At 39.3% G+C, this 72,089-nt stretch overlaps 2 protein-coding genes and 1 long non-coding RNA gene across 4 annotated transcripts; all 3 read right to left on the bottom strand.

The window, feature by feature from the left end:
• Positions 1-27,401: 27,401 nt before the first annotated feature.
• On the bottom strand, positions 27,402-34,157 carry LOC115663385 (uncharacterized). 2 transcript variants are annotated; one of them, XM_056313833.1, is made up of 13 exons: positions 33,829-34,157; positions 32,684-32,722; positions 32,401-32,543; positions 32,153-32,228; positions 30,752-31,052; positions 30,546-30,655; positions 30,259-30,306; positions 29,952-30,161; positions 29,591-29,689; positions 29,324-29,448; positions 28,689-28,827; positions 27,794-27,949; positions 27,402-27,644 (listed from the first exon to the last, which is right to left on the bottom strand). In XM_056313833.1, exons 1-13 carry the CDS (start codon positions 34,023-34,025, stop codon positions 27,620-27,622), a joined length of 1,668 nt encoding a protein of 555 aa, XP_056169808.1. In that variant the 5' UTR covers positions 34,026-34,157; the 3' UTR covers positions 27,402-27,619. The 2 variants fall into 2 exon arrangements, with proteins under 2 accessions (XP_056169808.1, XP_056169807.1); XM_056313832.1 differs by having other exon boundaries at positions 27,794-27,952; positions 33,829-34,156.
• A 1,455-nt stretch (positions 34,158-35,612) lies between these two features.
• LOC115673887 (probable LRR receptor-like serine/threonine-protein kinase At3g47570) lies at positions 35,613-41,741 on the bottom strand. Its single transcript, XM_056313612.1, has 3 exons — positions 41,418-41,741; positions 36,146-36,797; positions 35,613-35,920 (listed from the first exon to the last, which is right to left on the bottom strand). The coding sequence occupies exons 1-3, from the start codon at positions 41,739-41,741 to the stop codon at positions 35,613-35,615; spliced, it is 1,284 nt and encodes a 427-aa protein (XP_056169587.1).
• A 25,814-nt stretch (positions 41,742-67,555) lies between these two features.
• LOC130138832 (uncharacterized) lies at positions 67,556-68,038 on the bottom strand. The gene is made up of 2 exons (XR_008817118.1): positions 67,954-68,038; positions 67,556-67,858 (listed from the first exon to the last, which is right to left on the bottom strand). It is a non-coding gene; the product is annotated as an uncharacterized LOC130138832 (long non-coding RNA).
• Between the last annotated feature and the right edge of the window lie 4,051 nt (positions 68,039-72,089).

The raw sequence follows: 72,089 nt of genomic DNA, 5'->3' as shown, positions 1-72,089 counted from the left end.
GCCCTCGGTAGCCACAGGCGAGGGTCAGCTTCGCCAAGCTGTGCTTAGGTGAGGGTAAGCGTTGGCGAGGCTCCCATTGCCAAATCTAGTGAGGTCAACCCTCACCCAGGCCAGGGTGACCTTGTCGGGCCTTGCATGGGCAAGGGTAAGGCCTGGCAAGGCTCGTGCAATGAGAGCAAAGCAAGAGGAGGAGGTTGTTGGAGAGGATCTCGTCGGAGAGAGAGAGAGAGAGAGAGAGAGAGAGAGAGAGAGAGATTAGGGGATAGTCAAAGAGGAGGGAGGAGACGCGGTAGAGCTGGGGCCACCACTTGAAGACCGAAGGTACCAAAGAAGACGACGACGATTGTGATGACGGCAATAGATGAATGAAAAATTTCTTGGAGAAGCTCATCGCATAAAACGTTTTCCATGTTTCCGTGACTCTTGACTCTCTCACCTGTTTCTATTTCTGCATCTTCGTTGACTTCTTCTTTAGTTAGGATGCGTCATGCTTTGGCTGCGGCATGGTTTTCAAGCAAAGAATTTCGAGGCTACAAGAATCTTTTCCCAAGCGAGGCCAGCCCTTGCTAGGCATGGTCTTAGGCTGGTGCTGGCCACTGCCAAAAAGAAAAGGGAAAGAAAAAAAGAAAGGAAGAAATGAAAAAACTAAAAAAAAAGAAAAATTTATAAAAAAAATTAATGATAAATTATAAAAAATGTCAATGTTAGCACCGGCTATCCAGCCGTCTCATGTAGGATGGCTGGTATTCACGTTAGCGATATCCAACTTATATATGTTAGATGGATTGAATGGTATCAATGTAGTAGATTTAAGACTTTTTTGGTACTTTTCTCCGTATATATTGAATGTACTTTATTTCTCCTCTAAAAGAAATTTGAATTCCCTATTTCATATTCGTATAAATTAAATAGTTAATTTATATCTAGAATAATAAATCACCATAAGGGCCTTGTTAACAAGTGCCTCTAGGGCATTTGTCAAGCATACTTTATGAAGAAACATTCAATTTTCAAAGCACTAATCACGTATATGTTGAATGTACTTACTTTCTCCTCTAAAAGAAACATGAATTCCATATTTGATATTTGTATAAACTAAATGGTTCATATAAGTCTAAAATAATAAACTACCATAAATGTCTCGTTAATGAGTGCCTCCAAGACACTTGTTAAATATATTTTATGAGGAAACATTCGATTTTCAAACCACTGATTATGGATATCGCGGGAGTAATTCAATGCATTAAAATTTTTAAGATTTCTTTATTTAGTTGTTCATCAAATACCCCGAAATACCTATCAACAAAATTCTCCTAATAAATCTAACAAGTTCGGTAACTCACATCTTCACGAGTTAATCGATTCTTACATGTTGAAGTCCTGATCTTCTTGAATGAATTGATCCCTCTTAATTATACAATTCTTTATGACAAGTTGACAGTATCGGATTTCTCGGGGAGTAAACGAAGCGAGTAGGTTTAATTTTATAATTCTATTTAAGGGCCTTCCAGTTTAGGCTATCAACCCGGCAATTAAGTGATAGCTAGGCATTACGCAATGTAGCTCTACAGAGTCCAAAGCAACATGAATTGCATTTTTAGGCCAATTTTTTTTTTTAAATTGCATATTTATGCTCTCAACATAAATTTGGCCTCGTTTTTAGATTTTAAAAAAGACAAGAACTTCCGCGTTGATGCAAACATGGCCACCATGACTTTTTCCATCCAAATAGTCCTACGTGGCTAAAGGTGTGGACGTGCCGAGCTTTTGCCGGCCTCGTTGAATATATTAAGGTTAATCACAAAAAACCTCAAATTATGCCTATTATGACATATTGATCCTTAACATTTTTTTTGTGATGTCAAAAACTCCAAATTTAGCCTGTGTGACACAATTATCCTTAGTCAAGGTTCCGTTTGATTATTTTTCATCTAAAATAGCATAGTTTTTATTTCACTCAAGTTACGTGGGCTCCATGTTAATACGGTTTGTTTTCCAGCGTTTATATAGGCAGATTTTTAACGGTGCTCATTGAAGGAACCTCGATGGAAGTTAAATGTGTCATATAGATACAAGTTTGGGATTTTTTATATCATAAAAAAAAGTTTAGGGTAAATATATTACGGTAGGCATATTTTGGGGTGTTTGGTGGTTTTTCCCTAATTTTAATTTAGTTTTCAAAGGACTATGAACGAAATTTTATTGACTTATTTACAGTCGTTGCCTATTTAGTTAATAAATGGTACATATAAGAACCTCATCTTATGAAGGGTATATGAAAATACTTAGGTTCCGTTTTGAACAGTGGCATTAAGTTGCTTCTTGGACACATGATAGCTTTTGCCATCTCCCTCTGTTACTCATTTGTATACTTTAAATTTAGGGATAAGTGCATTGAAAGTCCTAAAACTTGTCACGAAAGTGCAGTTGAGTCCTACAACTTTCAAAAAGTGCAATCAAAGTCCTAAAGTTTATCAAATTGGTCCAATCAAGTCATTCCGTTTATTACACTTTTTAAAAAGTTTTAGAACTTGATTGCACTTTCGTTACAAGTTTTAGGACTTAATTGTATTTTTTGAAAGTTTTAGGATTCAATGGCACTTTCTTAACTAGTTTAAAAACTTGATTACACTTTTTGAAAGTTTCAAGACTCAATTTCATTTTCGTGACAAGTTTTAAGACTTGATCACACTTTTAAAAGTTTTAGGACTCAATTGCACTTTTGTGACAATTTTTTGAACTTCCATTGCATTTATTCCTTACATTTAAAAAGTCACCCTTGTTTAAAAATCCTATTAACACTTAACAATAAATATCTTTCTCTATAGGTTGAGGCTCTGTCGTTATGACTGTCGTGCCGCGCTTTCGCAAGCTAAGAAGATACTTTCGTTTGTCACGAATAAAAAAACTGTCCCCGAATGAGCTACTAAGGTCCGAAATGGATATTTCGCTCAAACGTCTCGCATACATCCCATCACTAGACGAACAAAGGTCTCACCCAGACCATACCTCACGAGACAGCGGGTATTCGTCTTTTATTTTTCTATTTAGCCTAAGTTTTGATTTGGAGTCGCCACTAGTCATTATTGATCGACTAAAAACCTAACCGAGGTATGGGAGAAATACCATGATTTTTGCGAACCAGAGATTACATGGGTAAGGAGACTTGGTTACGCTAATGATCCCAAATTGAGATCTCTAATGCTCTTTCGGTACCTAAAACGATCCGAAATGTCTAACGTGTCATGGGAGTTCTCAAGGTCTATTCACTAATTCTAGCCGTTCTACTCGAGAAAGCAATCAATCAATTATTAAATGCGCAATCAATTCAAATCACAATCAGCATTCCTAATATTGTCCCTAAAAGAAAAATCAATCAAAACAACCAATGCCTAATAAAGCCCTAATGGCTTATTCATTTTAGGGGTTTTAGGGTTTTTTAGGAGTTTTAGGTTTTTTAAGGGTTAAACCCCCTTTAATCCCTAAACTTGAAAATCTTCAAAAATGCCACTTGGGTGCCTCAAAAATTTTAATTTCACTCAAATTGGGTGGCCACAAGTGTTCCAAGCATTCCGGTGAATTTTTGAATTTTTTGTTTTTTTTTTGGGAAAAGTTTTTCTGAATTTTTCACTTTCCTGAAATCTATATATTTTTTTTACATTTTCTAAAAATTTTTATGATTTTTTATGATTTTTTTAAATTTTTGTGAATTTTGGAATTTTGCCAATTTTTATGATTTTTCCGGAATTTTCTCAATTTTTTTTATGAATTTTCTAGAATTTTTTGATTTTTCCAGATTTTTTAATTTTTTTTGGAATTTTTTTTATGATTTTTTTATTTTTGAATATTTTATTTCCCGCCAAAATTGAACCGGGCCGGTTCAGACCGATCTGATCAGGTTAGATCGCCCTGAACCGGTCTCGGCCATCTCGGGAAGGGACGGTGCAGAAACGATGCTATTCCTTTGCATTTTCTCTTGGGCATTTCATCGAACACATGGTGGGCTTAAACTTCTATTAAAGCTTATCGAGATAGATTCTTCAAGCCAATCTCCGGTGACTTTCCAGCGATCATCCGATCATCCTCATAGCTCCTAGATCTACTATCTTACTTCCGCTAACCACCTAGCCCCGTTATATCGTCGTCGGACCATTGTCAGTCGGCGAAAAATCGAGTCTAAAACCTAACTCGGAACTGACTTAATCGAGCATTTCTAACATTCAGATTGTCAATCCAATGCACCCTAGCCGTTTCTAACAATCAAAACAATAATTAAAACATCAAACAGAATCGGAAATCACTAACTTGAATGGCCATTGGCTGAAGGAGGCACTCCGGTGAGGGGTAGCAAGTTCCGACAAGAGAGATTCAAGACCGACTCGGTGCAAGATGCAAGTTCAATGATCCAAAATGCAAGAATCGAGCAAAAACTGATTAGAAATTAAAGAATGAAACTTGAAATCAACAATACAACAAACAAATCAAAAGATTAACTAAGATTTAACTCAGTTAATGATTTTGGCATTTTATCAAACGATTGAAGTGCGACCGTTAAAGAGTTTTACCTTTTTCAATGGAGACAGATTCTGAAATTTCAAGTGACAAGGAGACTCTAGAATGATTCTCCAATGCCTTTTCTTTGAGTTATTGATCTTCGTATCGCCAGGAAAGCCTTGGATCGATCGATCGGAGCTCAGTTTCAAAGCTTCGCAGTCAGCTTTGTTGACACCTGATTTTTAGTTAATTTTTTTCATATTTTCAAAAATCTCAAAATTAGGACTAAGAATCTTGACCAAGCCTAGAAACCTACTTCTAAACCAAAAATAAATTTTTTATCATTTTCCTACATTTTTTCTTAATTTCTGTTAGTCAAAATAAGTGAGAAAATCAAGAAAAATAGCAAATGGAATCATAAAATTCCATAAAAATAGTCATTAGTCTTATTTTGAATCCAATTTCATTAACACATCATCAATTTTGAAAAATCTCAATCAGGTATGTGTTTTTCCCAAAATTGGGCAAAATCAAACCCGAATTGAACTAAAAATGCAATTAAATCTTTTCTAGTCATTTTTAAGTCATAGTGTCTTCACAACAAATGATTCTAGGACCTTGAATTACATAATGGTCAGTTCAATTGCACAATTTGTCATAGAAATCAGAAATCCCCAAAATTCGATTGAAAATTAGGAATTTTGAGCCCAAATTGGGAATCGTGCCCAATATGAAATTGTCAAACCATGAGACTATCATTTCTAGGGTTAATCAGATGTGGATAATTCAATTTTGGCATCAATTTTGCCTAATTAGGTCATTAGGACATCAAATTGAACAAAACCCTATTAACCCAAATACAAAAATGTGAAAATCTTGGACATGATTATAACAAAAATTGGGGAAAATCACATATTTGGGTTCAAAATGTGATGAGGAATTCAATTTTGGGGTTTAATTGGGTCAAAATTGAGCTTAATTTGCGAATTTAGACCAACCCGGGTCTGTCGGGTCGACCGAGTCAACCCGACCCGACCCGGGTCGTTCATCTTCCTTACCCGACTCACCCAAAACGTGCACTAAACCCAGAAAAACATTTCAAACCCGCTGCTTGGCCAATCTTTTCCATCCAATTTAGCACGTGAAAAATCACACGAACAGCTGGAGAATCTCCAGCTGGCATGGTTAATCGGTTATAACCGATTGGAAGGAGGTGGAAACGAACTTTAGGCGGGAATTTTGATCAACAAAAACAAGAAAAATTGAAGGGGACGAGGAGAAGGTGTTCGAGAAAATTCCCGAGAGAGAAGAGAGAGAGAAAGAGACGCGAAAGAGAGGAAACTAGTGAGAGAGTGAGTTGAGACTCCCTGATGCCTAGTGATCAACGCTTTTCCGACCAGGAAAGCACCGGCAAATAGGTCTCGTCGGTGAGTTTCCTCACCGGCAAACCTACAACTAAGCCTACTGTGAAGGCTTGAAACGGTGCTTCGGTCGATCAATCCAGTGACTCTCCGGCGAAGTGGAGACCACAGTTCGATAGTCCATGTGTTGTAGAACATCCCCACGGCTACATATCAGCTCGGGAGAGTCATTTGATTCACTTCCGAAACAGGTAAAATATGATCTTCATCATATTTTTCCAGAAATTCCAAAAAATGAAGATGAACTTGATATTGTTAAATCGGTGATTTCTTTGTTGATCTTGAGTGCCTTGATGTCAAAAACAAGTTTCTGATCATGTTTCTCTTTGTTTGATTGCAAAACATGGATTGAATATGCATCAAATGAGTCGGCCTCCATTTTTAAACCATGCTGGAACTTGAAGAACCTTCGCCGGAGCATCGCCGTGGCCTTAGGCCACTCAAGTTAGTCCGTTTTTACCTTGTTTGGTGTTCTAAAAGTCATCTTGATCGACGTAGACGGCTAGGGTGAATAAAATAGGGATTTGGAGCTTCTGATAATGCTAGGTTAGGATAATAGCATATTAGCATTTTCCGGCCGGCGAAAGAGGTCCGACGGCGAATCTGTTTATTAAGATGAATAGTCGGTAATGCAAAGAATACACAGAACCTAAAATCTAACATTAAAGCTTGCTGGAAGGTCGCCGGAGAATGGTTCAAAATGGTAGCCTCGAGAACGTAGAACTAAGATTCATGCCCATGAAGTGTTCGATAAAATACTTAAGAGAAAAGGGGCAAAACGGCACCGTTTTTGGCACCGTGCCTGCCGGAGGAGGTGATCGGCGCCGGCGCCGGCGAGGCTCGATTCGGCCAAGCCGAACTGGGTTGAACCGGGTTGGTCCGGTTCACCACTTCGGCGGGAATTTTAAAAAGTAAATAAAAAATCTAAAAAAATTGAAAAATGAATAAAAATCGATAAAAAACTAAAAAATTTTAAAAAAAAATTCAAATTTTTTTTTATAAAAAATAAAAAATTCAAAATATTCTGGAAAACATAAAAAATTTCAGGAAAAATAAAAATTTTCAGAAAATTCATAAAAATTCAGAAAATTTTAAAAATACAAATAAAAAATGTGAAAATTTTAGAAAATCAATAAAAAATTGGAAAATTCAAAAAATCATAAAATTTTTCAGAAAATCATAAAAATCAATTCTCGGTTAATGAAATTCTCAGAAATTCAGTTTCTGAAAAAAAATTTAAAAATTTCAAAAATTTACAGAATGGTTCAAAAACACTGTGGCCAACCTTAGAAAGTGAAATTTGAATTTTTGGAAGTGCCCAAGCGGTATTTTTAGAAAATCTCAAATTCAGGGGTTATAACCCCTAAAAAACCCTAAAAACCTAAAAACTGCAAATCATGAAATGAATAAGCTTCTAGGACTTCATTAGGGTTTGGATGTCTTGATTGATTTTCATTTTTAGAGACCATTTAGGATTGATTGATTTGATTGACATTGATTGCGCATTTAATTCTTGATTGATTTTCCTGCGATTAGAATGGATAGAATTAGTGGGTAAGCCTCGGAAACGTGCATGACACGTTAGACATCGTATCGTTCTTAGGTATCGAAAGGGCTTTAGGGATCTCGATTTGGGATCATTAACGTAACCAAGTCCCCGTACTCAGAATCTCTGGTTCGTAGAATCGTGATATTTTTCTTATACCCCGATTAGGTTTCTAGTCTACCTACCAATAATGACTAGTGGCGACTCCAAAATAAAAAACTTAGACTAAATAGGAAATTACCATCCCCTGTCATGTGAGGTATGGTCTGGGAGAGACCCTTACACGAAAATACCTCCTTAGCGCGCAAATCCCGAAAGTCCCGAAAAAAGCGCGATGCGACAAGCTTGTCTCGGAACTTTCGGTGTTCACCGTAGGGACCAATTTGCCAGCGCTTTTCCGGTCAGAATAGCGTTGATCGCTCGGTCTTAGAAACCTCAACTCACTCACTCTCTCTCTCTCTCTCTCTCTCTCTCTCTCGAAACTTTCGTCGAACAAGTCCTCCTCTTGGATAATGACTTTCCCACCTCTTTTAATCCCTTCACCAGAACAATTCCGGCCTCTAACCGACTGGGGGATAAGGATGGACAGCTGGAGATTGTCTAGCTGTCCAATCCATTTAACACGTGCTAAATTGGGAAGATTAAGTTGGTGAAGACACAGCCCCGAGCAAATATTTTCTTTTTCTCCCGCACATTGCCCAGCCGGGTGAAGGGGATGATCGACCTGGGTCGAGTCGGGTCGATTTGACAGACCCTGATTGGTCCAAATTCACCAATTAAACTCAAATTTGACCCCATTTCTCAATTCCAACCCAAAATTTCGAATCCTTGACACATTTTATATTGAAATATGAAATCAATTTGAGTTTTTATTTCAATTAGACCAAAAATTCCCAAATTTGAATTCAGATCAATTGGGCTTTTGTTCAATTCAATGTCCAAATGATCTAATTCCGCAAAATTGAGGCCAAAATTGAGTTACCTATGATCAATTACCCCTAGGAAAAGTATGGGTGTCAATAAAAAATTTCAGATTGAATAAATCTCCAATTTGGGTCTTCAAATCCCTAATTTTCAATTAATTTTGGGGCTTTTCAATTATTTTGTTAAATTGTGAAATTGGACTGACCAATATGCAATTCAAGGTCCCAGAATCAATTGTTGTGAAGACACTATGGCCTAAAAATGACTAAAAATGACTCAATTGGATTTTTTGGGTTCAATTAGGGTATGAATTTACCCAATTTTGAGAAAAAACATATCTCAAACTGAAATTTTACAAAATTGAATCCACAGGGCTGAAATTGGATATAAAATAAGACTAATGGCTATTTTTATGGAAATTTTGAATTTCATTTGGTATTTTTCTTGATTTTCTTCCTATTTTTATTAACAGAAATTAAGGAAAAATTCACAAAAAATCTAAAAAAATATTTTTTTGTTTAGAATTAGGTTCCTAAGTATGGCCAAGGTTCCTAATCCTAATTTTTTTATTTTATTTGAAATTGAAAAACTTTGACTAAAAATCAGGTGTCAACAATGACTGAGCTAGTTGATCTTGGCTTTGCCGACATCACCGGGGCGAAATATGGTTCCATCTGGATCGAAAGGGCTAGAGACCGGTTCCGTCATTGACGGAGATAGAGACAAATTCGGCTTCGCTAAGTTTAATATCTGGAAGCCAAAATAATTGGACAGCCTTCTCGAAGAATTCGAGCACATCCCCGAGGTGGCCCCTGCAAACGCATTATCTCGTTTTTTTGCCCCGTTACTTTTGGCTTAGTAATATTTGCACTATTTCTCATTCTCTGGGGAATTCGATTCCATTAAGGAGCTACCTTTCTGCCGTTATGTGCTTTTGATATCCTGCTTTTTCTGCAAATAGAACCAAGATTATGGTCCTGATAGCAATTATTATTCGTGGGACAAGGGAGAATTATAGGAGAGAACCCAAACAATGATAATGCCACATTGTCGTGCCCCAATTTTAATCTTTCCTTCTTATTTTATTTTGTATCTATTGTTTGCCTGTGATTTTTCAGGGAAGAAACAATTAAAGTGGGCAGGCTCTGTTAATGAAAGTTATCAACTAATGATTGGCCATTTAGCAAGGGATTATCAACGAGCTGATGTTCCCTAGGGACAGGACGCTCGCCCCTCTTGCTTTTGGCCTACTCATTATGTAGGGTTACAAAGTGATCAATTCAATTTCATGACATATTTAACTAAAGTGAAGATTAAGTCGATTGCATATGAATTTAGAACTTACCAACCGCTGCCAAATATTTTAGGGGAAAATTTCAAATAGAGGCATGCAATGAGGCCATTTTCTCCAAGAGTCCTTATAGTGAGTGTTGTCTCAAATAAAAGCTCGAAGTTGCCAACTTAATTTCAAATAGACCCATGTGTCTATTCTAATGGCAACATTGGGCAATTTTATCCGAAATGTTCATATTGACCTAAATTGGAGAAGTCCAACTTTAGGCCCTTATTGAAAATTTTTCATATTTTGAAGGTGAGAAGAGAACATTGTTTGATAATAGCCACTAAATCAAGGGAAATGGTGTGACATCCAGAATTTCCTAAATTAATTGATAATATTTAAGATAGAACGGATGTTGATTGGCATGTGTAGGTCGCTAATTATATAACGCGTGGAAAATTCGAAAGATACTTTTTGTGTTCATGATTTTTTTGAAATGCGATTCTATTAGGGATATAAAATTACGATGAGTCATAATTCAAGGAAATAAATTAAAATGTTATGTCTAATAAATTAAACATGGATGTCTACTACTTTCAATTTCCTTAAATTAATAGATATTTATACATATATTAATTATATAGATGGTGAAAAATCTATCACCATAGTAAACGTTGGCAAGTATCGATATGCTCCGAAATATGGATCGGATAATTTTCGAAAGTTAAAAATTTACCGAGTTGAGATTCCCTTAGCGTGTGATAGCTTTTGCTGATAATATTAGTGGGTTCAAAATACATTTCTAACTTATTGGTGTTTAGAATGTACATCCATTTCTTGTTTCTTGTTTATTTATTGAAATGCAAAATATCTTGACAAGTTATCAAATATCTACTTTGAATCACCTAAACTAATCCATTTGTTAGTTGGTCACATCTCCTTCATTTTATACCACAAGCTTCAACCCCAACTTCATCATTGCTTTTAACATTAATTAATTTTTTTTATCTTTTTTTAACTCTTGTGAAGTCTTCCAAATTCATCTCTCTTCTTGATTGTATAACCCCCACAATTCAACTACAAAATGATTTCTATCACATTTATTGCAAAGAAGAGCCAACTCGTTCCACATCTTCAAGCCCCAAACTTTCCTTTTATATTTTCACCTTTCCAGTCTTTTCTAATAAAAGCAAAGGTTCCAAACTTGTGTTGTTTAAGCTTTTAATCTCATCTCCCAAGTGTTTATAAGGTAAATTCATTGACTTTATTTTCAGTTTATAAAGCTAGTTTTGTTGTTTTCTTGAAGAATGAGAGTGTTACTTTTTATTGTTTATTTGATTTCAAGGTGATTAAAGGCTTTGTTTGTTCAAGATTCCATTCAAGGTAAGTGAAAACTCCATGGACTAAGTTAGAGGGAAAAGTGCCAAAAAAGTCCTAAACCTTTTGCATTGGTGCCAATTTAGTCCTAAACCTTTTTTTGGTGCCAATTCAGTCCTAAACCTTTTGCATTGGTGCCAATTTAGTCATAAACCTTTTTTTGGTGCCAATTAAGTCCTAAACCTTTTAAATTGGTGCCAATTCAGTCCTAAACCTTTTTATTTTTGTGCCAATTCAGTTCTTCCGGTCAATTTTGACCGGAATTTGCCGACGTGGATGCCTGCCGGCCGACGGCCGGCGCCGACGTGGCGTTGACGTGGACAACTTTAATAATATTTTAATATTTTTTTGAATTTTTTGAATTTTTTTTGGGTCCCCCCCTCCTTCCTTTGGCCGGTCGCCGGTCCGGCGACCGGTCAGAGGCCAGAGGCTGGCGAGCTCGACCTCGCCGGCCACTGGTGAGGGCGTGCCTCGCCTTGGTCGGGCGAGGCTTGACCTTGCCAGATCTGGCAAGGTCGCGCCTCGCCCGACCATGGCGAGGCTCGAGCCCTTGCCGAAGGCCGCGGTGAGGGCGAGCCTCGCCATGGTCGGGCGAGGCCCGACCTCGCCAGATCCGGCGAGGTCGGGCCTCGCCCGACCATGGCGAGGCTCGAGCCCTCGCCGGATCTAGCGAGGTCGAGCCTCGCCGGGTGAGGCCGCCGCCCTCGCCAGTGGCCGACGAGGTCGAGCTCGCCGGCCTTTGGCCGGTCGCCGGACGGGCGACCAGCCAGAGGAAGGAGGGGGGGACCCATAAAAAAAGTGGAAAAAAATAGAAAAAAAAGGAAAAAAATAAAAAAAATTCAAAAAAATATTAAAATATTATTAAAGTTGTCCACGTCAGCATCACGTCAACGCCGGTGACCGGCCGCTGGCTGGAAGGCGTCCACGTCGGCAAATTCCGGTCAAAATTGACCGGAAGGACTAAATTGGCACAAAAACAAAATGTTTATGACTGAATTGGCACAAATTTAAAAGGTTTAGGACTTAATTGGCACCAAAAAAAGGTTTAGGACTAAATTGACACCAATGCAAAAGGTTTAGGACTGAATTGGCACAAAAAAAAGGTTTATGACTAAATTAGCACTAATGCAAAAGGTTTAGGACTTTTTTGGCACTTTTCCCCTAAGTTAGATTGATCTACATGGTAGTCTTGATCTTGATTGGTTGGTGTTTTCTCATTTCATTAAAAATTTCGATGTTAAGTTTAATTGGACTTAAAGTTGGCATGTTGAGCAATGGTGATTTCAGCATAAATTGAAATCTTTAATATGTGCCTAGAAGGTATTTGAAAGAATTTCCAAAAGGTTTTATTGTATCTTGAATGGGAAAATGTGAGAAAATGACAAAACTAAACATAAGACGGGCACTTTAGTAATTTTCGACATGTATATGTGCAATTTTGTAAATTTTGAGAATTGAGAGGGGTCATTAAATGTGACATCCTGGTCACTACTCAGCAGACCCGAGTGCCCTTGAATACTTAGGGTGCACATGGCAACGATTTTGTGCCCGGGAACTAATTCTGCTCAGAAATAATTCTTTTTTATTCTGTGCCCGGGAACAATTTCTAAGCATTTGAAGGCGTTTGGTAACTGCCCAAAATTTCTATTCTTAGAATAGAAAAAGAACAGAAATGCGTTTGGTAACTACACAAAATTTCTTTTTATTAATAATATTTTAATAATATTTTGAATTTTTTTAATATTTCGTTCTTCTTTTTTCTTTTTTTTCCTTGGCCATGGCCGATCGCCGGCGCCAGCGACCGGCCACAGGCCAGGGCCGGCAAGGGCATCGCGGCCCTCGTCGCCCCCCTCGCCGGTCGCGACGGCGAGGTCAGCTTTGCCTTGGCCGGGCGAGGCTCGACCTTGCCCAGATTTGGCGAGGCCGACCTCACCCAGATTTGGCGAGGCCTACCTCGCCGTTGCCACCCCCGGCGACGGTGAGATCGGCCTTGCCAGATGACGGCGAGGTCGAGCCTCACCTGGCCAAGGCGAGGCCGACCTCGCCGTCGCCGAGGGCGGCGAGGGCCACCCTCGCCGGTCACCGGTGGTCGGTCGCCGGCGGTCGGTCGCTGGCGGCAGGTTGGTGGCGGGCCGGGAAGAAGATGAAGAACAAATAAAAAAAGAAGAAGAAAACCAAGAAGAATCAGAAATGGAAAAATTGTTCCAGAATCAAGAAGCTACTTTTTTTTGCTTCTTGATTCTGTTCCAAAACTAATTCTGGGAACAATTTTTTGCAAATTTGTGTCCAGGCACAAAAATTTTAATAAACGGATTTCTGTTCCCAAACTGATTCTGAGAACAAAAGAACATAAATTATCACTATTTGGCAAGTTGCCAAACGCCCCCCTTAGCCATTTGATCGACGAATAATGAAGGTGGATCGTGCGTGGACAAACTAGACAACCGAGGTTGGGAAATGCTTTAGTCGATCGGGTTTGAATTTCCGCGCTAAGTTATAAGTACATTCAACGGGTTCGATGTTCAATCACATACAAAATTAGAACGCGGAAAGCGCCAACGTTTTGTGACCTGACACGATTTCTCTCTTGTGGCCATTTCCTCTGTTTCTTCCCTTTGTGCGTGCGTGGCGCCACCTAGCCTTGTCACCACCACCCAGACGTTACCACCGCGCCACCTAACCACATACCCCGCCACTTGTCCCTCCGCCGTGCCAAATGTCGCCGCCACCACACCAAGTGTCATCCATGCCTCGACACTTGTCACCCCAGCCAAGTCACACATGGATTTCATGCAAGAAGGGTTGTTGAAGATGAAGACATCTCTCTCTCTTGGTAGATTTCCCACACACACACACTCACACTTTCACTCACGGTTACTCCATTGGGAAGAGAACACCAGAATTGCTTTTGCTTTTTTCTCTGCAAATCTGTTGGCATCGAGAAGAATCAAGAGGATTCCGCGGCAAATTCTCGTACGATTCGACTTCCAAGCAAGTGGATGTCTTCTAATCTATGCTAAGTATGAGTTTTGTTGAAGTAAATCGATGGGTTTTCATTCGGACTCACTTTCTTGCACTTTGTTTTTGAAACCCATATTCGGGTTCACTGTACATCTTCGGTTTGTCATTTTTGTGGACCTAATTTTAAGAAACTTCCTGCTTCAAAGTTGCTCCAAGCATCTTGAAGTTTAACATACTTTAATTCTAGAATTTTTGGAATTTATTTGGGTAGTACGAAAGCCTACTTTCCACCTGTACTAGACTGCTTAGAATATGTTGTTTCGGTGACCTCTACGCCTTCTTGATTTTTCACAAATTTTCTAGAACGATTTTGAACAAACTTTCTCGTAAAAGTTGTTGAGGACTTCTTCCTCTATAACATATAAAATTTGGGAATTTTTGGAGATGATTTGGGTACAGAAAAGAGCTGATTTTGAGAAGCAAAGATTCTGTTCCAGCGAACAACTTTTGGTCTGACTTTGAGCTAATAAACAAGGTATTTATAAAAAGATTTAGACTTTGAGTTCTTCACAAGAAATGTTTCTCAGGGTCTCATCTACATTGTGTAAAATTTTTGTAATTTTTAGAGCTGATTTACTTAGGGAATGTTAATGATTTTCGAAGGCATGCAAACTATCTTTATGATACAATTTTTGGGATTTTTGGATAAAATTTCCTTTTTATGAGTTTTCTTTTAATACTCGTGTTCATGAAGGAAGTCTAGCATGTTTAATTTGCCGACTAACTATTTTCATGCAATTTATATGATTTATGAATGGACAAATGTTGGTTGGTTTGGAACTTGAGATATTTCCTTTGCATTAGCAATGCAAACGACATTTCTAAATTGCTGCACTGTATACGTTGAGGGGCATGGAATTGTTAGTGTGACTGTTCCATCGATCCCCATGACGACGATGCCCTGAAGTTGGGATGCCTGAAGGGGCAACTGGGTTCCTTCGGATGCCTGGGGGGTAACAAGGGTCCCTAGATGTCCTCACGATGTCGTGGTGGGTGCGAGATGCCCGAGGGGTAACTGGGTTCCCCGGAGGACGTTGCAGCCTGAGTTATTGAATCAAACGTGATCGTTCATATTTCTATGTTTCATTTGCATTTCCAGTTTACCTGTGTCAGGGTGCTTCCTGTTCATATCAACGTGCTATTTTGGTTTTGAGGAAGGTTCTCAGACAAGTTGATTTCAAATGGATTTCATGTATTTTATACTTGGAGTTTTCCTAGCACGTGAAGTAACGAATTTATATAGTATGGACCGGTAAACATTCTACTTGCTGAGTTTATACTCATTTGTTGTTGACTATCATCTTTCATATCACTAGATATGCCGATCCCTCCCTTCCTCCACCACCATTAGCTATGGTGCCCCCGTTGATTTCACGGGGCACATCACTGAGTTCGTGGACCCAGACTTTCCTAAGATCGTCTTTGTTAAATGTATTTTGATCTTGACAATAGATATAGGATCCCCCACGGATCCCGTACTCCTTGGGTTCGTAGCCGTGTATGCCCGGGTTGGCCGGCGATTGGTGGGACCTATCCCACATCCTAGTGATGACGGAGTGAGTGACAGTAGTAGCGGGGTGGAGTGAGCCTTGGACTGGATGATGGCGTAGCATTTTTGGAGGCACGGCAGCGATTTTTTGGATGTACCGTGGGCGATGAATAGGTGATAGTGTTCATACATGTGAATCTAGGTTGGGATAGTACGACTGATGGTTCTTTTTGGTGTCGTTAGGGGGAGTAGTACCTTTTTGTTTCCCCCAGTGTACCCCGACCTTTGTCACCTAAGTATATAAATAAAAATGAAAATGCGATTGCCATGTTTATATTTTATGCGTGTGTTCCTTTAAATTTTACATGTCTCAGGTTGTTCTTTGATTGTATACGCTTCTACTTGCGTAAAAAGTGAAAGAATACATTAACGGCATTAGAGGTGACATACTGGGGGCGTCACATTAAATAGTGATATTTTATGGTTTAAGTGTTAATTAGTGGGTTACTAAGTGAGATTAATTAAAGGAAATCAAACCAGTTCAAGATAACTAGTTTTGAAGCTTTAGGGGAAAATTTCTAATTTCACCAAGCTAGGGGACTAATATGCAAAAACTGGAAATTCTTGGGACTGTCCACAGCATTAGAAACCTTATGATAAAAGGTGGGATAAGCGCACTAGAAGCCCAAAAACTTTTAAAAAGTGTAATCAAGTCCTAAAACTTGTTATCATTTTCTGCATGTCAAGTTGGGCAGAGTTAATAAAAGGACTTAATTGCACCAACTTTGCACATTTTGAAAGTTTTATGAATCAATTACACTTTTGTGATAAATTTTGAGACTTTCAGTACACTTATCTCGATAATAGGTAGTTAAGTTATTTTTAGAAATGTTACTTAATCTAGACAATATATCTAACTAACCAAAATTGGACTTATTACAAAATTAATTTAAACGTGGGCTATTTTGATAATTTTATAATATCTATGACCTATCTATAGTGTAAATAAAATATTCATATGTTTAATTATAACAAATGAATGGCCTTTGGTAATTAGTTTAAGTTAATATGGTTTGATTAAGTGAAGATTGGAAGTTATGGGTAAACATTGTAAAATAAGAAATATAATGGGACAATTATGTAATTCTAATAATCTAGAATTATGGGAGATTACTTTTAATTTTGATGATTAAGGTGAATTTAATCAAGGCGTGGTCTTAGAAATGGAAATTATACAAATTAACTAAATTATAGAAATTTGATTTTCTAAATAAAATTCATCTCAATAATTTATGAATTTGCATAAGTTCTCTATTAATTGATGATGGCATGGTGCTTAGAGGATGAAGATTTATATGTTGAAGTGCAAATAATTATTTGATTGCCACTGTTTACACGTCAAATGCCAAGAGATTAGTGTGTGTTGTTATTTATAAATGTGATTACTGAAAAATACGTGGCATTTGTTATGTAGTAATGATTTGCACGTGATGATGGTTTGTACCGAATGATGATTGTTTTATGAGTGGGATTGCAAATGATAATAAATGGGTATTTGGTTCAATTGTAGTTACAAGGAAAACCAAAAAATTAGAATGATGGTATTTGCTTTGTACACGGCAATTGTGATGTTATGATGATTTGCATGTCAATGATGTCGTGTGATGTAGTCTTTTGTCACGACCTATTCGCCAGAGAGTGAGCTCTCTTGTATGAGTATGTGTAAAAGACTCGGAGAAAGGATAAATGTTCTACCATCTAAGACGAGTCACTACAAGGTTGAGAGGACATGAAGTCCTATGATTTATACACGATATAATATGGCTTGTGTAGTATGTGATGTGATATTATGAATACCCATCATCATGTAGTTGTATAGTGGTATCTCTACCCTCGCTGATGTAGATGACACTCGTGATAGATGGGTTGAGAGGCATGGCAATGTTTATGATTTTGTCCCTCATGAGTTGGTGGTGACAATGCCTAGTTAGTCGTGATGGGTCCTGATTAGTGACAAGTAGGTAATAGATACTCACATGTGTATATCAGTGAGCTACTATGTGATATTTGAGTATCATGAGATTTGTACGTTCATCTGTGTGCATTTGACTGTTGAATTGTATGTAACTTATAACATCTATTTTATTGTACATGTGATTATAGTCATTTATATGTGAAGCGCTATTTATGTCTGATTTAAAATAATATGTTTGGAAAATGTAAGTGAATACTTGTGGATTAGAATAGATTGATATCCTTATTACTAAAGTGGAAAAGTGATGATAAATTTGAATATGTGGCTGAAGATGTGGATTTTTAAGTATTTATGAATTTATGCAATAATGGGTGCTCATAGAAGATGAAATGATTAATATGTTGTATTTAAATTGGATTACAAGAAAATGAATAATATATTATACATCTTGTACTTCTTGAGTGATTGAAATATTTCATTATGAATATGAAATTAGTTAAAATATAAGTTTTAATATGTATCGTACTATAGCCAAATGTTGAATGACATATCTTAAATTATAGCGATTCTTGTAAGTGATATGTGATAACTCGGTAGTTGTTATTACGTTGTTGTCCTCCCATATCGAGTAATAAGATGATCTTCTATCTTAGATCTACTGAGCTCATTTACCGAGCTTAGGCTTATCCTAATATCTTTTTACAGATATATCAAGTTTGGAATTTAGGGACCTTTAGATTAGCATTTTCGAAAATATATTTGAAGACTGGATTAGAGTGCACAGTGAAAATACGGGTGTATTTCCGTACAGAAGTATTGTTGTACATAGGTTGAGGTTAAGTTATTTATACACTTAAGGATAAATTAGTTATTCATCGGAGAATTGAAGTGAAGCTAAATTATCTATTCATTTGAGATTCAAATTTTATGGGAAATTACAGGTCGTGATAAATAGTCAAATAAGAGCAATGACTTTTGATGATATAATATGGACAGGATTTAGATAAAGGAAAAATGGTGGATTCTTTCATTCGCCAACAAATAGTGAACTTGACGAGAAAGCATGTCAAATGCTGGATGTTTGCTTTTTCGTGCAATTATAAATTGACTTTGCACGAGAGATATTTGTGAATGGATCGGTATACATCTGTTTATTCAACAGATGGGTACGTGTTGAATCATTTAATGGACTTGAATTTTTATGAGATTCGCCATATTATGCGCACTAATCCGGCACGCATCCTGTGATATTTTTTGTTCTTTATTCATGGAATGCTCCGTTAAGCTGAATCAAGATTGTTCACATGTAGGCAGGAGTAAGGAGGAGGAGGAGGAGGTACAAAGTGAGCAAACTCATCTGCAAAGCATGAAGGAGATGGGCAATTAATTCGCACACAAGTTGGGAAGATCAGTCGGTGCAACAGTCACATGGTCTTCAGAACCACTTAGCCGTGGGCCGGCATTGCTGAAAATTTCATTTACTCTCTCTCTCTCTCTCGTAGATTGGTGGTCACTCTCTGTCTCTGACTTATATGGCTGGCACGTTGAACAATTCCTATGTTAATTTCCCACAATTCCACCTCTCCGTAGCCAAGTTCATAACTCAACGTGATCTCGAGATTAGTCAACATCCCCGTTTGGTGTTTCGGGCCCCGAAATCTGTTAATGGGTTATGTGTTAAAAAAGGAATCTTCACGCACATACATTTTATATGCATTATATGGAAATTGATCTTAGTGCTCCAATTTATTTGACTTTGTGCTTTTGAATTACACAATCACTTGTACCTAGCGCGATGCTATCATTTCGCTAAATTAACACTGCCGATGCACCAAATTGCCACCAAATCCCAATTTGGTGCTAATGCTGCACCCCCGTGAAGGGACGCTCCTCCATCGTGGACGAGGGTCGGTAACCTTACTACGACAAAGGGGATTGAGACCCATTTTGACAAATCAGCCAAAACTAAAAAGATTTAGTTGAAACAAAAAGCGTAAGAAGATTGATATTTCTCGGCTTTATGCCTGAAAAACAGAGTAATAAGATCAGATTGCATAATGAAGAATGCATACACAAACTCCAGATTGCTACAATTCTATTCTAGTAAGATTGCAACGAGATTGATAAAATTGAATTGTCAAATCGTATAGTAAAATCATAAGATTTTACAAACTATAAACAATAATTTATGTCTTTGCCCAAAGACAATGAAATTATGTATGCCTTTTCATTTCCTAACTCTTGTCAAACATGCAATTGCGTCCCAATGCCTTCTGTTCTATAATTAATGTAGTCTACTTAATTTGTGCAATCGGATCACTCACTTATTTGACTTGTACAGCGAAGGTCTACACCGTTAGTGAGGGGCCATGATCCTTGCCAGTGCTTTTGGGGGGATGGTCTATTGATCGTTGCCATCTCCGAGCGATCAGAGGAACGGCTAACTTGACCGCGCCGGCACTTGTTGAAGAACGAGCAAAGGGCACCAACAACTATTATGCTAACCTCCGGCATGGTCACAGGCACTCGCTAGTTCTCCCACGTCAGCAAATTGGCAGAGCGTCATAGAATTACTTGATTGAATAAATTTACGAGATTTGATTATAAAAAGAAAAGTTCAGGAACTCAATTACACGTTTCCTAATAGTTAAGAGACAGAAAGTATACTTAAAATCAAAAGCAAACTATATGTAATAAGTACTAGAAAATACAAATGGTTAAGGTGCTTTTAACTGAGGGGATATAATGTATATAGAGATATGGATAAGCTACTTTGTAATTCCATATTGGTATCCTCAGCCAAGTAGACTTAACAGTTTATATCAAAAGTACCCAAGAAACACACCAACCGCCAAATTCAAAGTACACAACAAATCAATCTAAAGTTAAAATAAATGGTTAATATTATGAAAAACCCCAAATTGGTACACCTGTGACAATTTTACCCCAAACTAATTTTTTGACTAACAAAAATCCCAAACTGGTACACCTGTGATAATTTTACTCTCAATTAATTTCCGTTAAATTTTACTGTCAAATTTTTGAGTTTGATGACACATGACAGTTGATGGGAGTACCATTTTGGGATTTTACCCTCTGTTTGTCATAGGTGTACAAATTTGTGATTTTTTGTGATATTCATACAATTTTACTGAGGGTAAATTTGTCATAAATGTATTGGTTTGGGGTTTTTGGTGGTTAAAAAATTAGTTTTTAGCAAATTTGTGACAGGTGTACTCGTTTAGGGTTTTTGGTGGTCAAAAAATTAGTTTGGAGTAAATTTGTGACATGTGTACGAGTTTGGGGTTTTTTTTGGTATTAACCCTAAAATAAACCCTCCACATTTCTCTCAACTTCTTGATTATGATCGTTGACAGATTCTGTCATCTCCAAAAACATCCTCATCAAATTTATCTTTTAGAGCCAAAGTCATTATTCACATAGTGATCAAGATCGTTTGCTCTTTACGATAGTAAAATATCACTAATTTACAATTTGAATATGACACGTAACAACCATGGCACATCGCTAAAACTTAGAGCACTAAAATTGTATTTTTTTTTATATCCGATCATGTGTAATAAAAATTAAAATGAGTTCAATGTTTGAGGAAGAGATGTTTCACAATCTCTTATTTCTTCATGAAATTTAATTAGGTCCTCATATAAATCTGTCACTTGTTTACTAAATTTGATGTCATACAATCACACAATGATATACTTCAGGGTCTTCCTTAGTTCTTCTTTCAATTGTTTATTATCAATAAAATAATGGAGAAAACTAATGGCTGACTCGCTCTCGCTTTCAAAATCCGAAGGTGGGCAATCGTGATTTTGGAGCGTCCCTATCTCAAGTGCCCTTAATCAATGGGGGTTTTCTTACTTAATTGAGCCAACAATAGATATTCACTCTAAACTCTAAGCACGTGATTAAGTCACTGATTTGCCCCCAAAGCACCATTTGATTTATTAATTTAAATTTCCCCTAGAATCTTGCGAAGAAAGGACCGTTTCATGGGTCAATATTTTATGGAACAAATCTGACTAGGACATGCAATATAAGGTACTAACATGTGGAGGTGCCCATAAGTCTCGTTCTCAGATCCAGAGGATTAAAAATATTTTATGTTGTTGGGTTATTGTCAGAATCAATTTGGTCGGTTTCGCGTAAATGGTCAACCATCGATCGAGTTTTCTGAACTTTGCAGCTTCCATGCGACATAAATGCAGTGCAATTTTACCATCGTTTGTGAAACCAAATTGTCTTTCAAAAGCGAAGTTGAAAAAACAGACATTTCGTCGCGGTTAAAATACTCCTATGAAATATTAGGATTGTCGCTGATCTCCTTCCTCCTTTTAACTTACGAATGACTCATGAATTACTCTATTTGTCAAAAAGAGAAGACCACCGGCACATTGTCCAAAAGTCAAAAACCCTAATATGGTCAGAAACACCAGATAATAAAGCAAAACGTATAAGACTTTTTGGGTATACAGAATGGACCAATTAGCATATAGAACCAAGAAGCTACAAAAGTCTAGGGAAAGGGCAGGAATTGTGGTGTGATTGTGGAACCAATTGGTCACACCCATGACTTAGTGATGTGTTGTGTGTATGGAGATGGTGAACAAGGGGTGGTCCATTTAGATACACAAAATCAGATGCTCGTCGAGTTAGTGGGCAACATGGTTTCCTTCTCTTCTTCATCTTACACATAATTTCTAGGAAATTGATTAGTCATGTCCATTACATCTGCCCCCATCACCAATTACCTCTAATTGGGGAAAGTTCTTTCATGGAAGGATCCTGTCTATTTTTTTTATAATATCTTTTTTGTTGTTGTTGGTGACTCGTTCCTTTTCTAAATTCATTGGAATATATCATTTTAAATTAGGTTTAATACCACGAAAAATCCCAAACTAATACACATGTGACAAATTTATTCAAAACTAATTTTTTACCACAAAAAACCCTAAACTAGTACACTTGTAACAAATTTACCCTCCGTTAAATTGGATTAATACCATGAAAAATCGTAAACTTGTACACTTGTGACAAATGGAGGGTAAAATCCCAAACTGGTACACTCATCAACTGTCATGTGTCATCCAACTCCGAAATTTGATAATGAAATTTAATGAAAATTAATGGAAAGTAAAATTGTCACTGGTATACCAGTTTAGGATTTTTGGCGGTAAAAAAATTAGCTTGGGGTAAATTTATCGCAGATGTACTAGTTTGGAGTTTTTTATGGTATTAACCTTTTAAATAAATCAGTTCTCCACATTTTTTTTATATGGGAATATGAGTCTTTCAATCACATATGACATGTTATTATCAGTAGTCACATACAAGTATCATGTCAGTCGATGATCTGGCATGTGACATGTTGAACAAAGGCGAAAAGTTAGATTTTAGTAAAACAAAACTCGGAAATGAGGGTTGAGATTATTTATCGACATGGACATCAACCTACAGCATCTCCTTTTACTAATGAGTAGGGTTTGGATTAAATAATCAACCTATTTATATAGGCTATAGTGGCTCCTCTTTGCCTTCCTCTTCTTGCCTCGAACATCAGCTTTATTATTTTATGAATTTACTTGGAATCTTAATTGATGAAATCTATACACGTTCATTAAAAGTGCACGATCTAAAAAAGTTCATTAGTGTAATAGCTACAACCAAGAAGTATGTGTGATTTGTTTTTTTCTGAATATCAAACTACATTACTAGGCAACCATGCATTTGAGTACCATGAGAGTTGTATTTAGATCCAACATAAACTGAAAGCACAATACCATTCGGACCGATATCAAATCGCTTAAGGACTGCCGACTATGAAAGCATTAAGGAGTAACTATATAAATTAATCCTAGCTAGGATCTTCCTAACTTTCTACATGGGTAGGTATTTACATAATCAATGACGTAAGCATGATATGAGAGAGAGAGAGAGAGAGAGAGAGAGAGAGAGAGAGAGAGAGAGAGAGAGAGAGAGAGAGAGAGAGAGAGAGAGAGAGAGAGAGAGAGAGAGAGAGAGAGAGAGAGAGAGAGAGAGAGAGATTATATATAGATCATAATTCAAAGTGAAGATCTACTATCTTAATGATGATGATGACTATAAAATTGAGAGGAACATAATATGGTTTGGCCCAGCAGAGGCTTCAAAGAACTATACAATACATCGGGATGATCATAAGATGAGAGTGCATGCTTACAAGCATAAAAATCATTTTGTAGGGTAAAGATCATTCAACTTTTTCAAGCCTTGTTTTAATGGTTTTCCTTGGACAAAGACTCTTCCTTAACACATGATTTAATCAAATTAATCAGTCCAAGAGAGATACACCACCCATGTGCCCCATAAGCAACGGGAAAACAGGAGGAAGAAGATTTGTGCTCGGCTTAGGCTCTATAATTAGGAGAATCATGGGTGGGTAAAGCCTAACCCAACTTGACTTTTCAAATAATATCCAGTATACTATGATTATATATAATAAGATCCATTGCTTCATTCTTTTGCGAAACCCTAAAGCTAGATGCGCAATTAGTACTAAACTAATCTAGGTTAAAGGTGCTAAAGGGTAAATGATTAAGAAGGGTCCCTTTTGTGAAGGTTGAGAGATTAAGTGGGAACATAGAAAAAAGGAATGATGCCTTCCCTAGGACACCAAACTGCGTGAAGCAATTAAAGCGACATGTTACTATGTATACTTGACGTGGGATATAATGTTTATTAAATTTTATGTTGCAAAGGAGATCAATGTTACTTGTGGAGAAAGCATTTTATGAATCGGATACATTACATGTCATCGATCGTTATTATTTTTCATTTGCCAAATATTGATTAGAGCCGAGATAGTTTGATATTCATCAATAGGTTTTCTTATTTTATGTAAGGCCACATCACTTTATTTAAAGGCCACTTGTTTTCTTCACCGTGTATATAAGAGTGGACTTTGGCTTTCAAAAAAGCCAGTAACTACTTTTGGGCTCATTTATGCGGCAGCAAAGGTTCCAATATATACCTTATATTAAACATTATACATTTGCTCCTAATGTGTTTCTAATTTGCATCTCGAAGTAATCATACAAAAAATATAAACGCAATCTACTCGACAATTGTCGACATGACACAACATGGCATGACTATGAATAAGACTTGATTTTGTTATGAAGGCTGAAAATTTATTTTTTGTTAATCGGATAATTACACAAATGATCCATAAATTTTGGCTCAATGTGCAATGCCGTCTCTGAACTTTTGATTTTTTCAAAATGGTCCTTGAACTTTAGCCCAATGTGCGATGTCGTCTCTGAATTTTCAATTTATTTAATGTGGTCTCTAAATATTCAATCTAGTCCCTAAACTACTTGAAAATATCTAATGTTATCCTTCTATTAATTTAAGTTTGGGATAATATTGAACATTTTCATATAGTTTATGGACTAGATTGAATATGTACCCAAAGTTCAAGAATCACATTGAACAAATTAAAAGTTTAGGGACGATATTGCAAATTAGACTAAAGTTTAGGAACCACATATAAATTAAAAATGTATGATGATATTGCACATTGAATCAAAGTTTAGGGACCATATGTGTTATTTTACCTCATATCAATGTAAGATAAACACATGATTTCCAACATGAAACGCAAATACATAATTAATCCTAACACTCAATGAGCGAAGTTGGTTTCACCTTGATTGTTTTTTGCGTAAAATTGTGACAGCTTGCTTTACGGGCTACTATGTTCAAATTTGGACTCATAGTAGTGTTGAGGCACATACGCGCTTATGTTACCTACGAAGAGAAAAGAACCATCTTTTAAGGGAGGGGTGATTATATTATTGATTGAATGTGCAACGAGTAGTTATTTAAGATGGGTGAAGTGGGTCAATACTTGATGAAGAGAGAGTAATGGGTAGTTTTAACTTTTGATATTATGAGAGTTTTGATGATATATCTTACATAATATATAAGTGGTGCATTCATACTGTACTCAATATATATACACTACGTTAATCTCCAGCTGACGTGATATCTGATGATTGTGTAGAGTTCTCTCTCTCGCTCATGTTTCATATTTAAAGAATAATCACACAAGCCCACCATCAAATTTCAATTGATCGTGCTTTAAATCAAGAGATTGGAAACTTGCAAATTGCAATATGATATTGAATTACGTGAACAAAAGAGGACATCGTATCTTCAAGTCGATCAGGAGTTCGAAATGGACGTAAAGCTATGCAAACTTTAATCAGCAAAAGTGGCCCCACGTGCGGTGCGTAGAAGCTTTCACATTCTCTTTTCCGCTCCATAGGTAGATAAGAATATGAAAGGATTTAGCCAAAAAGAAAGAAAAGAAAAGAAAAGAACGATGGGTCATGCGTGTGCGTGCGATAAGGATGGAATAAAGGTGAGGTTTTTAATGATGCCTCTTTTCTTTTTACGAGGATCTCGTGCAGTTCAAGGGACATATAGGGAGAAGAAATCATTTAACCTTCACGAACTCATGTACAACAAAAGCCTATTATTGAGCAACTCCTGTTTATGTGTGTATAGATATCCACTTTTGCTTAATCTAAAGGGTTAATACCACGAAAAATCCTAAATTAGTAAACTTGTGATAAATTTACCCAAAATTAATTTTTTTGACAATCAAAAACTCTAAATTGGTACACCTATGATAATTTTACCCTCCATTAATTTTCATTAAATTTTACTATCAAATTTCTGAGTTGGATGACACGTGGCAACTGACGAGTACACCAATTTGGGATTTTACCTTCTGTATGTCACAGGTTTACTAGTTTGTAATTTTTGTGTGGTATTAATTCAATTTAATAGAGAATATATTTATCATAAATATATCAATTTGGAGTTTTTAGTGGTTAAAAAATTAGTTTGGAATAAATTTGTCCGGATGTACCGGTTTGGGATTTTTGGTAGTATTAACCCTAATCTAAATTAAGTGTGGAGACCTTTGTGGGATGAGGGATTTTTGGAATTTTCAGGATATTGAGAAAGAAGCTACGCACTCAATCACTTCTCTAGTGTCGTGACAACGGAGAATTTTGAAGATCCAATATTTTAACGAAGGTTTAGGTGAAACAGTATTTATAAGGAAAAAAAGAACATCCCGATACCCATGTTGCTTTACAAAATGGTATTATCTGCAATATGGATTCCTCTCTAGCAAGAGTCACCTTACTCATTGATTCTCTAATTTCACCACTTCTAGTTTCGCCTCCATCTCTCACATCGATGCAGATCTTCAATCCTGCACGATACTCTCACTGGTGTTTCAACTAATTCACTAATTCTGAAATGCCGTTGTATCGTATGCAAGGAGGACACGCATAAAGGGCCGAAATGGACTGACACGCATGATGCAGAGTAGAAGATCCACATCCATGCGGTAAAGACATTATCACTTTCGTGTTATCTAGACCGTTAGAAAAGAATCAACAAGTGCTAGAATCCGACATAACCGGGTCACCATAGCCGCTGTCATATGGACTCCACACGGAGATCCACAGGGGACGCACATGATCAATTAACTTATCAGACCAAGTCCAGGGAAAACTCTTCCCGATGTGCGTCTTCAAAAAGGTAAATTTTGGTCACTCGAAGTGCACAAAGAATGAAAGAGAGGTCACTTGGGCCAGAGCACCATCGAGCCAATATCATCCTTCCTTCAGGCTCAGGAAATTGACATATAGCGAACTTCGACTATCAAATGTTTTGTGAATCGTCTGATTCTTCTGTCCATGGTTTCCCGGGGAAAACAGTCACCTCCACAAGTTCAGGAGTCACAATATATGCATCATCAGTTATGAAGAAAATTGCAGACACACAAGGTTCTCTTTAAATTGGACAATGAGATAGTAGTTGGTTAAATCCAACCAAAATGTCCTATAAAACCTCACGGAGATGTCTGGAGAAGGCTCGGTCCTTGTCCCTGCACTAATTTTTCTTGTACAATAACCTCAAACCTACCATCATATGGCTCAACTTTCTGAAAAATAAAATCTCTTATTTGCTCCAACTAGAGACCTATATAATCTGTGTTCATCGAACTACTTCAGTACCTTGATCGGCTTCTTACCCTGCAATAAACAAGCTACTCCCTATCAATCTACTGGACACCGAAAATCCAGCTACCAGTCAATACATAGTAGACTACACATGAATAAGATAATCAATTCTAGTGCTAAGTGCAATAACTAAATATGTTGATTGGCATTAAAGCTTATACCTTGGAGACCGAGAAACAGATCTAGAGCGAGAGCGGGTACGAGAAGGGGAACGAGACCAGGAACGTGAAGGGGAACGTGAAGGAGAGCGTGAACGAGATCGAGAGTAATATCTTCGGGAACTCCTGCTTCTACTAGGACTTTTACTGCGCCTATATCTTCTGCAACATATACAACACATAAGGATGTCAAAACACATTACTATTACCCATTATGCATCAACTTCTACGACAGCCATCTCATTCTCGTGATTAACCTTAGAAAAAAGCACTGTCACCCACTTCATTGCTGGTATAAGATGATTCAGAATGATAACTGATGATAGACAGAATGAAATTCAACACTTCACAAAATGGGTGACTGAATTTTAGGTTCATTCTCCAGGGAAAAAGACCAGCCTCATATAAATCAAGACATTGTCCATAAGGCACTTAATTTTATGGGTAAAATACAACTCTAATTCTGTAACACAATAGTAATATGTGAACACAACCAAGCACAGGAAAACATAAATATTCCTTCTTTCTCATGGAAATGAAATAACTACTAGCAGTACATAAATGCCGTCTCATGTAATTTTTGACATTATTGAAAGTTCTTTGTTGATAAAAGACCGACCTAAAAAGGCTTCTTTGTTGAACCATATAAGCACTCAACAAAAGCTGGACTATGTTAAGGCAATCGAGAAAGAAAGAAGAATCCGCGACAAAAAAGTATTTGGCCTTGGTACCCCCAAGAAAAGTTGGAAGACAAAACTCCACCACCAACCAATTAGCCTAGTCATACTGTCAGTCGCCTTTCAGCAAGAGTAACTATTAGGGTTCAGTAACTAACCATACAAGTACTTAAAAATGGAAATAGAAATGGTTCGCTATTACAAAAAGCAATTCACCATACCTGGGAGGGGAACGACTGTAGCTTCTGCTGCGGCTCCGATGTCTGTGGCGACTTAATCGGTTTGTCTCTGCTATCTTTTCCAGCCTCTGTCGCTCCTGTTCCCGTTTCTTTGCCATTTCAGCAGCAGTATCTTTCTTAACTGCAAGACAATCAGTTGTAAGCTAGCCTTCATGCAGGACAAAAGAAGACAGCTAGGGCCTGTTTGGTTTAAGAAAACCAGTCCAGTTTTCTGTCTTCATTTTTATTTGAAACTGAAAACAACACTGAAAATACTTGTCATCACAAACTAAAACCTGTTTTCAAAAGAGAGCGAGAAAAATTGTTCACTTTTATAATGACAAGAAAGATAATGTTTTCAAAAATTTTATTCTGAAGGAGATAATACAGTTTACTTTTGAATGAACATGCTTCTTATCTTTAAAACCCCACACAACCAAATATGTACCCAATTTTTTATTCAGTTGAAAATTCCATTTTCATGAACCAAACACGTTCCCAAGGAAAAGAAAAGCCTGAAGCTAGAAAACAGTTTTCATTTCACTTGAAATGAAGATTGAAATGAGCACACATTTGAGAGAGAGAGACAGCAGTGGAAACAAAATGTTTGAACTTTCTTGCTGTATCATGGGCCATACTTTGCCTGTTCAGCTGTTTACTCATTATCCTTTTCAGTCGTTCTTGAGGAGTTTCCTTTTTCTCTCCCTGTTTTGATGGCCCCCCAGACGTTCCTTTTGTTAACTTTGCTAAAGCCGAAGAAGTACTGCAAAAGGTACAGTTGACAAAGTCAAAAGAAAAGTCTGCAGTACATGCAAAAGTGCATGTGGTTAACCCTTTCGTCTGCACACGCATACTCATTAAATGATATCAGGAAGTAAACAGGTTCTACAAATCCAATCATGTACCTCACTGATGGTTTCTGTTTAGCATTCTTTTCCTTGTCAAGGGACACACCAGATGCAGGATCTACATGCAGGGCTTCAAGTATGTGACTGGATAATGGCCTGCAACACGAAAAGGCATTAGGAATACCGATATTACATCGCGCATTTAACCAAGCACATTATGAGTCCAGTTTTCAGGGGATATATGAGCTTCACAAAGGAAGCTTCCTTCCCTTTCCCTCTTTGCATTAGGCCAATAATATTAGGCCTGATCTATTCTAGATCACAAAGGTTTGCCCCAGGTAACAAAACGGGGGGTAAGCTGCAGCAGTAAACACTGTCCAATCTATCTTTGCAATAATTAAAGGTCCAGTGCTCCGACCGGTTCGGCACATCAGCCTGAGATGGAGGAGATGATGGTGGAGAAAGTCCTTCAAGCTTTGGTCCCCCTGGATCACCAGAGCCCCCGAATTCGGTAATAAACTCTATCTTAGGAGTTTTTGGCTTGCTTCTGTGACCATCATTAGTGTGTGATCCATGACCATAACGCCTGGATAATGATGGTGAATATGACGGTGACCTCGATCTGGATCTGCATAAGCAAGAAAATGAAACAGAACGGGGATAAGCATCGTAAGTGACCTATATTAACCTAACAGCTGTCGACCTTCCAAACAATTATTATATACCTTCGAGAACGGGGATAAGCATCATAAGTTGGACTTCGTCTAGTCTCCCTACAAATTAAGACAAAGCAGATTAGATGCTAGATTACATGACAGAGAGCCACTCTGTAGAAAGAAAACAACTGAAGTGACCTATACAAACCATTCTCTCACTAGGACAGAACCAGTCAGTGATATACAAAACAATGTTCTCAAACACATGCACAACTGCCTTCTTTACCTGGATCTCATTTGCAGCAAATGGACATCTTAAATTTTCTTCTACAAGACACTTAACTAAAATACCTTACCGATAGGGATCATGATGAAGAACTCGGGTCCCCGTTATGCGTGCAGCTTCCCTTTCCTTCTCCCTTTCAATCTGAGAAGCCTTCCTCCTCTCCTTTCGACTGAGCTTTCTCTAAAAGACCCAAAGAATGCAATCAGCAACTTCATCAAATCACTGTTTATGACAATGTGAGAATCTCCACCCAATCCACATTTGAAGTCAACTTACAATTGCAGGATCGCCTTTGATGACTTCCTTTTGCCTTTTCTCTTCCTCTTTAGCCTTTTTATCCATATGGACAAGCCAGCCATACCTTTTCACTCCAAAGTCTTTTGCAATTGCATCCATACCTTCATCATTACTATCATCACTGTTAAAATCTTCATCGACATCTTCATCGTCATCCTCCTCCTCCTCATCATCATCTTCGCCATCTGAATAAGCATTTTCCTCCTTCCCACCCATGTCATAAGAGAATCCCACCTGTGAATAGGAGCCCTTGCTTGCAGGAGGCTGTGGCTGCTGAGTTCTGCTAGAATCACAAGTAGAAAGACTCTAAACCAAGGCTGCCTAACATAAGCCAGTAAAGGGAATGCCAAAATATAATATAATTCATACTACTAAAGAAAATCTCACTTGTTCCAGATAGATCTAGGGCCCGTTTGGTAACGTGCCAAACAGTAAAAATTTCTGTTCTTTTGTTCCCAGAAATAGTTTGGGAACAGAAATGCGTTTGGTAAACTTTTTGTTCCCGGGCACATTTTTGCAAAAAATTGTGCCCAGAAATAGTTTTGGAAGAGAAACTAGAAGTAAAAAAAAGTTGCTTCTTGTTTCTCGGCACAATTTTGAGAATCAGTTTTTTTCTTCTTTTTCTTTTCTTCTTTTTGTGTTGCTCTTCTTGGGCTGTGGCCGGCGAGGGCGTCACGGCCCTCGCCGGCCGCCAGCGGAGGCGAGGGTCCCCCTTGCCGGCAAGGGCGAGGCGGCTCGCCGTCGGTCATGGCGAGGTCGGCCTCGCCCGGACGGCGAGGCCGAGCCTCGCCGTCGATACCCACAACGAGGTTGGCTTCGCCGTGGGTCGCGACGGCGAGGCTCGGCCTCGCCAGACTGGGCGAGGCCGACCTCGCCGTCGCAACCCACGGCGAGGTCGGCCTCGCCCGGATTGGGCGAGGCCGAGCCTCGCCGTCGCGATCCACGGCAAGGTCGGCCTCGCCCAAATTGGGCGAGGCCGGCGGCGAGGCAAAGCGGCCGAGGCGGCGGCCGGGGCCGCGACGCCCGGCTCGTGGCCGGCTTGCGGCGCCGGCGACCGGCCATGGCCAAAGAACGAAGGATAGAAAGAAAAAAAATATTAAACAATTTAAAATATTATTAAAATATTATTAATAAAAAGAAATTTTGTGTAGTTACCAAACGTATTTCTGTTCTTTTCTATCCCAGGAATAAAAATTTTGGACAGTTACCAAACGCCTTCAAATACTTAGAAATTATTTCCCGGCACAGAATAAAAAAGAACCATTTCTGAGTAGAAATAGTTCCCCGGCATAGAAACATTGTCATGCGCACCCCTAAAGAGGGAAAAAAACAATAAAAAAATCTCAACATACATGCAACAAATTTTCAAGAATTCCTGACCTGTCAGGTGCAAGTAAAGCAGTAGTTTTTGCTTCCATTTCTTGATTCACATGATGCAAACCCTCCCCGTCCGTAACTGTTAAGGTCAAAACTTAGATTGTAAAGATAAAATGAAATGAAGAGCCATAGAATAACAATAATATTAATTAACCACTTTCAAGTATTGCGCTCATACTAAGAGACAGATAAAAAAAGTGCACATCAAATGTTGAACAAATTTAATGTGTCATATTCAAAAAAGTACCGACATCCTCTACGTCGATGCTTAATTAAATCCCGATAACGCTCAAAATTTACAAACTCCTCTAGTTCTTCCTCTTCTTCGGACTTTTCCTTAACCCGAGAGTGCTTTGACTCCCGAATAAAATCAAGCAGTGCACGTCCATCAAATCTGCATATGAAGAGTAAAAGATGTCAAGATCTGAAATGTTACGTAGAAAACAAGTTGAGGCTGACATGAGATATATTGTTGCTTTTTGTTGCGGAGGAGAGAATGAGGATGTGGTGGAAAATTTAAACACAGATTATTACCTGTCAATTAGAATATCCTCTTTCCCATTCCATGGTATCCTAGAAAAGAAATTGAAAATTAGGTCATCTTCACATCAAAGTAAAATTAAGCAATTATATGAGGAAGTTGCAAAAAAATTGGACATCAAAATGAGGAACATCAATACCACATGAAAAGTTCATCAGCATTTCCAATGCCTAGAGTTCAGACCAAGTTTCTTATCCATGCAAAAAGCAAGTCAATTTTTGTGCATAATTTCCAAAAAAACAGTACCCTCATATGAGATGTTGTACTGACAATTGACCTTGCACCAGAAAGATAATTTCTTCCATGATTCAGTTCATATCATACAGGCTCTTAAAATGGACACCCAATGCATAATAGCCTCTAATGATATCTTCTTTGTAGATTACCCACACAATATTGTCTAAATAGAAAAATTTCACTCCACCATGAAATCTCAAGCTCCAATCATATTGCATCCAACAAGGCTAAATGTCTCAGACAGGCCTTTTCCAACTTCACAACAACAAAACAAAATGGAGGAGAATTTCACCTCACACGTCAACTATATCTAGCGCCAGCCTATAGCAACCTCGAACTCGTCCAATAATAGTCAACGTTGTAACTTGCCATCTTAGTTGCCCAAAGGAATATATCTCATCCCATGATCTATAAAGGCTGCCAACTTTTCACACTCTACAAAAAGACTATTACACAATCTGCTTTCATCACCAACCTCATTCGTCTAATAAAAATGTGCCATTGCCAGGCAATTCATCAGAAGCTAAAATGTATAGTTTTCAAATCTGCAACAAAACCTATGCACCTATTTCACAATCTGGGTACACCACACAAGCAGCGAAATCAAAACCGAGGCCAAAAATCCAACAGCTTGACAATGTTACAGTCGGCGGAGGCAGCAGATACCAAAAACTGAACACAACGCCACACAAACTTCAGCTCCCGAAAGAAATCCCGAGTCTAAAACTCGACACTCATCAATCCCAACCAGAATAACCATTAATTTCCTCGAGATATCAATCCAAAACCGAACATCACCATCAATCCACAGCCGAACCACGAAAAAGAAAACAAAGAACAGAACCGAGAAACAGCCACGAGCAAAATTGAAAATGAAGAGACAGGAAGCGGGTCGCCGTACAATCCTTGCTGGTCCTGGGTGGCTTGGTAGAGGCCGTCGTCGCGGTACATGCGGCACCGAGAGCCGACGGCCTGGATCGACTGCTGCGGGTCGCCGCGCCGCTTGGCCAGAAACACGGCCCGCCTCTGCGCTCTCTTGCGGGCCGCGTCCATCATGTCGTGCACCTTCTTCTCCGACCTCCGCGCCTCGTGCCACATCTTCTCCGACCCCCGATCGATGATCGATCGATCGATTTCCCCTCGATTTTCCTCTCCGCCGTGTCAACGAGAACTCGAAACCCTAAGCGCGATTGCGCGCAGTAGAGAGAGAGAGAGAGAGAGAGAGAAGGAGGGAGGCGTCTTCTGTGGTGGTACGTCGATGCTTCTGGAGCGTCTATCGGCGGGTGCAGCGTCCAGGCGTCCTTGCGTGCTCCCACGATCTACGCCGTCCACGTCGGCACCCGGCAGGGGACGGGCTTCGCCGGGCCTTTCATTGATGTTGATTTTGCCCGATTGAGTAAGTTTTGGGAGAAATTCGATTAGTGATCTCCCAATTTTTCATAGGGTTAATTTTATGAAAACCCCAAACTAGTATATGTATAATAAATTTATCCTAAATTAATTTTTTAACTACCAAAAACCCCAAACTGGGACATATATAACAAATTTATTCTCTGTTAGTTTTCGTAAAATTTTATTGTTAAACTGCTGAGTTAAATGACACATAACAGTTGACATATATACCAGTTTGGGATTTTACCCTCCGTTTATTACAGATACATTAGTTTGTTTTTTTTTGTATTAATCAAATTTAACGGAGGGTAAATTTGTCACAAATGTACTAGTTTTTGGATTTTTGTAGTCAAAAAATTAATTATGGGTAAATTTGTCACAGGTATACTAGTTTGGGTTTTTTGTGGTCAAAAAATTAATTTGAAGTAAATTTATCACATATGTACCAGTTTGAGATTTTTCGTGATATTAATTCTTTTTCACATGACCATAATTTTAATCTGTCTCAATAAAAATACGCGTTTTCTCGATTATGGTCTCTAGCCCATGCTCTTCTTAGCGATTTCATGCGTAATTGTGCCTACACCGGAGGTGCACCCAATCAGTTCGGTTTTCGAAAGGGTGGTTTGAACTGGGTCGGAGCATGTTGGGAGGAAGGGCTTAGGATGTGCTCGCATGTGGGACGCAGTCGCCCTCAAACTTAACCTCGTGAGTTTCGTCACTGTTCGATTTTGTGGTACGGTGAATTGTTGTTCTCATGCGTGTCAGGCCTGGATTGGAGGTTGAATCACAAGTTTCACTGTATACCGATCGAATGATGAACCCGTGATTCCAATGTTGATTAATCTCCAAGTTGGCATTTTTCTTTTTCCCACAAGGGGGTTATACATTTGTAAATCGCTCTAAAATCAATACCAGGATATGCATTCGAATCTCTGTTATTTAATATCTTAATTGTTCTCACAAAATATATTACCGATGCAGTATCAAGGCTAAGAATATGTTGGTTTATTAGAACTCTCCCGAGTTGGACATAAAAATGTCAGGACAAACAAAGTTTGGTGTGAATGCAAAAATGTTATTCCGACAAAAAATGTTAGAAAGTGTGAATTGATGCCGATGGCTAATCTTTTGAAGTAGAAATACGGGGTCGATACTTTCTTTGATTCATAAGGAATATGGGAAAGTCAGAAATTCATCCTTTCCTTTTTTTCATACTCAAATAGCACTAGATAGATTCACTGAAGGATATAGAGAACTTGCTGCTTCGGATGTCATCTATTAGTGACTCATCTATCCAACTAAAGAAGCTGCAAAAAGTTTCTCCCTGATCAAATGCAGCTGGGTTGCAACTTGGTCGATGGTCATGCGTCGTATGGGCTCCTCGACGGAGCAAGCGAGTCCAATATGATATACTGTTTCTAAACATTTTTTAAAAATGCGACTCCTTTCAAGAAGCGAATCATGGGAACTGTCGCGGCTCTCTCCTTGGTGAAGCAGCATGGGATTAGTAATCATTATGGCTTGTTGGGGCAAAGCTTCAGCGACATAATTATGAAGATTCAAATTATCTCCGAATATGTCGCTAGTGGGACTTAATCCTGTGAACATGCCGTAACCGTAGACATCACCTTCTTTTGAAGCCCCGCTTCCATTAGCATATTTTGCAATTTACGCAGGTTGTGGCTTGAGAAATGTCAAAAACAAAAACTTTGGTGAAGAATTGGAAAAAAAAAAAACACTAGTCTTTTGAAGGAAAAGTTGATTATCACAGCCTTAAGGGTGGAATAGCTTTCTTAGAGAGAGAGAGAGAGTGAGATGTTTACCTGAAGCGGCATAACCAACTGTTCCTCTTATACCAACAGAACTCATGTTTGCCTTAGTGTCAAACGTAGATTCGAGGACAATCTTTGCCAACACAAAGTCACCAATGTGTCCAACCATGTCAGCATCTAGAAGGACGTTGCTTGGCTTTAGATCACAATGAATTATTGGGCTTTGGCATTGATTATGGAGATAATCTAATGCAGAAGCAACATCAATAGAAATGTTTATCCTTTGGGTGAGGCTCAATTTCTTCGAGTGCCCATTTGCATCATTTGGAGCTGGATTTGGGTGCAACCACTCTTCTAGGCTGCCATTGACCATGAACTCATAAACTATAGCGTTAAACTCATCACCGTTATAATCAATGCCTGAGCACGCTGTCAGGACTTTTATAAGATTTTGATGTTTTATGTGCTTTGAAACCTCGCATTCTACTTTGAAGCTTTTGAGAGCACCATGCCGTGTTAAATTAAGCACCGTAACCGCGATGACATTTCCATTCGCTTGGAGTAGCCCCTTGTATACAGACCCAAAACTTCCAACCTCGATTAGATTAGTAGAAGAGAAACCATGGGTTGCTTTTAGAAGAGTTCCATAAAACATATTCAACATTGAATCATCTAAGTAGCTTGAAATCGGCTTGTTTCTTTTCTGCTTCAACCAATATAGATATAGGAAAGTGAGTAACAGAGGTATTCCGAGAAGTCCAAAAATAATGGCGATGATAAGTTTCAATTTATGGACTCCTCCTCTACTTTTGGAGTTTCGAGAGGTGCACTCAGGGAGATTAAATTCAGGCATCCCTCCATAGAGCTTTTCATTTCCGGCGACAAAAGTCGCACTCACATTCCTAAAAACTCCTTGAGTTGGTAGTGGACCTTCCAAATGATTGAAAGATAAATTTAGCTTTTTCAAAAATTGACAATGCCCGTAAAAACTTTGGAATTTCACTATAGAAATTGTTGTTGGAAAGATCTAATTCCTCAATGCTTCTTAATGAGCTAATTGGTTGAGGAATGGGCCCACGGAAGTGGTTATCTTGCATTCTTAGTACTCAGTCCATCGCAATTGCCTAAACTGCTCGTGATTTCACTGTCTAGAATATTTCCCGAGACATCCAATTTGTCCAAATGTTTCAAGTTTCCAATTTCCATTGAAAGGACTCCACTCAAATGGTTCCAAGACAAACTGAAATAGACGACGCTCCCAGCTACGGGGAATATAATTGGACCACTAAGATTGTTACTAGAAAGACCTAGGTCTGTCAAGCTCTGATACTTATGTAGGTATGAAGGAATTGGCCCTTTGAAGTTATTATTGGTAAGATATAAACGAGCAAACTTTGTAGATTTTGCAAAGAGGATGGGATTATTCCGGATAGACTGTTGCCTGACAAGCTCAATCTTGCAAGGTTTGAAAGATTCCCTAAATCTGACCGGATTGGACCAAAAAGAAGGTTGTCTTCCATTTGTAATCTTATCAAGTTCACAAATTTACCAATCTCTCTCGAGATCACACCCAATATAAGATTCTGATCCACTCGCAGGAATGTGATAGTAGTGGAGAAATGACCAATGCATACAGGAAGCGTCCCGCCAAATATGTTATTATGCGTATGCAACATTATCAAGTTAGTGGCATTTGTTAATGAGCAAAGGAAGCTTAGTTCATCTGCATCAGACCCTCCACTCCCGAGATAATTAGTGAATAAGGTAACCACCCGAAGGTTACAGAGATTGGCCAATGAAGGGACCTTCCCGAAGAACTCATTGCCTCCAAGTTGGAGCACAATTAGATTCGTGGCATTAGATATCAACAAAGGAATTGATCCAGAGAGCTGGTTCAAAGAAAGGGTCAAAACTTGAAGGTTCGGGAGAGTGAATCCTATATCTTTAGGAAGATTGTCGTAAATCTAGTTCATACCTAGCTTGCTTTTAATCAGCGAAGAGAATATGAAGACCGAAGGTGGAATAGTACCTGAAAGCCTGTTGATTGCCAAGGCGAGCACATTTAGTTTGGTTAGTCAACCTAGAGACTGGGGAATAATCCCACTCAAACCATTTTCGGTATAAAAAATCTCCTGCAGAGATGATATGCTCCCTATGGATGAAGGGATGCTGCCCGTTAATAGGTTCGTGGCAAAGCTGACCACTTGAAGATTTGACAAGTAGCTTAGGTCCATTAGAATTCCTCCAACGAATTGGTTGCGCTAGAGGTCGAGAAGCACAAGATTTGAGCAACCTGAAATATTCCTGGGGATCTCGCCCGTTAGTGAATTATTGGATAAATATACGAATCGGAGCCGACGTAGCCTTCCAATTTGTGGAGGGATTTTAAGGTTGAAGCTATTATTTTTGAGTCTCAATTCTCTCAAGAAGCTAAGGTTTCCAATGTGGGGTGAGATGGGTCCCAAGAGTCCTTGGGAATGGAGGTCCAGTACTATGACTCTGTAGTGTCGACAATCGCACATAATCCCATTCCATCGACAGACGTCGGTGTTGTCGTTCCAAGAGATAAGCACCTCAAAAGGGTCACCTATTATTTCAGCCTTGAATGTAAGCAATGCAAGTTTGTCTGTATTGTTAATAGTAGAAGTGGCTGCACCGAAGCATAACACGAGAAGGGCAGCGAAAAGAAGACAAGAACAATGCATTTGTGCGCAACTAAGACGCGAATGTCCCATTGTATGAGCATGAATTAGGTACTAATTGTCATGCCGTGCCTTTTTTGGGGCACGCTAAGAAGGTACTTCCATTTGTCACGAATGGGGGAACCGTCCCCGAATGAGCTACTAGGGTCCGATATGGATATTTTCGCTCAAATGTCCCACAGACATCCATCACTAGACAAACGGGGGCCTCTCCCAGACCATACCTCATGTGATAGCGGGTTGTAATTGTTTATATTTTATTTTGTCTGAATTTTGACTTGGAGTCGCCACTAGTCATTATTGGTAGGTTGACTAGAAACCTAATCAGGGTACGGGAGAAATACCACGATTCTGCGAACCAGAGATTTTGAATACGGGGGCTTGATTACGATAATAATCCCAAATCGAGATCCCTAACGCCCTTTCGGTACCTAAAACGATATGATGTGTTTAACATGCCACACGAGTTTCCGAGGTATACCCACGAATACAAACCATTCTAAACGTGAGAATTCAATTAATCAATATAAGCAACACAATCAATTGCAAACAAACAATACAATCCTAATTTGGGTCTCTAAAATGAAAACTAATTCAAAACATTCAAACCCTAATAAAGCCCTAAAGGCTTATTCATTCAATGATGTGTGTTTTTTTAGGGTTTAGGGTTTTTTAGGGGTAAAAATCCCTAAGTTAAGGATTTTCTAAAAAATGCCATTTAGGAACCTCTAAAAAATCTAATTTCACTTGCAAGGGTTGGCCACAATGTTTTTGGGTCATTATGTGAAATTTTGAAATTTTTGATTTTTTTTCGAAAAATAATTTTCTGAGAATTGTCCTTTCCGAGAGTTGACTTTTATGTTTTTGAGAAAATTTTTTTATGGATTTTTGAATTTTTGAATTTTTTTATTTTTCTGAAATTTTCACATTTTTTATTTGTTTTTCTGGTTTTTCTCAATTTTTATAGAATTTTCTGATTTTTCAATTTTTTTATTGATTTTTTTATTATTTTCTAAAAACTTTTCCCGCCGAGAAAGCGAATCGGACTGGCCCGGTTCAGGCCGGTTTGGCCGAACCGAACTAGGCATCGTCGGCGTCGGCCGACTCTCCGATGGGCACGACGCCAAAGCGGCGCCGTTTTGCACTTTTTCTCTTCGGCATTTTGCCGAGCACCTAGTGTGCATGATTCAGGGTTTATTGTTATCGAGACCATCGGTTCAAGCTCGTCGACAACGACCCTTTGGTGAGATTTTAACCATTTCAGTGGTTTAATGAAGAGTTCGTATAACCTATTATCAGTCTAACCTAACTAATTCATCACCAAACCATCGCTGGCCAGTGAAAAACCGATCAAAAAAACCTAACTTGCAAACTATCCTAAACAATCCAAAGAAACTCATGGATTTTCATACAGATCTCCCTGGCCGTCTACATCTGTCTAGATTAATATAAAATCATCAAACAAGGTGAGAAAAAGCTAACTTGGACGGCTTATGGCCACAAGGAACATTTCGGCGAGGACGTGCAAGCTCCGGCGAGGTGGTTCATGGACAACCGACTCGGTTTATGCAGGTTTAACCATCAAAATGCAATCAAATAACAACAAAAATATTCAAAGAACTCAAAGTTACAAAAGAAATCGCGTGATTAGCAAGATTGAACTCAAGTTCATATTCTGGAATTTTGTAGAATTGTGATTATGAACGAACTTTACCTGCTTCGTCAGAGAATCAAATGAAGTTTCTGAGTGAATCTGGAGATGTAGAACTCTTCCTTATCACCCGCACTCCGAGTTGGTGGCCTCGACTTCGTCGGGGAACGTTTGGATATGCCGGCCGAGATTGACTTTCAGGCCAATGTGATCAGCTTCAACACAAGTTCACCGGTGAGGAGGTTCACCGTTTAGGCCGATTCGCTGATCACTCGGTCTTGGGACCCTCGACTCACTCTTTCTCTAGAAATCTCCCTTCCTCTCCTTTTCTCTCAGGAATTTTTTTGTCACGCCCCGAACCCTACGAAGCGCAACATCCCTTCATAGGTCGAACTTGTACAACGCCTCAGGAAGCGTCGCCGACCCAAAACCCAAAACAAGAACAATGCACATGCGGAAGCAACCTAAACACCTGTACAAATAAAACAACACGAGACCAAGGATAGCACAACAACAAACAACGGGATAACAAATATACATTTGTATTAACCAGTGAAACATATACAATATCCATTTACAGTGAGCACCAAAAACCAAAAGCGGTCAACGGCCACCACTGATAAAAAGGGATAAGTGGTCCGGGTGGTTAGACTACTAACTAAGGTTGGGCTTCGATAAAAAAGGTACTGGCCCGACCTAATTGAGGCTAAGGCTAACCCTACGGAACCCAGTCTGGGTCGGATCCCGAGGACTCGGAAGATGAAAAACTGTCAGACAGCTCCACCTCGGAGTCTAGGGAATCCAGTTCGGACTCGGCCTCTGCTGGCTCCTCCTTAGAGTCCATCTCCTCAGGCTCGCCCTCCGGCTCGGGGTCCTCCTCTATAGGCTCTGGCTCCTCATTCGGCTCCATCGGCTCCGGATCAGAGTCCCAATCTATTGGCTCCTCGTCCATCGGGTCAGGCTCATCCACCTCCCAGACGACAGGTCCGGCGCCAGAACTCGAACTCCCCTCGGGCGTAGCTTCGGGGTTCACTAGGTCTTCGTCGGCACACTGCGGGTCCACCTCGTCCAGCCCGTTAAACGGGACATCAAAAGTCCGAAGAGGTCCATACTCCCCGGAGTAGTTTCTAAAGCACCAGGCTATATACTCGTGGGTCTGGTAATGCGTTTCCCCCACATCAATCCATACTAAAGTATAATACCTAATATACTTATCTCCGTTCCCTACGGGGTACTCGGTCACCGCTCTTTCTATCTGAAGCGGGATCCCAAAACGTACCGGAACTTCCGACATCTTCAAGGCCGGGGGTCTGAAAAGTTGGGTTTTAACAAACAATTAGACGAATCTCAGCGAGTAAAACCCTATAAACCTAAACTAGGCTAATATGCACCTCCTGACAGGCAAACAAATCACATACAGCTAGTAACAATTGACAATCAATTGACCTAAGCCCTTGGGCCCAGATCGATCACACAATTGATTCTGCAGGTTAGGCATAGTATAATCACTATAATGGCACGTATGCAACAGGCTCAGTCACACGCACGTCATGCACGTACTCATGCTCTGGTTCAATAATACACACTGGCACACGGCTCATTTCTCAATTAAAATTCGACCCGCGTAAAACGCATCAGGTCTATCAATCAATACCAACACTTCATGGCCCGTGTAAAACGCATCAGGCCTGGTGTCTCTAGCCCGCGTAAAACGCATCAGGCGCAACACCGATCTCCATATACGGACCAAAACCCGCGTAAAACGCATCAGGCTGGCCGTCTTCCAATAGAATCGGGTATCGTCCTGCGTAAAACGCATCAGGACTTATAGTGATCACACGTGCACACAATCAATTTTATCTAAACCCCGCGTAAAACGCATCAGGGCAATTAGGGTGACCACATGCTCATGTCAGGCACGCATATTCGCACCATTCTCATTTCAAGCCAATGCTCAGCACGCTAAATGCGTGGCCATTTAATCCGGCACTCGGGTAATAATGCAACTCACCATGAGCACAAAATACCAACATAGGCACATCAATAAATTATGCCAAAATCAACGTGCATTACAACGTGCTCAATGCTGCCAGTAACTTGATTAAAAAGCTCGAACAACTCAATCAAGCCATAACATGGTTGACTAATAATTTAGCATGCTCAAAACGTCACATTGATATGCCCAATTAGTCAATTTAATTCCAATTGAATTACGGCTTACAATAACACATAAGTCACATGCACTTAGTCATGTAAGACACATAATTAATGGCCCGATTATTTCCTCACTATTCAGCCATAGTGGGTATGCGACATGCCATCACAACACCAACCAACAATTAACCCGAACAAGTGAATTCAAGGCAATCACGGCAATTACACGGTTAAGCCTAAATTAGCCAAATTCGGTCCAACCTAATCCACATCGGCCGGCCACACTCAGCCCACTCTAGGGCATTAAACCACATTGAAATCAACATATTAGAACCCCAAATCATCACATAATCCACCACTAATTAATCAGCCCACTAATCAACCTTAATATCCCCTAATTAACCCCTAATGTGCCCTAATCCTATCTAGAAATGCTTAATTAGCCTAATTAGGGTTTAGGGACTAATACTCACTTAATCCTAAGCTCCAATTTAGTGGCTGAACCGGCAGGGAACGGGCGGACTGAACGGTTTCACGGCGGCGCAAACGGCGGCCTTTCGCGGCGGCGCTTGGGCGGCGACGGCGACCGGCGGTCCAAGGCGGCTAGGGTGACTGTGATGGTGATGGACGGTGGTGGTGGCGAACAGGGGAGAGAGAAAATGGTGGTCGGGTGAAGGTGGTGATGGTGTGGTGGCGAGACGGGAGGACGGCGGCTTCGGCGAGCGGCGATGGTGATGTGGCTGCGGCGGTGATCCTCACGGCCAAGGGGCTGACCGACGGCCTAGGAAAGAGAGAGAATGACGAGAGGAGATGGAGAGAGAGAGAATGGACGGCTGGTTGACGGAGATGCACGGTGGGCGTGGCGGCGGCGCTCCGGTGGCCGTGGCTCACACGGCCGAGAGAGGGAGGGAGAGGGAATCGGCGAAAGGGAGAGGAGAGGGGGAAGTGGCCGGAGATGGTGAGGAATGAGGGAGAGAGAGATTAAATTATTAATCTAATGGGTTTGACCAAATTTTCCTAAATGCCCATCTTGCCCCTAACTCACTTGGTTGATATAATCCTAACTCAAAATATCCAAGGGCATTTTAGGCCTAAATTTTCTGAATTATTGGGCTGATATTATCCAATATTTAATCCCCAAAATAATCTCCAATAAATCCCAAAATTCGGAATACAAGGCATAAGCTTAGGGGCAAAATCGTCATTTTTTGATTCCGGGCCGAATTTCTATTTTTCGACCGTACTGATCCCAAATATAGTTGGCCACACTAAAATGACGTCGTCCTCGCAAAATAGTCATGTACGTCCACCAAATTCGACGTCTGAGTCCGGATCCAACTTCGCGATCAAAATTGCTCAATTACAATTTTAGGGTCTCTCTCACTAACGGGCAGCTGTTTAGGAGTTATGCGTATCGACCTAGGGTTACTCGAGTCGTGACGGTCTCGATTACCAAGAGGACGCGAGGATTTATCGCTAGTTCCGGAGGTCGCGATCGTTCGGTTTAAGTTTGGGATTTGTTCGCCACGCGTACTCTCGGTCATGCGGAATCACCCGCGATCCGATCGTACGTCGTTGGCCAAACTAAATCCATCACCTTCCTAGGATCGGTCCACATTGGGCCAAAATATTTCCTCGTTGTTTCTCGGAATTGGTGCCCGATTCGCAATCGGGTCCCTTGTCCACGTACCGTTTTCCTAGTTAGCCATTCCCTTCTAGTTAGTATCCCGAGAGTGATCAATTCCGGGCGAGACTTACTAAAATTAAATGAGAATAATATCTATTTCATTGATCCCGAGATTGGGTCAAAATTCAGGACGTTACATTTTTCGAACTGGTTCCCTTTCTCAGATAATGCTTTTTTCCTCTCTTTTGTAGCTCAATTTCCCGCCCAAAATTGATTATCGCGGACTCCAAATTGGTTAAATTAAATCTCTGATGCCAGCTGGAGATTCTCCAGCTGGAATCGGAGATTAACACGTGCTTATTTGGCTGGATTAAGTCGATCAAGAGGCGGGCACGGGATATTTTTCTGGGTTTAGAATGTTCTGGGCGAGCAGGGTGAGGAAGAAGGCCGACCCGGGTCGGGTCGGGTCTATCCATCCGACCCGACAGACTTGAATTGGTTTGAATTCGCAAATTCGACCCGATTTTGACCCTATTTTTCGATTTTAATCCCAAAATTGGATTTCTCATCACATTTCACACTCAAATATGAGATTTACCCTACTTTTTGTCACGATTAAACCGAAAATTCTCAAATTGTAAATTCGGATCATTAGGGGTTTTGTTCAATTTAACATTTAGATGACCTGATTGGGCAAAATTGATGCCAAAATTAGATTACCAATGACTGATTAACCCTAGAAATGATTGTCTCATGGTTCGACAATTTCAAATTGATAACGATCCCTAATTTGGGCTAAAAACCCCTAATTTCCAACCGGATTTTGGGGTTTTTCCATTTCTTTGGTAAATTGTGCAATTGGACTAACCATTATGCAATTCAAGGTTCTAGAATCATTTGTTGTGAAAACACTACCACTAAAAAATGAATAGAAATGAATTAATTAAATTTTTGATTCAATTTGGACTTGTTTTTACCCAATTTTGGGAAAAACATATTCCCAATTGAAATTTTCTAAAATTGACACTGTATTAATGAAATTGGATTTAAAAGAGGACTAATAGATATTTTATGGAATTTTTGGGTTCCATTTACTATTTTTCTTGATTTTCACCCTTATTTTGACAAAAAGAAATTAAGAAAAAATTGAGGAAAATTTTTTAAAAATTATTTTTGGTTTAGAAATAGGTTTCTAAGCTTGGCCAAGGTTCCTAATTCTAATTTTGTGATTTTTGGAAAAATCTGAAAAATAAGCTAAAAATCAAGTGTCAACAACTACCCCTATTTGAGATTGAGCTCGTTAGAGATTGATCTAAAAAACGAGGTGACACCTGAGCTTTTAATAGACTCTACGGTCAAAATAAATGGAAATTTCACAACAACTGATTAGGAATCTTGCTTGAAATTCATGATCCAGCCCAAATTTTCCTCTTTTGAATGCATCTGAGAGGTTCCTAATGATTGAGGGAAAGATAAACTTATCTGTTTGCGAGTAGTTTCCTTGTTGATTATTTCCCAAGTGTGAATTGATGGTAGTGATGGTGATGATTATTGATGAATTATGATCTCATGGTTTAAGGACATATCCAAGAACCATGAGCGCCTGAGGCTCCTCGCATGAGGACTTGATGATTTGCTTAGTGGTTCCTCGCCAGTAAGGTTTAAGATTTACCTAGTGGTTCCTCACCAGTAGGACTTAAGATTTGCTTAGTGATTCCTCGTCAGTAGGACTTGAATTTGCTTAGTGGCTCCTCGCCAGTAGGACTTGAATTTGCTTAGTGGCTCATCGTTAGTAGGACTTGAATTTGCTTAGTGGCTCCTCGCCAGTAGGACTTGAATTTGCCTAGTGGCTCATCGCTAGTAGGACTTAAAATTTGCTTAGTGGTTCTCACCAGTAGAACTTGGATTTGCCTAGTGACTCCTCGTCAGTAGGACTTGGATTTGCCTGGTAGTTCCTCGTCAGTAGGACTTGAATTTGCCTAGTGGTCCATCGGCAGTAGGACTTGAATTTGCCTAGTAGCTCATCGCCAGTAGGACTTAAATTTACCTAGTGGCTCATCGCCAGTAGAACTTGAATTTGCCTAGTGGCTCCTTGCCAGTAGGACTTGAATTTGCCTAGTGGCTCATCGCCAGTAGGACTTGAATTTGCTTAGTGACTCCTCGTTAGTAGGACTTGGATTTGCCTAGTGACTCCTCGTCAGTAAGACTTAGGATTTGCCTAGTGGTTCCTCACTAGTAGGACTTTGTATGTTTTTGGTTGACCAAAAACTATTTGAATTGTGGTTTTAAGTTTTCTAAAAACTACTTGATTTAAAGTTGACCAAAAACTATTTGAAATGTGGTTTTAAGTTTACCACAAACTATTTGGTTTAAAGTTGACCAAAAACTATTGAAATGTGGTGTTAAGTTTACCACAAACTACTTGGTTTAAAGTTGACCAAAAACTACTTGAAATGTTGTTTTAAGTTTACCACAAACTACTTGGTTTAAAGTTGACCAAAAACTATTTAAAACGTGGTTTTAAGTTTACCACAAACTACTTGGTTTAAAGTTGACCAAAAACTATTTGAAATGCGGTTTTGGAAACCTGCATTCTTTGTGTCAATACATTCAGACAATCAAATTTCCTATCCGAGGAAGTATTTGAGCAAATTACTTTAAATCTTTCAAGAAATGCTTAGAATAATCATTTGTGAGACCTTCATTAGAAATGATTTATCTCAATCTATGAACCTAGTTTTTTCCACTAATTGAAATGGGAATCATCTTGAGACCCTCAATTCACCTCTTTTAATCAATCCTCAGGTACTCAGAGATGTTTGCAATGTATACAATCTGATTGATCCGATAAGGTCTTTCAAAGGATTGTAATATAGGCTTGGTCAATGACTATTCAAATGATAGGCATTTTGAGGCCAAGAAAAGAATTTCATCATATTTTTTCACTTCAAATCTACAAGTTAAGAACCTTGAGGACATGACAAGATATTATTGCATACACTCCTTTGAGTGATGACTTCTTGTCATAAAATCATGTTTTCACTCTCAACATCCCAATTTGAAGAGTCTCTGGGGAGAGGTTGTAATATTGGTATTGAGTAGGCTCAAAAGGCTCATTTGTTTTTGAATTTAGGGTTTTTATTGAAATTGATGATCTTTTTAGCATTACCATCCTTTTCTTTTGTCTGCTAGGGATCTTTTCTTTTTCATGACCATGAGAGTCCTCTAAACACTCATCATGATCTTTTTTTTCTTTTCTCTTTTTATCGTGCTGCTTGTTGTAACCTTTGATCATTTTGAGCTTCCCTTCGAACTCTCTTTTTCTTTTCTTCATTTTCTTGGCCATTCGACCTTACTTTTATCAAGCACACTACTTTTTCATGCCCTTGATTCTTTCATACTTTCTAAATCTTTTGGCTTTTGACCTTTTTCTAAGAACTTTATGTCATGCCTTTTGTTTCCTATTTATCCAAAGTGGATCATATGTTCATGCTCCGGTGTGAAGAGATGATCATCAATTTAGGGTTCTGAAATGAATATTTAGGCTCAATCGGGTTTTGCAAAAAGGTAATGTGTTTAGGGGTAAGAAATGAAATGCTCTTTTTCCTCTTGGGACGTTGCGAGCTTCCATATGACTTTATTGGAAATTATCACAGAAAGATTGATGCAAGTGTATGCAATAAAATCTTTCTTGATCCTTTTCTCCATAAATGTCAACCACAAACCTCCTAGTTTGCCCCAATGTAGGGTGGTTCTTAACAAGATTGTTTTGAAAAACTTCTCCACTATTTAGGCTCAAATTTGATTTGCAAGGGATAGTCATGTTTTTGGGATAATGAAACGATTGCCATTCATCATTTTAATCCATGTAATCATTGCGAACACCCCTATTTCCTTAGGATAAGGTTTTTTTTTTTTTTCACTTTTAGCACTTATTCTTTTCATTTCACTCGAGTGTATAGGGGACATGTTTGGATAGGGTTTACCTTTCATCATTTGAAGGTCTTTCTATTTGGTTTTATCCACACGCTCTCTTTGAAATCTTCAAAAGCTTTTTGTCAAATCATTCTTTTCAAGGAATTCTGATGCATAGTGCATGATCAAAGAATGCATGTTTCAAAACCTTTTTTTTTTGTGGAAATTTTTTTTGAAACGATCTTTGAGACAAACTATTTTATTTTGTTTAGATTTCACGTCAACCCACTTGGGGAAAAAGAAGTTCAATCTTTCCAAAAAGGTAAACTCTTTAAAATCCAAACTATTTTGCTTTTTGTTCTAATACCCGATTGTTTTGATGAAATTCCTTTTTGACTTGATGAAGGTCATGCAGAATTAGGAATCAAGTATTAAAATTCATTTGAGCAATTTTTTAACAACAATTGGAACAATTATTGCCAATTTTCTTGTATGTCTCTATTTTGATTCCACAGAGGATTTTCTTTTCATTGCTTCCTATCTCTGAGCTCCATGGAGATGACAAAAAGGAAGAACATATTAAAATGTGACATCAAGGAAAGTAAATTGGGAACGATACTTTCCTTTATCTTTCATCAACTCCGTTGAGGATTTTGGAGATCTTTGATGTGACATTCCAAATTTCGACCCACTTGGTATTTATGAAATGCATGATTTCAATAACGCACTTGTAGCAAATCTCGCCTAGACTTGATCACTCTTAGGATACTAACCAGTAGGGAAAGGCTAATTAGGGAATTTAATTTGCACGGCCATAGAACTTGATCATGGACTGACTTTCGACCATAAGGATTGTCGAGGTGATATTTTGGGCTAATACAGACCGATCTAAGGTTGGTCATGGATCGATTTGGGAATGCCATATAACTGGATCGCGGGTAATTCCGCTTCGCCAAGATATGAAATTGCGAACGATCCCAAACCTGTTCCAAACGATCATGATCTTTAGAACTAGTGATTGATCCTCGCAATTATATGATAATCGAGGTCGCCATGACTCAAGTGAGCTTAAACGTGGTTCGATTTAGTATCGACCACGGGTCGAATACACGAATTTTCCCGGGAGCCGCCCGTTAGTTTGAGATAAGCTCAAGTTGTGTTTATTTGAGTTTGGCTATTAAATAGAGACCGAGTTTGGGCATTGAAAATTTCGATAGTCATGATGCAGTATTTGGACGACGCCAGAAGTACCGTGGTCAGTTTTGAATTTGCTCGAATTCGTCAGAAAATTGGAATTTTGGAAGAAAATGGAAAATGACCGTTTTGCCCTTGAGATTTTATGAAGGCCAAGTATAAATGAGAGGGGCATTTTGGTCATTTCACACCAACTTTAGAGATATAAATTTTTGGACGATTTTGCCCCTGCACTTTTTGTGAAATTCCTATTTTACCCTTGGATATTTTTGGGTAAGGATTGATCTTGGGCGTTGATCCTTGGATAAGAACAAATCTTGGCCGTCGGATGGAAAGTAGAGAGAGGGGCAAGATGGTAATTTTTCTTGGGGGAAGGACATCAATTATTGGTGCCTTAGTATATATATTTTCTTCTCTCTCTCCCCCTCATTCCCACGTTTTCCCTCTCCCTCACCTCTCTCTCGGCCGACTTCCCTTTTTCCCCTCCTCCCGTGACCGTGGTCAATCGGCCAAGCCCGCCGTCGCCGCCGTTCAGCCGCTGTGCGTTGCCACCGCCGCTCGCCGGAGTTGCTGCCTTGCCGAGGCCTTTGCTGCTGCTTGTTGGGCTTTTCTTGCTTAGGTTTAAGGCAAGTTTCTCTCTAAACTTTGATTAGGGTGATGGGTTGTGGATGGACTGATTTAGGGGTTGATTGAGGTGATTATAGGTGGATTAGAGGAGAGCTTGATCTTTCATTGTGTTCTTGGATGTTCAAATGGCTGTGGCATGGTAGTTTGAACCTTGTGGAATGAATTTTGAGGACTGAAGTTCGGTGGTTATCAACAAGGACTCGGATCCTTAAAGTTTGGGTTGAATCTCGAAATTGTGTTTTCTGTACCCTCCCGGTTTACTAATTTTGTGGAGATTTTTGGAGGCTGAATCAGGGGTGGTGTCCTTCACGAAAGTTTTTCCTCATATCCTGAGGTATAACATATTTTAAATTTGAAATTTTTGGAGGCCATTTGGGTCGCACGAAAACCCATTTTCAGACCGTCTTAAAACTGCCCGGAACACTGTTCATCCCGACCTTCTTGTCTTGCCGAATTTTTATAAAATTTTCCAGATCTATTTTCAATAAACTTCCTTCACAAAAGTTGTTGGAGACTTTCCTTTCTATGACATGTAAAAATTTCAAAGCTTTTCAAGGTGATTTGTGTGTTGAAATAAATGTATTTTGAGGACAAAACAGTCTGTTAGAGCGAACTGATTCTGGTCTGGTTTCTAGGGACGAAAAGGCATGGTTACAGATTGGACCGGATTTCGTGTTCTTCATAATAAATGTTTATCAAGATGTTTTTTATGATATATCCAAAATTTAGAATTTTTGGAGTTCGTTTACTGTTTATTTTGATGGGATTTCGGTCACTGTGTAAACTGCCCAGATTTACCCTAATTCTATGGATGTTCATTTTTATGAGCGGAATGGTGGGGATGTCGAGGTTGAATAGTTGCTGCCCTCGTGACTGGAATTGATGCTTGAATGTGTGTTGTATGAGTTGATTTGAGGGTGGTTGGTGATTACCTAATTGTGACCGTGTACGTGGAAGGGCTTGTGTATTTAATTGAGGGGAAGTGGCATATTTGGCATGTGCGTGTGGATTGATCAGTTTCGTGGCTGAATGGTGCTTGATTGACGGCCTAAATGGTGCTTATGTACGTGTGACTTAATATTGAATACTCGGTGTCCATGTTGATTGATTGGTTGATTTGTAATGATTGATGTTGTCGAGACCGAGGATGATTTGGTGGTGATCATGGGTTGCGATTGAGTTGACATGCATTATGTGAGCATGTGGTGTGATTAACACGCGAAGTGAATGCATTGCATGACATGAGTGATCACTAAAAGCCCTGAGGGGCAAAGATAAAAAGTGGTGTGATGGTGTGCTCGTGTGATCACCTAATCCCTGATGCGTTTTACGTGGGGAATTGAACTCGTGTTGAGGCGTGTTACGCGAGACGATGCCCGGTTTTACCGGAAGACCGCCAACCTGATGCGTTTTACGCGGGTTGTGCCGTAAAAAGGGAGATCGGTGTTGCGCCTGAGGCGTGTTATGCGGGCTAGAGACACCGAGCCTGCGGCGTTTTTACGCGGGCTATAGAAGTGTTGTTCAACCTGATGCGTGTTACGCGGGTTGTATTATAAAAAGCGAGAACGGTGTTGCGCATGAGGCGTGCTCGTTTACGCAGGCTAGAGACACCGAACCTGAGGCGTGTTCGTTTACGCGGGCTATAGAAGTGTTGTTGGACCTGAGGCGTGTTTACGCGGGTCAGAGATCGATGGCTAGTTTTTGGACTTGAGGCGTGTTTACTCGGGTCATGAATAATCTGGGTACGTGTGATGCATAATGCTTGATTATGGGGTAAAAACTACTAGGCATGGTATGAGACATGCCCAAGTGGGTTTTGCCTTATAATCGAGGCACGCGCGACTGTGATGCATTGATGCATGTGAATTCTTATTACATGCTTTGGTTATGTGATATGCTTGATGCATCATTATGGCATATATGTGTGTCTAAGCCAGGTAAGAATGCCTGTGATTGTATTATGGCACGTTTATTTAGTAGACTTGTATGTTTAGGACGATCCGGAGGCAACGTATTCTCCTAAACGAGGTTTAGGGAGCTTACTTGCTTAGTTATCTCACCCCCCGTGGTTAAATATTTTCAGGTTTGGGGTGACAAATAGACGTCACGTAAGGATCGGAGACCAGAGTCGATGTGGGGATGGGATGAACTTTCCGCTTTTGGATGCCTTGCTATAGAGGAGTTTAGGTTAACCCAATCCTTCTGTATGTGCGGTTGGTGGCAAGTTGCCCTCAGGTTGGGCTTGTAAATTGTACCGAACTTGGGTTAACAGTGTTTTTATGAAAGTTGTTTTGTTGATGTGTATTCCTGCTGTTTCCTTGGCTGCCCCGAGTTATATGTGATGTTGATAGGGTGTTATAGTTCGCTTTCGCATGCGTATAATCGTTAGTGAATCAATCGGGTCGGCGATGTGTCCTGGGACATCGCACTCTTAACGACCATCGTGGGATGTTCGTGTGCGCGCCGAGTTCGAGATGTGACATCCCCTTTGATTTTGCATCAGAGCAAGGTCAGCTCGATCCAAGTTGGTCGAAGCCTGGAGTGATAAGGAGTGATGACCTTTGGAGTAGATGACTAGGAAGACCTTAGCGAGTCATAAGTGTGAACGTGCTACGCGTGCCTCCAGATTGTTTGTTGTGATCGTTGGGTGAATTGAGTGTCCTAACAATTGAGTTGCAAGTGTGTCTGGACCTGAGGTAAGTACACGCACCCTGCTGATTGTGATCCTGTGCTGCTTGTAATTGATTGCTTGCTAAGTGATTTATTGTGGTAATTCACTGCCTAGGACTAGACTGGTATAGTTGGCCTAGGTATCTAATTCCTTAGTGGAATTATAGCAAGTAGGTAAGTGATAGAAACCGGTAAGAATGAGCTTGATAGGTAGGGGTATAAGGGGCCAATCAAGTTCTGAGAGCCAAGCAGCAATGGACCCGCGAGTGGATAGGGTCGTGAGGACACTTGAGGAAATTGGTAATCTTATAGGTAGGCAGGCTCAGGAGCGAGCTACCACTATAGCTCAGGCTGTTGAGGCCGCTGCAGCTGTTACTAATAGTAATAATGAAAATCATGATTAAGGACAAGAAAATGCGAATAGACAGATGTATCAGTTGGTTGAGCAGTTTTTAAAGTTGAAGCCCCTGAAGTTTGATGGAAAAGGTGATCCTGAGGTTGCATCATTTTCGGTAGAGGAATTGAAAAAAGACTTTTGAGGTATTGGGGTGCATGGATGAGGAGAATGTGACCCTAGCAGTATACTAGCTACAAGGAAATGCAAGTGATTGGTAGAAAGCCACCAGAGGAAGAGTATTTCCTACTGGTACTGCTCAGATTTGGATTGTGTTTGTTGAGGCCTTCAAAAGCAAGTACTTCCACGAGAGTGCACGAGAACGGAAGTTGGCTGAATTTATGAGGTTCCATCAAGGACAGATGACAGTAGACCAGTATAAAGCTGAGTTTGCTAGGTTATCCAAGTTTGCCCCAAAAATGGTGAAGGACCCATTGGATAGGGCCCGGAGGTTCTAAGATGGATTGAAGCCGGACCTCCGTAGTCAGATGATATCGCTGAATCTGAGGGACTATAATGCGATTTATGAACGGGCCTAAGCAATTGAACATGATGTGATAGAAATGGCTACCGCTTTTGTGATTGGTGATAGGGAAGAAAGGATAGACCTAGTAGTCCTAGCTATGTATGTTTTTGATGTGATTGTGGGTATGGATTGGTTGTCTAAGTAGAGGGCCGTAATGGGTTGTAGTATCAGGGTGATCCAATTTAATCCGGTTGGACATCCTAGATTCGAATTTGTGGGAAATCAAGGAGGAACCTCGATTCTCTGGATTTCGTCACTGGAAGTGACTAAGTTGTTGGACAAAGGGTGCGAAGGGTTTTTAGCGGTAGTAGTTGATTCGACAATTGAGGAACCAAGGCTAGAGGACATAGCCGTGGTGCGCAACTTTCCCGATGTCTTTCCTCAGGAACTACCGGGATTGCCACCAGAAAGAGAAGTAGAGTTTGTAATCAAATTGGCCCCTGGGACAGAGCCAATTTCGAAAGCACCCTATAGGATGTCACTGTCTGAGTTAAAAGAATTGAAAATTTAAATGCAAGAATTGTTGGTCAAAGGATTTATTCGTCCAAGTGCGTCTCCGTGGGGAGCGCCGGTTTTATTTATGAGGAAGAAGGATGGGTCCTTAAGGTTATGTATTGATTACCGGCAATTAAATCAAGTGACGATTAAGAATAAATATCCCCTGCCAAGGATTGATGATTTGTTTGATCAGTTACAAGGGGCTTCGGTATTTTCTAAGATTGATTTGAGAACGGGATATCATCAGTTGAGGATTAGGAAGGAGGACATACCGAAAACGGCATTCAGGACGAGATATTGATACTATGAATTTACAGTAATGCCGTTCGGATTGACTAACGCCCCTGCTGCCTTTATGGACTTAATGAATCGAGTGTTTAAGGAGTTTCTAGATTAATTCGTTATAGTCTTCATAGATGATATATTGGTGTACTCGAAGAGCTTGGAAGAGCACGAGTTCCATTTGAGTAAAGTTTTACAGACCTTAAGGGAATACGCATTGTACGCTAAATTTAGTAAGTGCGAGTTCTGGCTCAGTCGAGTAGCATTTCTTGGACATGTGGTCTCGGGGGATGGAATTTCAGTAGATCCGGCAAAGATTGAAGCCGTGATAAAGTGGCCGAGACCGATGACGGTAACCGAGGTTCGAAGCTTCTTGGGTTTGACAGGATACTATAGACGTTTTGTGGAAGGATTTTCGGCTATAGCAATGCCGTTGACACGTCTGTTAAAGAATGAAACGAAGTTTGAGTGGACTGACAAGTGTGAAAGGAGTTTCCAGGAATTAAAGCATAGATTGATGACTGCACCGGTATTGACTATTCCGTCAGGATTTGGAGGTTTCGAAATCTATAGTGATGCGTCGTTGAAAGGATTAGGATGTGTGCTGATGCAACATGGGCGAGTAGTAGCCTATGCATCAAGGCAGTTGAGGCCGCATGATCTGAATTATCCGACGCATGATTTGGAATTAGCCGCAATAGTATTCGCCCTTAAGATTTGGCGACATTATTTATGCGGAGAGAAATTCCAAATATATACGGACCATCAGAGTCTGAAATATTTGTTTTCTCAAAAGGAGCTTAATATGAGACAGCGTCGTTGGATGGAATTACTTAAGGATTACGATTGTGATATTTTATATCACCCTGGAAAGGCCAACCGGGTAGCCGATGCATTGAGTCGGAAGTCGAGCATCGCGCACTTGATGGTCAAGGAATGGACTTTGTTGGAAGGAGTGCGAGACTCGGAGTTTAAGTTCGAAGTAAGTCAAGTCTCGAGCTTGTTTGCCACTTTAAGAATCGAACCAGAAATCCAGACTAAGATTAAGGCCTTACAGTCTACGGATCAAGAAATTCAAAAGATTCTGGAAATGGATGCTACCACGAGGAAACCAGACTTTCGAATATCCGAAGACGGGATATTGAAGTTCCGTGGACGGCTGTGCGTGCCTGACGATGCGGAACTTAAGGAAGAAATTTTATCGAAAGCGCATCGTAGTAATTATAGCATCCATCCCGGTAGTACGAAAATGTATCAGAATTTGAGACAATACTATTGGTGGAATGGCATGAAGGTGGACATAGCTAAGCACGTGGCTAAGTGCTTGACGTGCTAGCAAGTGAAAGCGCAACATTGTAAGCCCGGAGGATTGTTGCGACCTTTAGAAATCCCAGAATGGAAATGGGAACATATCACTATGGATTTTGTAATGGGATTACCAAGGAGCCAAAGAGGCCATGATTCCATTTGGGTGATTGTCGATAGATTGACAAAATCAGCACACTTCTTGGCTGTGCGAAAGGACTTCGCATTGGATCGGTATGCTGAATTGTACGTACAACAGATAGTTCGTTTGCATGGGATACCAGTGAAGATTACTTCGGATCGTGATCCTAGGTTTACCGCCAACTTTTGGAAAAGTCTGCAGACGGCATTATGATTAAAGCTGCAGTTTAGTACAGCTTACCATCCATAAACGGATGGCCAGTCTGAGAGGACAATTCAGACTCTAGAAGATATGCTTCGGGCATGTGTATTGGATTTTCAAGGCAAGTGGGAAGAACAATTACCCTTAGTGGAATTCGCATACCATAATAGTTTTCAGCAGAGTATCGGAATGGCGCCGTTTGAAGTGCTGTATGGCAGAGCATATATGACGCCCGTATGTTGGGACGAAGTTGGAGAAAGGAGTATAACCGGGCCATAATTAGTTCAACAGTCAGTTGAAGCGGTTAAGATCACTCGTGAAAGGTTGAAAATAGCGCAAAGCCATCAAAAGAGTTATGCAGACAGAAGGCGAAGACCTTTGGAATTTCAAGTAGGGCATCACGTATTCCTCAAGGTATCGCCAATGAAAGGATTGTCCCGATTTGGTAAGAAAGGGAAATTAAGTCCACGGTTTGTGGGACCTTTTTAGGTGTTGGAAAGGATTGGGGAATTAGCGTATCAACTCGCCTTACCGCCAAACTTATCTCAGGTGCACAATGTATACCACGTGTCGATGTTGAGGAAGTATGAACCGGATCCGACTCACGTGCTGAACTATGAAGAAATAGACGTGGACGACAGGGTGTCGTACATGGAAAGACCGGTGTGGATCGAGGATAGGAAGAAACAAGTCTTAAGGACCAAGACGATTCCGCTGGTCAAGGTGATTTGGGAACAACACGGGACCGAAGGCACTACTTGGGAAAGTGAGGAACTGATGAGACGTCATTACCCCCAGTTGTTTGATTAGTTTGGATTTTGATTGTAAATTTCGAGGACGAAATTTTTATAAGGGGGGAAGAGTTGTGACCTTTCAAATTTCGACCCACTTGGTATTTATGAAATGTATGATTTCAATAACGTACTTGTAGCAAATCTCGCCCAGACTTGATCACTCTTGGGATATTAACCAGTAAGGAAAGGCTAATTAGGGAATTTAATTCGCGCGGCCATAGAACTTGATCATGGACTGACTTTCGACCATAAGGATTGTCGAGGTGATATTTTGGGCTAATACAGACCGATCTAAGGTTGGTCATGGATCGATTTACGAATGCCATATAACTGGATCGCGGGTGATTCCGCCTCGCCAGGATATGAAATTGCGAGCGATCCCAAACCTGTTCCAAACGATCGTGATCTTTAGAACTAGTGATTGATCCTCGCAATTATATGATAATCGAGGTCGCCATGACTCAAGTGAGCTTAAACGTGGTTCGATTTAGTATCGACCACGGGTCGAATACACGAATTTTCCCGGGAGCCGCTCGTTACTTTGAGATAAGCTCAAGTTGTGTTTATTTGAGTTTGGCTATTAAATAGAGACCGAGTTTGGGCATTGAAAATTTCGATAGTCATGATGCAGTATTTGGACGACGCCAGAAGTACCGTGGTCAGTTTTGAATTTGCTCGAATTCGTCAGAAAACTGGAATTTTGGAAGAAAATGGAAAATGACCGTTTTGCCCTTGAGATTTTATGAATGCCAAGTATAAATGAGAGGGGCATTTTGGTCATTTCACACCAACTTTAGAGATATAAATTTTTGGACGATTTTGCCCCTGCACTTTTTGTGAAATTCCTATTTTACCCTTGGATATTTTTGGGTAAGGATTAATCTTGGGCGTTGATCCTTGGATAAGAACAAATCTTGGCCGTCGGATGGAAAGTAGAGAGAGGGTCAAGATGGTGATTTTCCTTGGGGATGGACATCAATTATTGGTGCCTTAGTATATATATTTTCTTCTCTCTCTCCCCCTCATTCCCACGTTTTCCCTCTCCCTCACCTCTCTCTCGGCCGACTTCCCTTTTTCCCCTCTTCCCGTGGCCGTGGCCAACCGGCCAAGCTCGCCGTCGCCGCCGTTCAGCCGTCGTGCGTTGCCGCCACCGCTCGCCGGAGTTGCTGCCTTGCCGAGGCCTTTGCTGCTGCTTGTTGAGCTTTTCTTGCTTAGGTTTAAGGCAAGTTTCTCTCTAAACTTTGATTAGGGTGATGGGTTGTGGATGGACTGATTTAGGGGTTGATTGAGGTGATTATAGGTGGATTAGAGGAGAGCTTGATCTTTCATTGTGTTCTTGGATGTTCAAATGGCTGTGGCATGGTAGTTTGAACCTTGTGGAATGAATTTTGAGGACTGAAGTTCGGTGGTTATCAACAAGGACTCGGATCCTTAAAGTTTGGGTTGAATCTCGAAATTGTGTTTTCTGTACCCTCCCGGTTTACTAATTTTGTGGAGATTTTTGGAGGCTGAATCAGGGGTGGTGTCCTTCACGAAAGTTTTTCCTCACATCCTGAGGTATAACATATTTTAAATTTGGAATTTTTGGAGGCCATTTGGGTCGCACGAAAACCCATTTTCAGACCGTCTTAAAACTGCCCGGAACACTGTTCGTCCCGATCTTCTTGTCTTACCGAATTTTTATAAAATTTTCAGATCTATTTTCAATAAACTTCCTTCACAAAAGTTGTTGGAGACTTTCCTCTCTATGACATATAAAAATTTCAAAGCTTTTCAAGGTGATTTGTGTGTTGAAAGAAATGTATTTTGAGGACAAAACAGTCCGTTAGAGCGAACTGATTCTGGTCTGGTTTCGAGGGACGAAAAGGCATGGTTGCAGATTGGACCGGATTTCGTGTTCTTCATAATAAATGTTTATCAAGATGCTTTTTATGATATATCCAAAATTTAGAATTTTTGGAGTTCGTTTACTATTTATTTTGATGGGATTTCGGTCACTGTGTAAACTGCCCAAATTTACCCTGATTCTATGGATGTTCATTTTTATGAGCGGAATGGTGGGGGTGTCGAGGTTGAATAGTTGCTGCCCTCGTGACTGGAATTGATGCTTGAATGTGTGTTGTATGAGTTGATTTGAGGGTGGTTGGTGATTACCTAATTGTGACCGTGTGCGTGGAAGGGCTTGTGGATTTAATTGGGGGGAAGTGGCTTATTCGGCATGTGCATGTGGATTGATCAGTTTCGTGGCTGAATGGTGCTTGATTGACAGCCTAAATGGTGCTTATGCACGTGTGACTTAATATTGAATACTCGGTGTCCATGTTGATTGATTGGTTGATTTGTAATGATTGATGTTGTCGAGACCGAGGATGATTTGGTGGTGATCATGGGTTGCGATTGAGTTGACATGCATTATGTGAGCATGTGGTGTGATTAACACGCGAAGTGAATGCATTGCATGACATGAGTGATCACTAAAAGCCCTGAGGGGCAAAGATAAAAAGTGGTGTGATGGTGTGCTCGTGTGATCACCTAATCCCTGATGCGTTTTACGCGGGGAATTGAACCCGTCCTGAGGCGTGTTACGCGGGATGATGCCCGGTTTTATCGGAAGACCGCCACCTGATGCGTTTTACGCGGGTTGTGCCGTAAAAAGGGAGATCGGTGTTGCACCTGAGGCGTGTTACGCGGGCTAGAGACACCGAGCCTGAGGCGTTTTTACGCGGGCTATAGAAGTGTTGTTCAACCTGATGCATGTTACGCAGGTTGTGTTATAAAAAGGGAGAACGGTCTTGCGCCTGAGGCGTGTTCATTTACGCGGGCTAGAGACACCGAGCCTGAGGCGTGTTCGTTTACTCGGGCTATAGAAGTGTTGTTGGACCTGAGGCGTGTTTACGCGGGTCAAAGATCGATGGCTAGTTTTTGGACTTGAGGCGTGTTTACGCGGGTCATGAATAATCTTGGTACGTGTGATGCATAGTACTTGATTATGGGGTAAAAACTGCTAGGCATGGTATGGGACATGCCCAAGTGGGTTTTGCCTTATAATCGAGGCACGCGCGACTGTGATGCATTGATGCATGTGAATTCTTATTACATGCTTTGGTTATGTGATATGGTTGATGCATCATTATGGCATATATGTGTGTCTAAGCCAGGTAAGAATGCCTGTGATTGTATTATGGCACGTTTATTTAGTAGACTTGTATGTTTAGGACGATCCGGAGGCAACGTATTCTCCTAAACGAGGTTTAGGGAGCTTACTTGCTGAGTTATCTCACCCCCCATGATTAAATATTTTCAGGTTTAGGGTGACAAATAGACGTCACGTAAGGATCGGAGACCAGAGTCGATATGGGGATGGGATGAACTTTCCGCTTTTGGATGCCTTGCTATAGAGGAGTTTAGGTTAACCCAATCCTTCTGTATGTGCGGTTGGTGGCAAGTTGCCCTCAGGTTGGGCTTGTAAATTGTACCGAACTTGGGTTAACAGTGTGTTTATGAAAGTTGTTTTGTTGATGTGTATTCCTGCTGTTTCCTTGGCTGCCCCGAGTTATATGTGATGTTGATAGGGTGTTATAGTTCGCTTTCGCATGCGTATAGTCGTTAGTGAATCGATCGGGTCGGCGATATGTCCTGGGACATTGCACTCTTAACGACCGTCGTGGGATGTTCGCGTGCTCGCTGGGTTCGGGGTGTGACATTTGATCATCTTAAACTTTTTTTGCTTTATTCTGCAAAATGACAAACATGTTTATGAAATGCATGATATGTATATGTTCTAAAGTGACCAAAATCATTTCATTTCATGGGAAGAATATCTTGACAGTATCTATACTTACAAGATGAGCCAATTTTGTTCCAACCATATCTACAAGAATTAATGCTGCTCCAAGAAGAACTTTCTTGACAACATATGGACCATCATAATTTGGAATGAATTTCCCGCGAGGATCTGAATTATTGGGAATTACTTTCTTCATTACCAAATCTTCCACCTTAAAATGCCTTGGCTTCACTTTTCGATTGAAGGATTTAGCATCTCCTAGCCCGAAATATCATAAGGTTAGGATACTATTGGATGACAATAGAAACGAATTGCATCCAACATGTGAGATGTTGTCATCAATGTCAAGTATATGGAGACAGAATCAATGCACCGCCGAATGAGCTGCATCAAATGTCAAAGCCATGGCCATTTTAGATGTTAGACATCGATGTGATTAGCCCAATCATTACTATCTACAATAGTAATGATTTCTATTGTCAGAAGAGAGATGCTAAATCCTTCAATCGAAAAGTGAAGCCAAGGCATTTTAAGGTGGAAGATTTGGTAATGAAGAAAGTAATTCCCAATAATTCAGATCCCCACGGGAAATTCATCCTAAATTATGATGGTCCATATGTTGTCAAGAAAGTTCTTCTTGGAGCAGCATTAATTCTTGTAGATATGGTTGGAACAAAATTGGCTCATCTTGTAAGTATAGATACTGTCAAGATATTCTTCCCATGAAATGAAATGATTTTGGTCACTTTTGATTCAGTCCTATTAAGATGTGTTGATGCTAAAGAAGCTGAATAGGTCATGAAAGAAATCCATGAAGGCGAATGTGGGCCACACATGAATGGTTATCTCCTAGCCCGAAATATCATAAGGTTAGGATACTATTGGATGACAATAGAAACGGATTGCATCCAACATGTGAGATGTTGTCATCAATGTCAAGTATATGAAGACAGAATCAATGCACCGCCGAATGAGCTGCATCAAATGTCAAAGCCATGGCCATTTTAGATGTTAGACATCGATGTGATTGGCCCAATCAATCCCAAGGCCTCAAATTTGCATCGCTTCATTTTGGTTACAATTGATTATTTCACCAAGTGGATTGAAGCCAATTCCTACGTAAAAGTCACCGTCAAGAATGTCGCAAAGTTCATTAGGTGAAACATCATTGCCAATTATAAAGTTCCAGAAGCAATCATTACTAACAACGGCTCAAATATAAATAATAAGATTATGGATGATTTGCTTGAACATTCCCGCGTTCGACATTTGAACTCATCCCCATATCGCCTACAAATGAACAGAGCAGTGGAAGCAGCAAACAAGAACACTAAGAAGATATTATCCAAGACAGCTAAGAATTATCGTGACTGGCATGAAAGGCTATCGTATGCTCTAATGGCATACCGAACCTCAATTTGAACATCAACTGGGGCAACTCCATTTTCCCTGGTTTATGGGATGGAAGCAGTATTACCCATTGAAGTGGAAATTCCTTCATTAAGAATTGTATCTCAATTGAAGCTTTCAGAGGCAAAATGGATTCAGCAGAGATGTGAACAACTTAACATGATCAATAAAAAAAGGTTGAAGGCTATATGTCATGAATAAGCCTATCAGAAGAGAGATGCTAAATCCTTCAATCGAAAAGTGAAGCCAAGGCATTTTAAGGTGGAAGATTTGGTAATGAAGAAAGTAATTCCCAATAATTCAGATCCCTGTGGTTGGAAAATCTTACGTTGCTGCTATTTTTACTAAGAATCATGTTGTTAGATTGAATTTTAATAAATCCTTCGGACATTTATATCTATCTATACGAAGAAGAAATTATGTAACGAAGGGGATTCTCATTTGCAAAAACGGTACTTTGAACTTGGAATGAGCATAAAGAAATTAACGATTGACCTACCATGGAACCATTGGACACTCCAAACACAAAATTTTCGAAGTTCCCACTGCGAATTTGAACCCGTCATTTTTCTGTGGAAAGGTATCTTTTAAGTCCTTGTTCTGCGAAAAATCCTCGACAACAAATTGACTTTTCATCCTCTAATTACGGTTGACAATTCGTGTCATCAAATACAATATTAATTATCTGTGTCCTTTTTCAGTGATCGCAAAGTTTTTTGCTTCTTTTATTTTTTTATTTTTTTCATTTTCATATTAGCTCCGTCTTGCCGTGTAGGACTTTTTATTTTTTTATTTTTTTCATTTTCATATTAGCTCCGTCTTGTCGTGTAGGACTTTTCTCGATAAATCTTTTGCTTATTTAAAGTTGATTGCAAAATCATTCTATGTTAAATGCCTTATTTAAGTTACAAATAAGGCATTTCTTCGTCTCTTCAACTTCTAGATGGGAAGGATTTGACCTAGATCTCTCTCTCCCCTCCCTTGTTGTTTTTCGTTTTATTTCTTCTTGTTTCTTTTCTTACTCTCTCGATCTAGTTTTAGATCTGGGAGTTTTGCTCTCCCGATATTAGATTTGGAGGCTTTTCTTTGCTATCTAATTCTATATTTAGGAATTTTAATGAATAAGCACTCCGCCTCCAGTTTTAATGGTATTCATAGCAGCTTTGGTGTCAAATTTGTGCTTGTTCAACGTGTTTTTGTTAAAAGTTTCGGAGTCTCGCACTTGCTAAATGGCTTGTTCTCATAGGTGTCAAATATGAGCTTGTTCAACATATTTATGTTGTCTCCGTACAGTGATGGCGTTAGGGATGCCAAACCTTTTGGCACACTGCCGAATGGCAAAACTGTAATTACAGATGGAGATCCTTGGTGTGTGCTCATCACTGATAAAAATATGTGATTCGTTAATTAGTCGCCGATCCTTTTGTTTGGATGCAGTCACAGATCTATTCTAGAAGGACGAACGTGTGATTATCTTTGTCAATAATGCTTTGATGATGTACCTTGATTTTTGGTTTTTTGGTTTATTTTAGAGTTTTACAGGTTTGCCTTGTTATGCTGACTTTTGAGATTTCCTACTGATCGTTTCATGTATCATTTTGGTAATGAATGGAAATCTCTTTTGACCAAAAAAAGTTACAAAAGAAGAATAATAAGGATGACTTGGACAAAAATTGATCAGCATAAGTGCTACCAATTTGTGATTACCTTGCACATGTGATAAACATGAAAAAGAAAAATTACTTCAAAAATCCTAAATATATATTTTAGGAAATGCAAACAATTTCTAAATGCTTCATAAAGCGCAATCAAATTCGTATGGAGTGCAATCGATGACGGCACCATTTGGATTTTCTCACAAAATCATGAAGGATTTTGACTAATGGTTATTTGATAAAACAGGGAGGGGTTCGCCGCTCATGGAATACATGACTTGCTTAAAACCGTTAATTGAAATTGAACTCAAATTCTATGTAAAATCGAGTGAGTACGACCTCCATGGCCGTGGTGGTGGGCTCTGCTCATTGATATGCTTGAGTTTCCGAGAGAGAGAGAGAGAGAGAGAGAGAGAGAGAGAGAGAGAGAGAGAGAGAGAGAGAGAGAGAGAGAGAGAGAGAGAGAGAGAGAGAGTACAGAACTTATAGTGCAAAGAGAAAGACGACGAAGCCTGCGGTGATGGCGGCGACGGTGACTTGGTGGTGGATTTGATTTTTTTTTTTTAATTTTATGGCGGTAGAGAAGTGGAAATGCTATCTCAATACTAGGCATTACTAGGTAACTCAACTCCACATTGAGGAATTGAATTTCCCAAGTAAGGCTCCGTTCGTTTAACGAAAAATAACTTTCAGGAAAACATTTTTCGGGTTTTCTAATGTTCGTTTCACGGAAAATAAACTAACTATGGAAAACATTTTCTCTCAATGGACAAAACACCTCCAAAAGTGAGGAAAATGTTTTCCACTTTTTGAAAAGAGGAAAACATTTTCCCCCTACTTCTTTCATCATTCATTATACTTATTTTTATGTTCTTTTTTTAAAATTTTGATTTTTATTATTTTTAATTATCTTTTTTTTTCTTTCTCTTTTCTATCTTCTTCTCCGGTCGGTCATTGGCCACAGGCGAGCTCGGGCCTCGCCCGAGGTCGCCAGAGTCTCGCCGACATCTAGTGACCTCAAGCGAGGCTTGAGCCTTGCCTAGCTCGCCCGACTAACCTTGGGCGAGCTCGACCTCGTCGGATCAGGCGAGACGGAGCCTCGCCACAAGCCGGCGAGGCTCGAGCTCGCCTGTGGCCGGTCCCCGGTTGTTCCTGTGGCCGGCGATCAGCCGAGGAAGAAGAAGAAGGGAAAAAAAAGAAAAAGAAAAAAAATTATTAAAAGTATTGCAAGGAGTAAAATCTTTTTCATACTAAACAACAGAAAATATTTTCCGAGACTTTTTCAGATTTCAGCTGAACATCGGAAAATTATAACATTTTCCGCGAAACGAACGGAGCCTAAATTCCATTTCCAGATTCGAACTTCTTTCCAAACTCGATGAACTTGTATTAGGATTTCTATTCACCGACTAATCTAATTCCACATGGAAAACCAAGCAAGGCTTTTAAGTAATGTTGGAGCTAGCCACACCTGCACCCGGTTCAGTAGGCCTAGTGGATATGATCTGTTGGATCATGTGGGACTCATGTGGGGTCCATATAATATGATGGATCACATGTACAGGGTTTTGTGTTCCAGGTGCACCTAATAGCTTTCGTGCACTATGATCGGGGAAGAGATCCTTTACATGATTTTCATGAGATTAGTCAAAATAATATATTTTAAGATGTTTAATCGAAATAAATGGGTCATCTTGATGCGCGGACTAGTTTTGCTTCGATCTCTAGCACGATGAATTAGTGTCCCATCTCATGCCTTGAATTGAAAGTCAAAGGTTACGTTTAGATATTAAATGTATACTGATGGAACAGCAATCGTGTGATTCCATCTTAAATTGATGTTGAGGCCATTCCCCTTTTCTTTGTTGCATAGCGTGTTTGGGGAATGGGTTACTAGAGCCAGTTTGAAGTGGCCGTGGTTGAACAATAGCTTTGTTATGTTTTGTTTTCTTTTTTGTTTATCTTACTCTAACTCTCATTTCATTCTCAGACTTTTGCTCTACCTCTTTGCAGAATGTGTGAGTCGAACCGCACATCGAAAACTAAATGTCCCCAACCCCAGCCCTCCTGAGAAGGTGGAAATCGAACTTTCCACCTCCCCCTTCCAAGTGAGAAAGATGGGTGGCCACTAGGGCAGCCCCTAGTGGTTAGTAGATATGTTATGTTTATTTGGGCTATGAAGTGCGTTGTAATTTATGTGCTTAGTGATATACATATTTTTAAAGTTGCAATGCTTCAAAATTAGGTAAATTGGCCTCCAAAAAACTGTTATGAACTGATGTAGTGTTGGAGGAGCTGCAATTATACAGTATTTGCTCAACTCCTCATAAAAGCTACAACACCCTTAATTATAGCTAACTATTGTGGGAAAGTTATACTAAAATGCTTCTCAGTACGGAACAATGTTACTCATCTAACTTGATTTAGATTTAGGTTTAGATATGGGAGTTCCTTATAGGTATTTCATTTGGGTTCTTTCAACATAGTGCACGGCGATGGTGATGAAGACGTTGAATCTAGACTCGCACTGCAAGCCATTGCAAATTGAGTAGGGGATCTCGGAGTGTGCTTATCACTAAATTTTGGTGATCGGCCGTCGAACATTTATAGTGACGTATTTGTTCTTAAGGGATGAGAGTGTGTTTTTAGTTGCAAATTGTGCTTTGTGCTTTGTTATTTGTCTTCTAGTATTTACTTTGTTCCACAATTGTTTGGGATTTGCTAGGCTTGCATGTATTCTATGTACCTCTCGGATATTATTATGATGAATATAATCTTTCTTTCAACCAAAAAAAAAATCTGACTTTTATGTCGAGTATTATATATGGGATGCCATCGGATGTGATTAATTTTCAATTTATCAAAGATTGGTACATAATAGCCTTTAAATAAGTGATCATTTGAATTATTATGTGACATCGTCTATCAATAGTTGGTAAATGTCCATAGCCTTGGAATCAGAGATTCTCTAAATTTGAAAGGTAAAATTTCATTTAAAATTTATTCCATTTTAGGGAAAACATATCAATACCTTTGATTTTAATGGTCGACGTGTTTTTGTCTTTTCGTTTCCTTTCACGTTGCAAGTTTCATTCCATTTAAGGTTCTAGTAAAAATGTGAGTAATGGATGCCCTCGTTACTTTATATTTAATTGTATATTTGGATTATTCGTTATTTATTTACTCTAAATAAATTATTTAGAGGGGGTATTTTTTTATTTGTTATGTACTTTTTTTTTGTCAGAATTTGTTATGTACTTATACCAACAGAAGTCCCCTGACACGTTGGAGAAACATATTTCGTCAGTTCGCACATTGGAGCGACCATTGTCACTGAAAAAGGCCTGTTATGTTCCAATTGCTAATCTTCCTTTGACTTGAGATATTAGTATCGACTTATTCATCACTTACACTCCACTTATTTCGTGAAAAAATTTCTTGTAGAAACCATTTTTCTCATTTTTCAATGTTGGGATCACTAATGAAAATGAGTTAATGAAAAATCTTTTCATAATCAAACGAAAAGAAATGTTTAAATAAAGAAAATAACTTCCCCTTTTAAAAATGAAATATCATTTTCCATAATACGACTAGATATCAGTACTTGAATTAGAGACCTCAATGCTTTGGCACGGGAACCCGACGCTCGTGTCCAAGTGCTCAGTGGCCAAGTTTGGATCCTAAACGTCAGGCTTGGCAACTCGATGCCCATGCTGAGGTCCTTGACGGCTATGCTCGTAACTCTGATGCTTGTGCCCGAGTCCTCGACGGCCGTGCCCAGGTACCCGGCTCCCAGGTCGTAACCACAATTTATTAGCTACTCTTAGCACTATTTTATTATAAGTTTGAGAACTCAAGTTAGCCAGGACGTGGTGCAAGAGATACTTTCAATTCCACTTAGCCACACACCCATGATTGATAAAATGGTTTGGACTGGAAATAGTGTAGGATCTTATTTGGTAAAAAGTGGCTACAACAAACTATGCTCCCAGGACAAGACATTCAACGCCAACCAGGCGTCTTCGTCGTATCAACCCCGTAGATCTTTATGGACCACAATTTGACAATCTCCCTCGTACCCAAAAGTTCGATTTTTCCTGTAGTGCGTATGCAACAATGCACTTCCTATTAAGGAAAACCTTTATAAAAGAGGATTGGTATCTAACCCGCTCTGACCGGTGTGCACCGCAAATTCCCAGAATCTCCGGAGCATCTCCTCCTCCTTTGTGACTGGACAAAACAGATCTAGTCGGACTCTTGGTTGAACCTCGACACCTCACCGACGAAAATAACCAGAATTGACAAGTGGATATTGGAAAACCTACCTTCCCAAGCTGAACCATCCTCTACAGCAATACTTGCCGGTGTTCTATGGATGATTTGGAAGGAAAGGTACGCGTGGGTATTTAAGAAAAGGAAGCCGAAACCCAGCCAGTTAGTTGAGGAAGCGTTTAATTAACATATGCTATTTGAGAAATGGAATCACAGCAAAAAGAAGCACAAAGGACAAGTTACCTCACCTCTCGACCACTGGATCCCTCCGCCTGAGGGTTCTTGGATGTTCAATGTCGATGCGTCCTGGTGCGATGAGTCGCAGGAGGGAGCGGTCGGTGGGGTTTGTACAGACTATCGTGGGCTCCTCAGAGGTGGATTCACAAAGAAAATACACGCCCCTTCGGCCCTGTTAGGGAAAACCCTCGCGGTGAGAGTGTGGAGAGGACATGGGAGAAGAGGAAGCTTGAAACTGATCTGCGCTCAGTCCAAACTGATCTGCGGGCTGTCATTACTTCTGATAGCTTATCAGCCGTGTCCTTTATTCTGGGCTGGGCCGAATGTCCTTGGCCCATTCGGTCTATTGTGATGGATTGCCAACAAATACTAGCCCACTCAGTGACGCCTCCGTAGCCCATTGTTCCCGAAATGCAAATCAAGCCGCGGATTGGATGGCAAAGGCTCACCGGAATGGCTCACTTTCTCCGAATTGGCTATCTAGACCCCCCCACTCCCTTTGGTTTGTATTGTGTTTTGATTTCAGATAATCTTGTTGTTTAAATCCTTCTTAGCAATGAAAGTATGGCTTTTTTGACCAAAAAAAAAAGTTTGCCATCTATCACTCATTTATTGTGCCGCATCTCCTAAATTTATAATCATAAGTTTTAATTATGGAATTACGTCATGCATGACCTCACTCTTTTTAACTCTAGCCCATTAATGTTCTTGATTAGCTTGTAAATCAAGACTCTCATTCATGCACCTACTTGACCAATAACTAAACCATGGTTTAAAGTGATCTTTAAAAGTGGAATCAAGAAAGAAATTATTGGAATCATCCCCATTTGCTCCTCTTGGCCGAGACATCGTCACCTTCACATCGTCAACTTCACATTTCAATTTCATCTTCCGATCTTTTGAAACTAAAGCAAAACTTCCCACACAAACTTCAATCAAGCTCCAAAGTCTATCCAATTTCAGTTAAGCTCTTAATCTCACCTATCAAATGTTTTACAAAGTAAATTCATGGATTTCATTTTTCTGTTAAATTAGTTTTATTTTTTTTAAATGAGAATTGTTAACTTTTTATTGTTTTTTTTTATTTCAATGTGATTAAGGCCTTTGTTTATTCAAAGTTCAACTCAAGGTAAGTGAATCTCGAGGGACTAAAGTGGGTTGATCCACCCAGTAATTCTGATCCTTGTTTGATTTTAGCTTAAAAGTATGGATGATAATATAGATCCCTCTAGTTAAAAGGAATTAATGATGACATGATGAGCTAAGAGGCAAGATTATATTTATGAGTGATCTTAGATGATTTTTTTTTATCACGAGTTGTTGTTTTAAGATTAAAATGATGCTTGTTGGTGCCTACTTGTTATTAAAATTTCATGAAATGTCCATTATGTTCATGATATCACAAGAAGATGCTATGAGTCATTTTATAGGTCATGACTATATTTCATGAATAAAAACACGATCGAGTGATTTCAAGAGGATTTTAAATTAATTTTGATGAGCAAAAATGTTAGAGAGATGAAAGTATGAATATAAAGGGGTAAATAGTAATTTTGTATAATACAAGGGCAAGCATGTAAATTCACGGCATATAAATTAAGTTGTGAATAGTGAAATTTGTTAATTAAAATGGTTGATAGTTAGTGATTAAGATAGATTCATTAAAGGAAATGAAATCGGGTAGAAAGATCTAAGTATTGTACAATATGGGCTATTTTGTTATTTCAAAATGTTACAGTCTTATGTTCTAGAACTGAAAATTTTGGGGGCTATTTGTTTTTGGGTCGAAGTTTTGGGGTCTATTTAAATGTTAAGGATGCTTATGATGGCAGGTTCTTGATTAATTATACAATTAATTGTCTAATCAAGACAATTAATTTAACTTGTCAAAATTCGGACTTGATAGCAAAAGTATTTTAAGGACCTCAACATGTAAACAGGGAGTGTTCTACTACAAATGTCTTCTTACAAGTATGATCCTCGGGCGTCAATTGCTATCTATATATCTATAGTGTCAATAAAATATCCATATAGATCAAATAACAAATGAATAACCTTAGCGAAGTAATTTGATTAATAGAGCAAGATTAAGAAAAAATTAAAGAGATGAGCCACATTGTGATTAATGCCATGTGATTTGCACCAATGAGGTTATACAAAATGTAGTGTGGAGATATTAGGGCGCATATGATTTTTAAAAGAAAACTTTATTATATGGATATATTATCGTTGTTATACACTTATGTGATGTAAGAATGTTGTGAGCTCTTGGGTTTAGATGATGATTGTTTTATGAATAAGATTGATATATTGTCCATTGATGCACTATGATAAAGGAATGTTTATTTTGATATTCTTTGTGACATGTATATAGTTTGGGATAACAACAGTAGAAGTGCCATAACTTTCGTACGGCGCTCACTTGAGCGCCATAATTTTTTTTCCGTTTACTTAAGTGCCACATCGGAGTAAAATCGATCATTTAAGTGCCATTTCCGGCAAACCTTCTTACGTGGATTTTTTTTAATTAATTTCTCATTCTGACGTGGATTTTTTTATTTTTGAATTTTTTTATTAATTGTTCAAGTCAGCACCGATGATGCCACGTCGAATTTTCTGGCTAGGCGAATCGCCAATAGCACTTACGTAATCGAATTTTCAAATTAGTTGCATTCAAGCGAGTGCCGTACGAAAGTTATGACATTCCTGGTGTACTTATCCCAAAAATGCTTATACATGTGTCCATTGAAAGAGTGATTATTTAAATATTTGAGAAAATTATCAATTTATTCCTAAACCTATTGTATTGATGTCTATTCGGTTTTTAACTTTCAAATTTGGTCAATATAGTCCTACACATTTGCACGATATCTAAACATAGCATTTCCTGTCAATTGCTGTCACAAATTGCGACGTGGAAATCAACAAATTGCTCAGGTCAACATGCCACTTAGGACAACCGGTGATGACTAAACACCACGTCAGCGATTTTTTGTGGCAATTGGTGAGAAAGACTACATTGAAAAATTGCCCAAAAGTTTATGACTACGTTGACAAAACTAAAAAGTATGGCTTATGAAGTGGAATAATTAGTTATTGATAAGAAAATTATGATAATTGTAATTGCATTATAAGACAATCCAATCAAACCATCGGCAAATACATATTTTTTTGTCAATTCTAAATGCATCAAAATTTCGAAAGAAACAAAAGAAAAGAAAGGTAAGAAATAGTCTTAAATATGGACCGGCAAGAGATATTATGGTTAATTTAAGATAAAAGGGGGCGTCAGAAGTCAAAAAATAGATGGAAAAAGGCCTTTTATGCGTTTATCCTTTTCACATAATTACTCATTTAAATGTTAAACCTAACCTACTTATTTATATTTGAGTTGATGCAAGTAAAATAATGAGAGAGTATGATGAGTTTCTAGAATTAAGGGTCGTACTGGGGTTGGGAAAAAGGAGAGGTGAATGATGTAATTTGTAATTAATACTACTATGTATTAATACATAATAATTATTTTAATGATATTTTAATTTTGATCTTTCTTGAAAATTAAATTTAAAATATTTTGGATTTTCTAAGTAATCATTCATGAGAAGTACCTAGTTTTATAAATATGATACCCTTTTCTATTAATATGTCTTATAAAGAATTAATTAATATAAGGCATTTGTTTACGTAGGACCCTTATGGTAAAGTTCAAAGGGAATTGCATTGATTAGCCCTCCCTAACCTTTTCGCTTATAAAAGAAAATGTTTTAGATAAGGGCAACGGAAATGCTATAACTTTCGTACGATGCTCACTTAAGTGCCACATCGGAATAAAATCGATCATGTAAGTGCCATTCTCGGCAAATTGTCCTATGTGGATTTTTTTATTTTTGAATTTTTTTAATAAATTATCCACGTCAGCACCGGCGATGCTGCGTAGGACGACCGGCGTCCG

This window comes from Syzygium oleosum, unplaced genomic scaffold (genome assembly GCF_021117445.2).
Source record: "Syzygium oleosum isolate NSW1041296 unplaced genomic scaffold, Sole_v2.1 Sole_v2.08, whole genome shotgun sequence".
Classification (NCBI taxonomy): Eukaryota; Viridiplantae; Streptophyta; class Magnoliopsida; order Myrtales; family Myrtaceae; genus Syzygium; species Syzygium oleosum.
The sequence above is the reverse complement of the archived record's forward strand: the minus strand, read 5'-3'. Positions and strand labels throughout refer to the sequence as shown.

What these genes read in the sequence shown, in the direction of transcription:
- LOC115663385 (XM_056313832.1), bottom strand. Translation starts at nt 34,025, where the DNA reads ATGTGGCACGAGGCGCGGAGGTCGGAGAAGAAGGTGCACGACATGATG. An exon ending in TAAGCATCGACGTAGAGGAT is followed by an intron (nt 32,229 to 32,400) that starts GTCGGTACTTTT and finishes TGACCTTAACAG; the next exon opens with TTACGGACGGGGAGGGTTTG. An exon ending in TCAAAGGCGATCCTGCAATT is followed by an intron (nt 30,656 to 30,751) that starts GTAAGTTGACTT and finishes TGGGTCTTTTAG; the next exon opens with AGAAAGCTCAGTCGAAAGGA.
- LOC115673887 (XM_056313612.1), bottom strand. Translation starts at nt 41,741, where the DNA reads ATGTCGGAAGTTCCGGTACGTTTTGGGATCCCGCTTCAGATAGAAAGA. An exon ending in CCGGACCTGTCGTCTGGGAG is followed by an intron (nt 36,798 to 41,417) that starts GTGGATGAGCCT and finishes TGGTTGAAGCAG; the next exon opens with AAAAGAAACAAGCCGATTTC. An exon ending in AGTTGGTTATGCCGCTTCAG is followed by an intron (nt 35,921 to 36,145) that starts GTAAACATCTCA and finishes GCATGTTCACAG; the next exon opens with GATTAAGTCCCACTAGCGAC.